At 40.7% G+C, this 65944-nt stretch overlaps 2 protein-coding genes and 1 long non-coding RNA gene across 6 annotated transcripts; 1 reads left to right on the forward strand and 2 right to left on the reverse strand.

The window, feature by feature from the left end:
* Window positions 1-10697: 10697 nt before the first annotated feature.
* LOC115852172 (cathepsin G-like) lies at window positions 10698-16613 on the forward strand. Of its 3 annotated transcripts, none has more exons than XM_060293596.1 (6): window positions 10698-10825; window positions 13075-14032; window positions 14770-14917; window positions 15366-15498; window positions 15647-15901; window positions 16349-16613. In XM_060293596.1, the coding sequence occupies exons 2-6, from the start codon at window positions 13978-13980 to the stop codon at window positions 16508-16510; spliced, it is 753 nt and encodes a 250-aa protein (XP_060149579.1). In that variant the 5' UTR covers window positions 10698-10825; window positions 13075-13977; the 3' UTR covers window positions 16511-16613. The 3 variants fall into 3 exon arrangements, with proteins under 3 accessions (XP_060149579.1, XP_060149581.1, XP_060149580.1); XM_060293598.1 differs by lacking the exon at window positions 10698-10825 and having other exon boundaries at window positions 13357-13425; window positions 13917-14032; XM_060293597.1 differs by lacking the exon at window positions 10698-10825 and having other exon boundaries at window positions 13610-13659; window positions 13917-14032.
* An 11419-nt stretch (window positions 16614-28032) lies between these two features.
* On the reverse strand, window positions 28033-33875 carry LOC115852173 (cathepsin G-like). 2 transcript variants are annotated; one of them, XM_060293599.1, is made up of 7 exons: window positions 33824-33875; window positions 30987-31571; window positions 30614-30729; window positions 29729-29876; window positions 29148-29280; window positions 28745-28999; window positions 28033-28297 (listed from the first exon to the last, which is right to left on the reverse strand). In XM_060293599.1, the coding sequence occupies exons 3-7, from the start codon at window positions 30666-30668 to the stop codon at window positions 28136-28138; spliced, it is 753 nt and encodes a 250-aa protein (XP_060149582.1). In that variant the 5' UTR covers window positions 30669-30729; window positions 30987-31571; window positions 33824-33875; the 3' UTR covers window positions 28033-28135. The 2 variants fall into 2 exon arrangements, with proteins under 2 accessions (XP_060149582.1, XP_030710552.2); XM_030854692.2 differs by lacking the exons at window positions 30987-31571; window positions 33824-33875 and having other exon boundaries at window positions 30614-30969.
* Window positions 33876-48345: 14470 nt separating this feature from the next.
* On the reverse strand, window positions 48346-50345 carry LOC132596766 (uncharacterized). The gene is made up of 3 exons (XR_009562770.1): window positions 49586-50345; window positions 49213-49328; window positions 48346-48475 (listed from the first exon to the last, which is right to left on the reverse strand). It is a non-coding gene; the product is annotated as an uncharacterized lncRNA (long non-coding RNA).
* Between the last annotated feature and the right edge of the window lie 15599 nt (window positions 50346-65944).

The following is a 65944-nucleotide window of genomic DNA, read 5'->3' on the forward strand; positions in this document are numbered from 1 at the left end:
TTCAGATTATGGTTTTCTCCTGATATATGCCCAGGAGTGGGATTGCAGAATCATATGGTAGCTCTATTTTTAGTTTTTTAAGGAACCTCCACACTGTTTTTCATAGTGGCTGTAGAAATGTACATTCCCACTTACAGTGTAGGACGTTCCCTTTCCTCGACACCCTCTCCAGCATTTATTGTTTGTAGATTTTTTGATGATAGCCTTTCTGACAAGGGTGAGGAGATACCTCATGGTAGTTTTGATTTGCATTGCTCTAATAATTACTGATGGTGAGCATCTTTTAATGTGTTTGTGCCCATCTATGTGTCTTCTTTGAGAAATGTCTATTTAGGTCTTCTGCCCATTTTCTGATTGGGTTGTTTGTTTTTTTGATATTGAGCTGCATGAGCTGTTTGTATATTTTGGAGACTAATCCTTTGTCAGTTGCTTCATTTTCAAATATTTTCTCCTATTCTGAGGTTGTCTTTTCATTTTCTTTATAGATTCCTTTGCTGTGCAAAAGCTTTTAAGTTTAATTAGGTCCCATTTGGTTTTTTTTTTGTTTCTTTGTTTTTATTTTCATTACTCTAGGAGGTGGTCAAAAAAATCTTGCTGTGATGTATGTCAAAAAGTGTTCTGCCTATGTTTTCCTCTAAGAGGTTTATAGTATCTGGTCTTACATTTAGGTTTATTCCATTTTGTGTTTATTTTTGTGTATGGTGTTAAGGAGTATTCTAATATCATTCTTTTACATGTAGCTCTCCTGTTTTCCCGGTACCACTTATTGAAGAGACTGTCTTTTCTCCATTGTATATTCTTGCCTCCTTTGTCATAGATTAGGTGACCATAGGTGCGTGGGTTCTCTGCACTTTCTATCCGGTTTCATTGATCTATATTTCTATTTTGTGCCAGTACCATACTGTTTTGATGACTACAGCTTTGTAGTATAGTCTGAAGTCAGGGAGCCTAATTCCTCCAGCTCCGTTTTTCTTTCTCAAGATTGCTTTGGACTCACTTGGAAGATGGTGGAAGGGTAAGATGCGGAGATCACCTTCCTCCCCACAGATACATCAGAAATACATCTACATGTGGAACAACTCCTACAGAACACCTACTGAATGCTGGCAGAAGACCTCAGACCTCCCAAAAGGCAAGAAACTCCCCACCTACCTGGGTAGGGCAAAAGAAAAAAGAATAAACAGAGACAAAAGAATAGGGACGGGACCTGCACCAGTGGGAGGGAGCTGTGAAGGCGGAAAGATTTCCACACACTAGGAAGCCCCTTTGTGGGCAGAGACTGCGGGTGGTGGAGGGGGAAGTTTTGGAGGTGCGGAGGAGAGCACAGCAACGGGGGGAAGAGGGCAAGGTGGAGAGATTCCCGCACAGAGGATCGGTGCTGACCAGCACTCACCAGCCCGAGAGGCTTGTCTGCTCACCCGCCGGGGTGGGCAGGGCTGGGAGCTGAGGCTCAGGCTTCTGTTGGAGCGCAGGGAGAGGACTGGGGTTGGTGGTGTGTACACAGGCTGCAGGGGGTTAGTGCACCATGCCTAGCTGGGAGGGAGTCCGGGGAAAAGTCTGGACCTGCCGAAGAGGCAAGAAACCTTTTCTTCCCTCTTTGTTTCCTGGTGCTCGAGGAGAGGGGGTTAAGAGCTCTGCTTAAAGAAGCTCCAGAGACGGGTGTGAGCCGCAGGTAACAGCGCGGACCCCAGAGACGGGCATGAGACGCTAAGACTGCTGCTGCCACCACCAAGAAGCCTGTGTGCGAGCACAGGTCACTCTCCACACCCCCCTTCCGGGGAGCCTGTGCAGCCCGCCACTGCCAGGGTCCCGGGATCCAGGGACAACTCCCCCGGGAGAACACATGGCGCGCCTCAGGCAGGCGCAACGTCACGCAGACCTCTGCCGCCGCAGGCTCGCCCTGTACTCCATACCCCTCCCTCCTCACAGCCTGAGTGAGCCAGAGTCCCCGAATCAGCAGTTCCTTTAACCCTGTCCTGTCTGAGTGAAGAACAGACACCCTCCAGCGACCTACACGCAGAGGCGGGGCCAAATCCAAAGCTGAACCCCGGGAGCTGTGCGAACAAAGAAGAGAAAGGGAAAGGTCTCCCAGAGGCCTCAGGAGCAGCGGATTAAATCTCCACAATCAACTTGATGTACCCTGCATCTGTGGAATACCTGAATAGACAACGAATCATCTCAAATTGAGGAGGTGGACTTTGAGAGCAAGATTTATTATTTTTTCCCCTTTTCGTCTTTTTGTGAGTGTGTATGTGTATGCTTCTGTGTGAGATTTTTTCTGTATAGCTTTGCTTTCACCATTTGTCCTACGGTTCCATCCATCTGTTTTTTTTTTTTTTTTAACTTAAAAAAAAGTTTTTTTCTTAATAATTCTTTTTTAATTTTAATAACTTTATTTTACCTTACTATATTTTATTTTCTTTTATCCTCTTTCTTTCTTTCTACTTTACTCCCTTTTATTCTAAGCCGTGTGGATGAAAGGCTCTTGGTGCTACAGCCAGGAGTCAGTGCTGTGCCTCTGAGGTGGGAGAGCCAACTTCAGGACACTGGTCCGCAAGAGACCTCCGAGCTCCACGTAATATCAAATGGTGAAATTCTCCCAGAGATTTCCATCTCAACACCAACACCCAGCTTCACTCAACGACCAGCCAGATACAGTGCTGGACACCCTATGCCAAACAACTAGCAGGACAGGAACACAACGCCACCCATTAGCAGAGAGGCTGCCTAAAATTATAATAAGTCAACAGACACCAAAAAACACACCACCAGACGTGGACCTGCCCACCACAAAGACAAGATCCAGCCTCATCCACCAGAACACAGGCACCAGTCCCCTCCACCAGGAAGCCTACACAACCCACTGAACCAACTTTAGCCACTGGAGACAGACACCAAAAACAACGGGAACTACGAACCTGCAGCCTGCAAAAAGGAGACCCCAAACACAGTAAGATAAGCAAAATGAGAAGATAGAAAAACACAGCAGATGAAGGAGCAAGATAAAAACCCACCAGACCTACCAAATGAAGAGGAAATAGGCAGTCTACCTGAAAAAGAATTCAGAATAATGATAGTAAAGATGATCCAAAATCTTGGAAATAGAATAGAGAAAATGCAAGAAACATTTAACAAGGACCTAGAAGAACTAAAGATGACACAAGCAATGATGAACAACACAATAAATGAAATTAAAAATACTCTAGAAGGGATCAATAGCAGAATAACTGAGGCAGAAGAATGGTTAAGTGATCTGGAAGATAAAAGAGTGGAAATAACTACTGCAGAGCAGAATAAAGAAAAAAGAATGAAAAGAAATGAGGACAGTCTAAGAGACCTCTGGGACAACATCAAATGCACCAACATTCGAATTATAAGGGTTCCAGAAGAAGAAGAGAAAAAGAGACTGAGAAAATACTTGAAGAGATTATAGTTGAAATCTTCCCTAATATAGGAAAGGAAATAGCTAATCAAGTTCAGGAAGCACAGAGTCCCATACAGGATAAATCCAAGGAGAAACACGCAAAGACACATGTTAATCAAACTGTCAAAAATTAAATACAAAGAAAATATATTAAAAGTAGCAAGGGAAAAACAACAAATAACACACAAGGGAATCCCCATAAGGTTAACAGCTGATCTTACAGCAGAAACTCTGCAAGCCAGAAGGGAGTGGCAGGACATATTTAAAGTGTTGAAGGAGAAAAACCTGCAACCAAGATTACTCTACCCAGCAAGGATCTCATTCAGATTTGATGGAGAAATTAAAACCTTTACAGCCAAGCAAAAGCTGACAGAGTTCAGCACCACCAAACCAGATTTACAACAAATGCAAAAGGATCTTCTCTAGGCAAGAAACACAAGAGAAGGAAAAGATCTATAATAACAAACCCAAAACAATTAAGAAAATGGGAACAGGAACATACATATCGATAATTACCTTAAATGTAAATGGATTAAATGCTCCCACCAAAAGACACAGACTGGCTGAATGGATACAAAAAGAAGACCCATATATATGCTGTCTACAAGAGACCCACTTCAGACATAGAGACACATACAGACTGAAAGTGAGGCGATAGAAAAAGATATTCCATGCAAATGGAAACTAAAAGAAAGCTGGAGTAGCAACTCTCATATTTGTCAATTCCATGTATAATTTCAAAATTATTGGCTTCCCAGTGACCTGTAATGTAACATAGATATGATTTATATATAAACGTATATCTCCCAGGTATAAACCCTTTCTTAATTCTCCCACCCTGTGGCTTTACTTTTCACTATGTCAATAGTGTCTTGGATAATCTCATCCACCAGAGGGCAGACAGCAGAAGCAAGAAGAACTACAGTCCTGCAGCCTGTGGGAAAAAAACCCACAACCACAGGAAGATAGACAAGATGAAAAGGCAGAGGGCTATGTATCAGATGAAGAAACAAAACCAAACCTCAGGAAAAAAACTAAATGAAGTGGAGATAGGCAACCTTCCAGAAAAAGAATTCAGAATAATGATAGTGAAGATGATCCAGGACCTTGGAAAAAGAATGGAGGCAAAGATCAAGAAGATGAAAGAAATGTTTAACAAAGACCTAGAAGAATTAAAGAAAAAATAAACAGAGATGAACAATACAATAACTGAAATGAAAACTACACTAGAAGGAATCAATAGCAGAATAACTGAGGCAGAAGAATGGATAAGTGACCTGGAAGACAGAATGGTGGAATTCACGGCTGCAGAACAGAATAAAGAAAAAAGAATGAAAAGAAATGAAGACAGCCTAAGAGACCTCTAGGACAATGTTATGTTAAACACAAAAACATTCACATTATAGGGGTGCCAGAAGGAGTAGAGAGAGAGAAAGGACCCGAGAAAATATGTGAAGAGATTATAGTCGAAAACTTCCCTAACTTGGGAAAGGAAATAGCCACCCAAGTCCAGGAAGTGCAGAGAGTCCCATACAGGATAAATCCAAGGAGAAACACGCTAAGACACATAGTAATCAAATTGACAAAAATTAAAGACAAAGAAAAATTATTGAAAGAAGCAAGGGAAAAATGACAAATAACATACAAGGGAACTCCCATAAGGTTAACAGCTGATTTCTCAGTAGAAACTCTACAAGTCAGAAGGGAGTGGCATGACATACTGTGATGAAAGTGATGAAAGGGAAGAACCTACAACCAAGATTACTCTACCCAGCAGGGATCTCATTCAGAATTGATGGAGAAATCAAAAGCTTTACAGACAAGCAAAAGCTAAGAGAATTTGCACCACCAAACCAGCTCTACAACAAATGCTAAAAGAACTTCTGTAAGTGGGAAACACAGAGAAGAAAAGGACCTACAAAAACAAACCCAAAACAATTAAGAAAATGGTAATAGGAACATACATATTGATAATTACCCTAAACGTGAATGGATTAAACGCTCCAACCAAAAGACACAGGCTTGCTGAATGCATACAAAAACAAGACCCATATACATGCTGTCTACAAGAGACCCACTTCAGACCTAGGGACACATTCAGACTGAAAGTGAGGGGATGGAAAAAGATATTCCATGCAAATGGAAATCAAAAGAAAGCTGGAGTAGCAATACTCATATCAGATAAAATAGACTTTAAAATAAAGAATGTTACAAGAGACAACAAAGGACACTACATAATGTTCAAGGGATCAATTCAAAAAGAAGATATAACAATTATAAATATATATGCACGCAACATAGGAGCACTTCAATACCTAAGGCAACTGCTAACAGCTATAAAAGAGGAAATTGACAGTAACGCAATAATAGTGGGGGACTTAAACACCTCACTGACACCACTGGACAGATCATCCAAATAGAAAATTAATAAGGAAACACAAGCTTTAAATGAAACAATAGACCAGATAAATTTAATTAATATGTATAGGACATTCCATCCAATAACAACAGATTACACTTTTTTCTCAAGTGCACATGGAACATTCTCCAGGATAGACCACATCTTGGGTCACTAAATAAAAAAAACTGAAATCATATCAAGCATCGTTTCTGACCACAATGCTTTGAGATTAGAAATCAAGTACAGGGGAAAAAAAAGTAAAAAACACAAACACATAGAGGCTATACAATACGTTACTAAATAACCAAGAGATCACTGAAGAAATCAAAGAGGAAATCAAAAAATACCTAGAGACAAATGACAATGAAAACACGACAATCCAAAACCTATGGCATGCAGCAAAAGCAGTTCTAAGAGGGAAGTTTATAGCAATACAAGCCTACCTCAAGAAATAAGAAAAATCTCAAATGAACAATCTAACCTTACACCTAAAGGAATTAGAGAAAGAAGAACAAACAAAACCCAAAGTCAGCAGAAGGAAAGAAATCATAAAGATCAGAGCAGAAATAAATGAAACAGAAACCAAGAAAATAGCAAAGATCAATAAAACTAAAAGCTGGTTCTTTGAGAAGATAAACAAAATTGATAAACCATTAGCCAGACTCATCAAGAAAAAGAGGGAGAGGACTCAAATCAAAAGGAGAAGTTACAACAGACACTGCAGAAATACAGAGCATCCTAAGAGACTATTACAAGCAATGCTATGCCAATAAAATTGACAACCTGGAAGAAATGGACAAATCCTTAGAAAGTATAACCTTCCAAAACGGAACCAGGAAAAAATAGAAAATATGAACAGACCAATCACAAGTAATGAAATTGACACTGTGATTAAAATTCTTCCAACAAACAAAAGCCCAGGACCAGATGGCTTCACAGGTGAATTACATCAGATATTTACAGAAGAGCTAATACCCATCCTTCCCAAACTCTTCCAAAAAATTGCAGAGGAAGGAACACTCCCAAACTCATTCTCTGAGGCCACCATCACCTGACACCAAAACCAGACAGAGATACTACAAAAAAAGAAAATTACAGACCAATATCACTGATGAATATTGAAGTAAAAATCCTCAACAAAATACTAGCAAACTGAATCAACAACACATTAAAAGGATCATACACCATGATCAAATGGGATTTATCCCAGGAATGCAAGGATTCTTCCATATACACAAATCAATCAATGTGATACACCACGTTAACAAATTGAAGAATAAAAACCATATGATCATCTCAATAGATGCAGAAAAAGCTTTTGACACAATTCAACACCCTTTTATGATAAAAACTCTCCAGAAATTGGGCATAGAGGGAACCTACCTCAACATAATAAAGACCATATATGACAAACCCACAGCAAACATCATTCTCAATGGTGAAAAACTGAAAGTATTTCCTCTAAGATCAGAAACAAGACAAGGATGTTCACTCTCACCACTATTACTCAACATAGTTTTGGAAGTCCTAGCCATGGCAATCAGAGAAGAAGAAGAAATAAAAGGAATACAAATTGGAAAAGGAGAAGTAAAACTGTCACTGTTTGTAGATGACATGAGACTATACATAGAGAACCCTAAAGATGCCTCCAGAAAACTACTAGAGCTAATCAATGAATTTGGTAAGTTGCAGGTTACAAAATTAATGCACAGAAATCTCTTGCATTCCTATACACTAATGATGAAAAATCTGAAGGAGAAATTAAGGAAACACTCTTATTTACCATTGCAACAAAAAGAATAAAATACCTAGGAATAAACCTACCTAAGGAGACAAAAGACCTGTATGCAGAAAAGTATAAGACACTGATGAAAGAAATTAAAGATGATACAAACAGATGGAGAGATATACCATGTTCTTGGACTGAACGAATCAATATTGTGAAAATGACTATACTACCCAAGCAATCTACAGATTCAATGCAATCTCTATCAAATTATCAATAGCATTTTTTACAGAACTATAACAAAAACCTTATAATTTGTATAGAGACACAAAAGACACCCAATAGCCAAAGCAGTCTTGAGGGAAAAATACGGAGCTGGAGGAATCAGACTTCCTGACTTCAGACTATACTACAAAGCTACAGTAATCAAGACAATATGGTACTGGCACAAAAACAGAACCATAGATCAATGGAACAGGATAGAAAGCCCAGAGATAAACCCACGCACCTATGGTCAACTAATCTATGATAAAGGAGGCAAGGATATACAGTGGAGAAAAGCCAGCCTCTTCAGTAAGTGATGCTGGGAAAACTGGACAGCTACATGTAAAAGAATGAAATTAGAACACTCTCTAACACCACACACAAAAATAAACTCAAAATGGATTAGAGACCTAAACATAAGACTGGACACTGTAAAACTCTCAGAGAGAAACATAGGAAGAACAGTCTTTGACATAAATCACAGCAAGATCTTTTTTGATCCACCTCCTAGTGTAATGGAAATAAAAACAAAAATAAACAAATGGTACCTAATGAAATTTAAAAGCTTTTGCAAAGCAAAGGAAACTACAAACAAGATGAAAAGACAACCCTCAGAATGGGAGAAAATATTTGCAAATGAATCAACGGACAAAGGATTGATCTCCAAAATATATAAACTGATCATGCAGCTCAATATTAAAAAAACAAACAACCTAATCCAAATATGGGCAAAAGACCTAAATAGCCATTTCTCCAAAAGAGACATACAGATGGCCGAGAAGCACATGAAAAGCTGCTCAACATCACTAATTGTTAGAGAAATGCAAATCAAAATTACAGTAAGGTATCACCTCCTACTAGTCAGAATGGCTATCATCAGAAAATCTACAAACAACAAATAATGGAGAGGGTGTGGAGAAAAGGGAACCCTCTTGCACTGTTGGTGGGAATGTAAATTAATACAGCCACTATGGAGAACTGTATGGAGGTTTCTTAAAAAACTACAAATAGAATTACCATATGACCCAGCAATCCCACTCCTGGGCATATACCCAGAGAAAACCATAATTCAAAAAGACACATGCACCCCAACGTTCATTGCAGCACTATTTACAATAGCCAGGTCGTGGAAGCAACCTAAATGCCCATTGACAGACGAATGGATAAAGAAGATGTGGTACATATATACAATGGAATATGACTCAGCCATAAAAAGGAACGAAATTGGGTCATTTGCAGAGACGTGGATGAATCTAGATACTGTCAGACAGAGTGAAGTAAGTCAGAAAGAGAAAAACAAATATCGTATATTAACGCATATATATGGAACCTAGAAAAATGGTACAGATGACCGGTTTGCAGGACAGAAATTCAGACACAGATGTAGAGAACAAACGTATGGACACCAAGGGGGGAAGGTGGCGGGGGTTGGTGGTGTGATGAATGGGGAGATTGGGATTGACATATATACCTTAATATGTATTAAATGGATAACTAATAACCTGCAGTATAAAAAAATAAATAAAATAAAATTCAATAATTCAAAAAAAAGTGTCCTGTGTAATCAGAATTTCATCTTTATTCATATATACACAACAAACATTTAATGTAGATCAATTTATGCATTATTATTGATGGTTAGTGCTTTGTATATTTTGTATAAAATTGTTTTCCCAATGTTAAATGTATAAAGAAATTCTCCTATATCCAAAGTTTTAAGTTTTTACCTTTAAATTAATTAATTTGAGGTATAGTGTTAAATAGTCAAGTTTCATCTTTATTCACATATACTCAACAAATTTTACTATAAATTATTTTCATCATTATTAATCATTTTGAACTCATTTTTTGTTTCCATTATGTTTTTACTCATGATTCATTTGGCCCTTGAACAGCGTGGGAGTTTAGGGGCATCGGCACTTCACCTAGTGGAAAATCCAAGTATAACTTATAGTTGGTCCTCTGTTCTGTGGTTTTGCTACCAACAATGGGTAGTGTAGTACTCTAGTGTTTACTACTGAGAAAAAGCCATGCATAAGTGGAACTGTCCATTTCAAATGCCTGTTGTTCAAGGATCCTCTGTATTTAGCAGTCTATTTTGTTAGTTTTAAAAATATAAGGATTTTCTGCTCATATTCTTGTTATGAAATTCTAACTTAAACTCATTGTGGTCTATGAAAAATGATGCATCATTTTAATCCTTTAAACATTTTTGAGACCTACTCTATGGCCTAATCTATGGTCAACATCTATATGTGCTTGTAAAGTGTGTAATCTGCCTTTGTTGGGTAAGATGTTCTATATGTGTTCGTTTTTTCATCAGCTATTCATAACTTCTATAACATTACTAATCAATTTATAAGATGTACTTTAAAATCTTCTCGAATGACTATGAAGACATTTCTTCCTGAGTAGCATCCACTCACTGCTGCTGTTGAAAATTCTCCCTTTGCTCTGCCATGCATTTGAAAGTGTGTAATCTATTTTACTCTACTCGTCCTTAAGATTTCTGCTGTTTCTTTATAATATTGATTTCTAGGTATAGATTTCTCTTCTGTATTCTGCTTGAGATTTATTGGTATTTTTTTAACCTCTAACTGCATTTTTGTCATCAGTTTTAACAAAATCTCAACCACTATCTCACTATATATTACTTTTCTCCCCCATTCTCTCTCTCTTCTTCTAGAACTTTAATTCAATATATGTTCAACCTTCTAATTCTACTGTTTTCTATATTTTTATCTTTATGCCTGTCTGTGCTCTATTTTTTTTTTTTTTTGCGGTATGCTGGCCTCTCACCGCTGTGGCCTCTCCCGTTGCGGAGCACAGGCTCCGGACGCGCAGGCCCAGCGGCCATGGCTCACGGGCCCAGCCGCTCTGCAGCATGTGGGATCCTCCTGGACCGGGGCACGAACCCATGTTCCCTGCATCGGCAGGCGGACTCTCAATCACTGCACCACCAGGGAAGCCCTGTGCTCTATTCTTGACAATTCTTTCTGAGCTATTTCAGGTTAGTAATTCTATTTTCATCTTTGTCTAATCTGTTATTAACTTTATTCACTGTGACTTTAATTTTGGTGTTTTCATATTTCTCACTTTTAGAAGTTGTATTTAGGTCTTTTTCAGATGTCATTTTTTTAAGGTTAATGTTCCCCGGAGTGCTTTTTTTTTTTTTCACACACACACACACACACACTGTATTTTATTTTTACAAGAGGTAAATAAACTGACACCAAGCATTGTAAATGGATGACCACAACAAAAGCAATAATGATTGCAATTACCAAACATGAAACACACTATGTCATAATATTGACATTCAGTCCAAGAATCCTCCACTGGAACAGCTCCTTTACTTTGCAGTAAAAATTGATTTGTATATTTTTTGCCTCTGAGTCCTTGTGAGATTTTTTTTTTTATTATTCAAACAGAAAGTCACAAAAATTATAATCATCCTCATCAGTTCACTCAGTCCCGTGTAATTAATTTTTTTTCATCTTGATCTTTTGTTAGCACTTTTATGAATTCATCAGTTTTCCATTAGAGTTCTGAAAATGCTTATTCATTCAGTTCAGCAGTATAGTCAGTTACCAGAAACCTGTACTTTTCAGTCTTTTCTATGAATTCCTTGAAGATGAAACCCTTTTATAGGAACATATTTGCAAAAGCATCGAGTACACCCAGAACTGTCTGTAAATGACAAAAGACTTAAAAATGACCACGGTTAAAGATTTGGTGAAAGTTCATAATAATGCAATTGACAAGGAAATTTAGTAATTTCTGAGATATACATTTTAAAGTAATAACTAGAATTATGACATAACATGGGAGTGCTTTTAAAGCTTGTTTTTATTTCAGCATAATTTTTTTTGCAATCTATATTTTATTTTACTAATAGTATTATCCCAATAATTAAAGTATTTTTTCTCTTATCTATTGTTTATTAGTCATGGTGTCTTATATCTTTGCTTGCTTGTTGATCTGTTTATATTTGACTATATGTTTGTCATTGTACTTGAAAAACAATATTTAGGTGTAATTCAAACACTGGAATTAAGTGAATTTCCTCTACATTTGCATTTGATTTTGCCAGGTACTTTAGCAAACAGTCCATAACAACATTAATCGAAGTTCAAGGTATGAGAGTCCATGAAAGTCCAGTACTATTTCCATCTTTCATGAAATTACATGCAAGCACTTGCCCATTAACTCTTCTTTGTTACTTTGAGTGTGTAAACTTTTCAGTTCCCAGCTTATTGTGAGGAGGGTTTGACTAGACCTGCTTGTGTGGGTCTTGGTCTTTGATTTGTTTTTTTTTAATTTCTTTTATTTTTTAAATTTTATTTATTTTTTATTTTTTTAACATCTTTATTGGAGTATAATTGCTTTACAGTGGTGTGTTAGTTTCTGCTTTATAACAAAGTGAATCAGCTATACATATACATATATCCCCATATCTCCTCCCTTTTTGATTTCTATACCTCTCACTTTATATGCTCATTAAAACAGAAGTTTGAATTTTGTGGGTTCAGCAAATTTCCACAGAACAGTAGTAACTGTCTAACTGGACACCCATTATTCCTTCAGTTTGGGCCTGGTATTCACTCCTACATTTGCATTTCTTCAAGGCTTTTAAGGTTTTTAGCCATTTTAAACAGGTTTCTTTCGGTTGTTTTTGGTGGGAAGATGGGCATGAAATCCTAGTCACTGTTAATGAAATCCCTTATCTACATCTCTATTAAGATCATTGGGAGCATATATATTTGACTCCCATTTCTTCGCATGCTACTCTTTATCCTTTACTTTGTAAAAAAGTTACATTAAAGTTTTTAAAATAAAATAAAGTGTTGTAAAACTTTAATTAACAATAAATTAAAATTACCCAGATGCTAAGGCACTAATAAAGCTGTTATACTATTTTCGTTTCTTTTTCCCTGTTTTCTGCATATTACTTTTCAGATGCATGAAGAAATTTCATGAGGTTGCAGTCATAAACCATGCATTAGAGGAAGGATTAAGTTCTTGGCAGCTCTGAAAATAAGCTATAACCTGTGTATATTTATACATAGGGAGAGGATCCTTAATTTTATAACATTTTCAAGTGGGCTTATCATAATCCATAAAAGACTGAGAATTGTATTAGCTTTCAATTCTGATACTTTTGCAAAAAATTTACTATATTGTAGTGCTTTCTATGCCAACAGAGAAACTTTGAAGTATTGTGAAAACTGTCTCACAACCCCTTGTGTTTCTCTGCAGGACTCTGCCGTGCCTTTCTCTCAGTGATGAATGCCTGGGTCCACTTCTTCATGTGTTACGGGGAGCACAGCAGTGACGTACCTCCTTCTTAGGAGCTATCACCCCCGGGGCAGAGATGGGATTAGGTTGATGGGACTCTTATACCATGGATGAATAGGATTTGAGATGTTTTTCCACCAGGGTCTGATGGCTTGCAACAAAATCAAGTCACTAGGCCTTTTCTGCATGCAGAGAACCTTCTGGGACATAAAGGCCTTTGCCTTGAGTAGGAAGCAGGAGAACAGAAGTCGTCCACAGTGTCAGGATTTCACTGAGAGTTTGCTGGGGCTCAAGAGACCTGAGAGCATAATGGTCAGTGGAGAGCCTCATTCTTCCCTTTCCTTTCTCTGGCAGTGCCCTCCACACACTCAGGAGAGACAGCTACACAGTCTGCATGACAACTTCTAGAAAGAAGTGGGAGCAGCAAGGGTCTCAACAGGGGGCTAAGACCAAAGGGTGAAGACATGCAGGCTCCAGTCAATGAGGGAGAGGAAGGAGGAAATAGAGAGCTCCCAGCTTTGATGCTTGTAGGGATTATTGAATTAGGTGGGTTTGAGGTTCTGGGACACAGTGACCCTGTCCCCATCCCTGTTGCCCTGGGTTCCCATTTCCACGGCCAGTAATGACTCAGCAGCTGTGCAGAATATTGCGCTGAAGCCTTGGGTTACTATATTCCCCCACATCACTGGCAGTTAGTGGGCAAGCCTCTTGGGCAGCCTTGGGTGATGAAACCTAGCACAGCAGCAGGAGAATGGGAATGCAAATTCTCAAGCCCCCACCCTCACCCTTCCTTCCTCTTTCAGGGGCTCAAAGTCTGGCAGGAGGAAGACCAGCAGCAACTGACTGGGCAGACTTCCCAGGACGATGCAGCCACTCCTGCTCCTGGTGGTCCTTCTCCTGCCTCCCAGGGCTAGGGCAGGTGAGTGACCGTCCCCATCCTCAGAGGCCAACCCCATCCCATAGACTCTGGAGCCAGACCACTCAGGCACTCCCTAACCCTGTATCATTGGGCAGCTTGTATGAGTTCAGAGTTCCTCAGCTCCATCATCTATAAAACAGGAATTATGTCAGGCCTACCTCAGAGAGCTGACATGAGAGTTAAATGACTTAGTGTACATAAAATTCCTGGAGTCGTCCTGGCACGTACTACTTGCTATATAAACATGCTCTCTGAACTCATTCTGCAGCTCCTGTGGCAGAGCCTAGGAGATAAAGATACAGCAATAGCAGGCCCGCCGGCTCATCCTTAGAGCCTTAAATTCATGAGCTGCCCGTGAGCTGGACTCACAGGGATCTGGAGACTCCCTGAGGAAGAAAGTAGCACGGGACTGCAGGGAGAGGCTGCTCAGAGGGCTCCGGATCTGCCATCCCCACAGCAGAGGAACCTTCCTCATTATGGGAGGCTGCAGCTGGCCTTGCCTTCTGGGGAGGTGGGAGGGCGCTGAGGCTGGGATGGGGAGCCAGCGGCGTTTCCTGCAGACTCCTGGAGCCTCCCCCAAGGCTGGTGCCCTGCAGACCCAGTTCTCATGAACCACCAGCTTCTCCGGCCCGTGTAGCACCTCTCCTGCCTCGCCATCTTCTAACATTTCTGGAGCCACCAAGCCGAAGCCCACACACCTGTCAGTGCAGAGATAAGTGCCTAATGCTTCCTTCCAGGGCAGATCATCGGAGGCCAAGAGGCCAGGCCCCATTCCCACCCTTACATGGCATATATTCAGATCCAGAGACCAGGGTATCTGACCACTTGTGGGGGGTTTCTGGTGCGAGAAGACTTTGTGATGACAGCAGCTCAGTGCTCGGGAAGGTGAGTCACTAAGGGGCTTCTGGGCACCAGCAGAGCAGGTCCAGAAGATTTCATGAGAGGAGCCATTGAAAGCAGGGTTCCAGCAATAAAGGGGTGAAAAAAGAGCAGCTAGGGCTTGGGGAGCAGGGAGCAGGCCATTGTAAATGGGGAGAAAGGAGGACCTGATCAAAAAGAGCAAGATGGGGAGATGGAAGGCACGCATTGGGGCTCAAAATATGAATTCAAGCTCCTTTTTTATTGTAGGGGAGGCCAAATATAAGGTCACTGAGTTTCCTACCACCCACAGCTCAAGGCTGTGGAGACCAAGGGCATAGAGCCCAGTGCCAGAGCCCTCCTGTCCCCACCTCCCTTGGCTGAGGTCTCGCCACCCTGGGCTGTCACGTGACCTGCATCGGGGAGTGCAGTTCCTGCAGCTCAGACCTACTTCTAGGCTCCCTTTCCTTTGCAGACAAATAAGTGTCATCCTGGGGGCCCACAACATCAGCAGGTTGGAAGGGACTCAGCAGCGCATACCGGTGCTCAGAGCCATCCCCCACCCCGGGCACAATCAGCAGAAACAGAATGACATCATGTTACTGCAGGTACCGACCCTCTGGTACTTCACCCGGGCGGCTCCCTCCCAGCTTGGGGGACCAGGGAGGGGGAAGCCGAGCAGACTCCCAGGGTGGTGGTAGGCATGGGGTGAGCATGGCATAGACAGTCCCTGAGTGCCTGCATGCTTCCTGCCAGCTGAGAAGCAGAGTCAGACGTAATCAAGCTGTGAGGCCGGTGGCTCTGCCGCAGACCCAGGAGAGGCTGAGTCCTGGGACCCTGTGCACCGTGGCCGGCTGGGGCCGTCTCGGCCTGAACAGGAGAACAGACACGCTCCAAGACGTGCAGCTGACAGTGCAGAGGAATGGGGAGTGCCGTAGACGCTTCATGTTCTACACTGGCCGAACACAGATTTGTGTGGGCGACCCAAGAGAGAGGAAATCCGCCTTCCAAGTAAGACCACGGGCATCTGCCGACACTGTCCGAGACAAAGGGACGTGGGCAGACTGGGCAGTGGGGACAGATTACATCCCCATGGCCTCAGTCTGGGGCCCAGAGCAGAGTGAGGTGGGGGACTTTTCCCCGTCAATCCGGTCTCTGGGGGAATAGCAGGTGCACCAGACACAGGGCGTACATGTGCAGCGTTTTCCTGGGGCCGGTGAAGGTACCTTGGCCTGGGTTGTTCTGTAGAATAACCATAGCCAGGGCTGAAGCCCAGTGATGGAAAAATCCAGAAGCTCGACTTCTGCTGCCCCTCCGCCTCCCATCTCACACACAGCCAGCAGTGGAAGGAGCCCACCCACGCCTGTTTTCTCTGAGGGAGGGCCATAGGGCCTCAGGAGGGGGGAGGCCTGGAGAATGGAGGCCCGGCTTAGTGTCCCTTCCTCTGCTTGCCCACAGGGGGACTCCGGTGGCCCCCTTGTGTGTAACAACGTGGCCCAGGGCATCGTCTCCTACGGAAACAACTTTGGGACTCCTCCAGCAGTCTTCACCAGGATTTCCAGCTTCCTGCCCTGGATACGGAGAACGATGAGACGCTTCAAAGAGTGGGGGCTGGAGTGACACCCCCTGTCACTGACTCCCCTTCTCTGGGGCAGAGCCCAGATCCAGGGCGGTTCCCAGAGCCTTAACAAACATCCACATCTAGAGTGGAAATAACCGATTCCTCATTTGTTCATTAAACATGATTCAATACGCAGCAAATGTGTGCCAGGACTGAGTGTGAGCTCCTCCAGGAAAATGGGGTCTCTTCCCCAGGACAAGTGAATCCCCGTCGCCCCCATCCTGGGAGTCAGGGTGAGCTTCTTCTCTCCTCCAAGCCATGCATTCCTCCATCTCCCCTCCACCCGCTCTGGGGAGTGATGGAAGGACCTATCTCTCCCCAGAGTAAGGCTCCTTATTCTCCACCCTACCAGAGACTCTCCTTTAGGTATTAAAGTGTACCCCAAAACTGTGTGCCGCTGGCATGGGTAGGACAGGCAGATCAAAGGGACGATTGAAATTCCATACAAGGCCCAATTGAACATATGGTTAACAATTCTCAAATCACTGAGAAACAATTAACTTTTAATAGACGACATTGAAACAAAATAGAGAATCATTGGGGAAAAAAGATAAAGTTGGGTCCACACTTCTCATCATAATCCGAAATAACACTCAGATGGGATCAAAGATCTAAATGTAAAAAAATCAAACCATACAAGTACTAGACGAAAAAAAATAATTTACTTTCTTAAAAATATCTAACAAAACACCCATATCAAAGCTGTGCTATTCACAATGCCCAAGAGATGGGAGCAACCCGAGTGTCTATGGACAGCCAGAGTTTCTGAAACCTTTACCCATACCAGCCCTGACTGTACTATAGACCAATGTTCTCATTTTCAATGTGATGAGGGTCTCCTTCTGGTTTCGTTACTCTAAAATTATACAATACAGTATGTTGCCTAAAATAACTTGACTTTATACTAAAGATTAGCTTATGACTGATACATCAATATTATATTCAAATAATAGATTTCTGAAGTCACATAGTTTAAAACCGTGCTTTTAACACGTCAAGGTAACTGTAAAGAATCAGCTGGGAAGTTCTTCTCTGTTCATCAAAATGGTAATTACTCCTCGCAGTGTGACATTTCCCACCTGAATTTTTGTAGTTTCCATAATCTTGAATAATCACTGAACACGTGTCAAAGCGACTGATATGCAGAAATGCTTTGGTAAATTTGATCATTCTTTTATAGCTATTTCTTGCCAGAAACTCATTTGCCTAACATTCAGTGTAAGTCATTTATCAACAAAATTTTAATCAATAATACATCTTTGAAATTACTCAGTCATTTTTCCTATATTTGCTCCCACCTAGCCATAGGAATTCTCTCTTGCTTGTATGTTCTGGGGGAAAACAGTCTCATTGTTAAATGTTTGCATTGGCAGGTGGAAAGAATACTTGACGATGGAGGGGGGAGGAGAGAGCTGTGGAAGAGCCCTCGTCCAGCCCTTCCTCTCTGTGACATTTACTTAGAGCCCCAGAGCACCGCCCAGGTCAGGACTCAGTCCCCAGGAAACTCCCAGGGCAGACCCACTCTCCTCTAAGCCTCTCCCTGCCAGTCAGCACTTCCAAGGCAGCTCTCTGCCTCCAGCGGCCCTGCCAGAAACGTTTCTACAGACCTCACCGTGCTCACCTCCAGAGGACAATTCCCTTCATGACCATCCCAGAAGCCACTTCCACCGCCTCTCACAGCTCAGCACCCTCCCCTGATAAGTAAACCGCAGCAGCAGAGCTTTGGCAAGAAACCATTTTGCACACCAAAAACTAGAGGAAAAGAGCACAACTCCTCCCACTTTCTTTCTCCACTTTCCACCCCTGTGCCTTGGAAACCCTACTGACTTGTCTGGAAAGTCACAAAACCATGGCAAGCTCATGGACAGAAACCCCACCGGGAACTTCTCTCCTGACCCCATAGCTCAGGCAGACTTCCGGTCCCCCAGAGGCCTGGTGCCTGTGCCCTGGGGCAGAGCGTCAGAGTCAGGAGAAGCTGATTTGTCATAACTATAGCAACGTCACAGAAGTGAGGTCTGGTAACCTTGATAATTGTTGTCTGAGTTTGTCTGGGAAATGGTGGGTGCCCCAGGGGAAAGCCACCTGAACCTCGGGTTGGAGAAGAGAGGGCAGCCTAGGACTGCCTAAGGAAATGTCTTTCTTATAGAAATGTGAAAAAACTCTCAGAAGTGGATGAAATCTTCCAAATACATTATGAACCATTTCAAGGTTTTAGTTGGCATGACTCCCAGAACAACTAAAAAACCCATTAGACTGATATCCTTTTATGATTACGTTTTCAAGTTTCTACTGAATTTCCAGAAGTATAATTTCCTCTGGCTACAGTGTGATTCACTGTTTTGTGTATAGAAAAGTTCTATATCATTTCAACAATCCAGAAAAGTTGCCGGGTTAGTGCTTGAGTGTACAATTACAACGTTGACTGTTAGTATGTGTTTCAGTCGTAGCCAGCCTGTGATATGGTCTGAATGACCTCACCTCCGGGTATTGACACTGGAGAGTGAAAGCCTTTGCTGGCATGACAGTCATCACTGAGATTTCAAATTCCCAAGCAAGGAGAGACCAGATGACTAATGAAAGCCAGTAGGAGTGCACCCACCTCACCTTTTCTACCACAAATAATTGTGAAGCATGGTGCCCAAAACGTCATGGAGGAGGAAACGATCCACAGCAAATCCCTGGGGGGAAAGACAACCCACATCCTGATGCAGACAAAAGACCCAGACCAGGTAAAACGGCAAGTGCCCCATGGTCTGCAGGATGGCTCTGGTAGACCAGCTGTTTGTCCATCGAGTTTCATCATGTCTCATGGTTTTCAAATTGTGGAACTGCCTAGAAGGGAAAGAAAAGAAAGAGATCAAACCTCCACCCCACACCATTTAATCAGAGCTATGCATCTGTTTTAAATATTTGGCATGTGTCCAAATTTTACTTAAGGAAAATATTCATGACTGTAGAAAGAAAAATTTTGAAATACACTGATAGACACTAACCATTAAAAACTACGAAGCCAGGTAGTGACCAACACAGCCATGTGGCGTGTTCTTCACAGGAACTGGACCCTGGTCTCCCAACTCCCAGCCAGCATTCTCTCAATCAGAATGTTCTGTTCTTCAACTGTATTCTCTCCCAGTCCCTCTGGCCATAGGGCCATTCAGCCTGCTGCTCTTAGATCTATTTGTATCACGGGACCAAGTGATCATCCCATCTGTTTCTTTGAAATGAAATCTCTCTCCTTGGGGCTTTCCAGTCATCCGTACGTCTCAGTAAATTGATAGTGTTTGACTAACCTGAGTTTCTTCTGGAATCTCTGTATCCTCTCTTGTGGAAATTCTCCTCAGAGCCTAAGGCTGGGACCTCCTAGACCAAGCCACAAGTTGAGTGTTCTCAAGCCTCATGCCAAACTCACCTGTCAGGCAATGAAGAATACCAGACCAGTGGGAGAAGATCCCATCCTCCACTCTAGGGAGTGGCTTCACTGAGGGTCAGGACGAGGGATGTGGTTTCTGGAGGCAATTCCGCAAATATTTCCTCTGCATCCCCATTCTTCTCAATACAGTGAGTTTTATAGAAAGGCCAGAGGGGGATGCCCAGGTGGGGGCAGTCACTTTTAACTGGGGCTCTTCTTTCCTTGAAAACAAGAACAGAGGCCCTCCCCAGGCTTCAGGCATCTTTCAGTTGTCCCAGATGCCGTCGATACTCCACCCAGATGAGGAAATTTGCTTCTCATTTCTTTCTTTAGCTTACAAAATGGCCAAAAGTATGGAGCGTTAGGCCTCTCTAGCGTACCTGTACATTCAGGAAAAGGTAGGAGGAACCTTGGCTTCAATTTGGTGGTCAGGGGCAGAGGATGAATTCAGGCAGGCTTGTTTGTGATGACTTGCCCCCTCCAGCTCTCCCTTCATCCCTTCTTCTTTTCTTACAGTCTCCATTTGTATAGGTTTTGTCTACTGCCTATTAAGGTGTAAGTGATAAATGAGGTATAAGACTGATGATATGACCGTGCTCAAGACTCTTGCATTTATTTAAGAATCTCTTGCAAATTCATAGCGACACAAAGTAGAATGGTGATTCCCAGGGGCTAGGGGGAAAGGGTAATGGGGAGTTACTGTTTAGTGGGTTCAGAGTTTCAATTTGGGAAGGTGAAAAATTTCTTAAGATGGTTAATGGTGAAGGTTGCACAACGATGTGCATGTACTTAATGCCATTGAACTGCACACTTAAAATTGGTTAATAGGTAAATTTTCCATTAGGTATATTTTACCACATAATTTAATTAGTAATTTAAACAGTAATTAAAAAAAAGAATCTTTTGCAATTCAATTGAAAAAAGCCCTAATGGTAGAAGATGTTATTTGGAGAAAGTGGTCAGCTACCTCTTCTGCACATGGACAGCACTGTTGAAGCTACTTTTCCCTTAAGAGCACTTAGCTTTCTAGATCAAGGAGAAGAGGCCCCATGTCTGAATGATGTCATAGACCCCAGAAGTAGCTCCATCCCAGCACTTCTCACACGTGGACATAACACAGAAGGAGCAGCTGTGGGAGAGAATGAGCCAGAGGTGCTATCTGAAGAGAGGGCTGGACTGGAAATAAAATGATGAGATCTAGGAGAGAAGGGAAGGAGGCATGGGGGAAATCTTGCCCATTCTTCTATGATACTTTATCCTACTTGGAGTTCACTGAGCTTCTTGGTTTTGAACATTAATGCTTCAGGGTTTTTTTTTTTTCCCATCAATATTGTGAAATTTTCAACCATCTCCCCTGCTTCTGGGACTCCCTAAACATATGTTGCATGTAGTGTCCCACACATCTGACACCCTGTTCGTTTTCCTTCTTCCTTTTTTACTTCTGTTCACTGAAAAGTTCTGAAGCAATTACAAATTTGTTAGTGTTAACTTCACAAGAGCAGCCAGCTGCTCTTCTGGAAGGATCGCTAAGCTCAGACACAGGTGCCTTTTGCCCTGGGTCTGTGCAGCAGAGCTAGCTGTGGGTCAGGTGAGATAGGAGGAGGAGGGGAGTGGAAGGAGAGCAGAGACAACGGCTGATCGCTATTACGTGCATCCATGGGGAACCCTGGAAGAAGGGAGGCCTGAGCCATGTGTGGGGTGGAAGTGTAGTCCAAGGTGGGGTCCAAATAGCTCAGAGGAAAACTGCCTATCAGAAAAATGTGAGAGCACTGCCAAATGCACAGGAAACCAGCTGCAGAAACTGTGAAAACTCCCATGGTTCTATGTGACAAGATTCGTTAAAATGATAAACACCTCCTTTGGGCTAAAATTATAGTCTATCATCGTTGATTTTCTGTACTTCCCAAACATCATAAATAATAGTTTATAGGTGCGTTAAAGACCAGTGTGTCAACACAGTTATTTAATAAATTACTGCAACATTGCTGAGCATACTTGTGGTTTGCAAATTGGCCGTGGGGAGGAGAGGTAAATTATCAAAGGTAAGAGGCAATATATCCCCTTTAAGGAACTGTCATTCTTGAGGCAGAGAATGAAAATGAGAAGATATATGTTCTACCTTGTGGGTAATGACTGAGCCAATGATGCAAAAACAGCTTAAACCTTATGTTCAGTTTGAGATAAGGTTCTAGAAGTCGTCTCATATCTGTACTAAATTATAAAAGAACAGATAGAAGTAATCTAAACTGTCTGGCTGATTGCCTGTATTCTAAGTAGAATCATAGCTTGGAACTTGCCCTTCTAAAGGCTGACAACTCTAAGCACCTGTGTGCAGAGAACTGCGTGAGCAAATATGCCTGGTTCCTCACCAGGAGCAAGGAGCCTTGGGGGGCAGAACATTTGCCCACATCATGGTCATCCCTGGAACCCAGATTACCTGGGCCAGGTGGGAGAGGAGTGACCTGGAAAACTTAGAATGAATGACAAAGTTTGTTTATCCTCTTTCCGTCTCTACCTGATGCTTCCCAACTACTTTAATATTGGGGTCTTTTAAACCTTTGAAATATCAACAAGTTGAGAATAATACTGGCTTTATAAGGGCTACCTGGAACTGGACCACACAATAAACTCAGGTGCATTTGTCTGTCAAACCCCTCTTCTTAAACTCTCCTATTCTGTCATCACCTTATCTTCCTGGTACTCTCATCAATACCCCACCTCCACTTCATCCTCAATCTCTGGTCCTCACCCCCTTCCCCAACAGTTTGCAGTTGCCTGAAACTACCAAGAAATTGATGGATGGCTAGGCTCTTGGCTAATGTGTTTTAGGAAAGACTTTTTCTTGGTACTTTTGCATTTAGAACAACGACAAAAAACCTCTTCAGCTATCAAAAAAAAACTCCGAAGCTCTGCAAAGAGTATAATTGGATAGTTGTATGCTTTTTTGTTTTTTTTTCTAGGAAGTAGACAGTTACCGAATGACAAACAAAAAGCACAGTGGGGTCAGATTTATGCTCTTGGAGGATTGAACTTAGAGGAAGGGGACACCATTTCTGATTAATGCCCAAACCCCCCAAAGCCCTTCCTCCATTCAGAGTTCAGGATTTTCTCTAGGTGAACGTGATCATGCTGACTACCAAGGGCCCAAGAATGGGGTTCTTGCAACACCCTCACCATACAGACTTTTCTGATGAAAGCTCATGTCTTGAGAATCAGTAGAACCAGGAGTAAATTGGTGGGCCCTGAGCCTGCCCTTTGAAACTCAGGATTGCAAAAACCTGGAAGGAGAAATCACACGCCACTGCAGGCCTGCTCAGCTTTTCAGAGAATATGCTGCTGCTCCTGTGCTTAGTGGCCAATCTCCTACCTCCAGGGCTGAAAGAGGTAGGTGACTCTCCCTATCCTCAGAGGCCTGGCTTATTCCAGCAGCAGCACTTCCCCAGTGCCCCAGCAAGGCTATTGCTATGATTGTTCCTTGCCTCAGTCCGTTCCCAGAAATTTGCTAAACCCCAGACCTGCCACTGGGTATATAGTGCACAGATTACAGGAAAGACTCCCACGGAGACCTGGTGGGTCTTCTCCTCTCCATAGGTCACACCTTGGCACATGGAAAGTTACTTATAATTAGGATGGCACAGGATCCTGGTGTGGAGGGAAAGCTGAAAATGAGGCTTATAACTTCCCATTCTCCAAAGCTAAGAGTGGGTTCCTCTATCCCAAGAGCTATTGTCTAGACCAAGAATGAAAGAGCTATCTTACACTGTTTCCTAGATGTCACCTTCTCACTCTCCCCACTTTCTTGAGGCACCCTGCTCCACCAGGGCGGATATATCCAGAACCTAAGTGGGCCTCTCAGTGTTGCCTCACCACTGATCATGGCCCTAATGGAAGCTGGCATCCACCCAGGCCCCCTCCTCCCATTTCCCAACCTCACTCTGATTTCTAATCCTGTACAGGTGTTCCTCTTTATCTTGATGGCTAAATTCCTTAAAAAGATAAACCTGTGCTGAGGTTCAGGCTGCATTAGGACCAAAAGCAATTTGGGGGACTGTTCATTCACTTATCCAACAAGTATTTGTGGGACATTTACTATGTGCCTGACTCATGATGGGGGAGAAAGAAGCCAGAGCATTCCGCTCCATGAGCTCAAATTTTCAGGGTTTAGAAACCAGTCTCACCTGGAAGTAAGCAGGACACAGGGGGTCTGAAAATCTCAGGGACAAAGAAATAACCAGGGTAGGTCAGAGAGATTTATTTCCAGGTCTTCTAGATGGTTTATCTGGAAGACAGATCCCTTCCCCTTCACATGTATTTGAAGTGCTCCAGAACAAGGGCTGAGCTCCTCATCTCTACAGGGAGATAAGAGCTAAGCAAGGAAACAGGTCATGCTGCCAGCCCGCCATGCTGCCCAGGGAAGCCTGGAGCCCCCATCTCATTGTGCTGAGTCCCTGAAGACCACTGCAGACTATCCTCTGGACATCCCATTGTTTTAGGTCACCAGGCAGTGCCCGTCCTGTTTCCTATGAACAGAGAGATCCAGGGAAATTTTCTCTTTCAGGAGAGATCAAATGAGGCAGAAAGACCAGACTGCAAGCCCCACCCTACATGGTCTCTGTATGTTTCTATGACAACAAACAAGACTGGAGCAGATGTAGGGGTTTCCCGGCATAAGACAACTTCGTGTTGACTGCGGCTCACTGGGACAGAAGGTGAGGAGCGCAAAAGAGTCTTGTCTTTCTGGGAACCCGTAGTACCGTCCCAGGGCTTGTAACTCAGGAAGGTCCCTGAGCCGGCAGAGCCAGTGGCTAGTCAGTGGAGTCATCTGATCTGCTCCCGCCAGGGCAAAGTGAGTGTGGGATACTGGGGGGGGGAGTGTTTGGAGAGAGGCCTGTTAAATTTACGGATGTCAAAACGGTTTAGTAATGTTTTGTATCCACAACAAAAAATCCACAACAAAACCGTGGATTGTAATGTAGCCTGGGAAAATTATACCTCTGAAAATTCGGTGGAAACTTGAAAAAGCAATCTTATTTTTTAAAATTAATTAATTAATTTATTTTTGGCTGTGTTGGGTCTTTGTTTCTGTGCGAGGGATTTCTCTAGTTGTGGCGAGCGGGGGCCACTCATTATCGCGGCCTTTCTTGTTGCGGAGCACAGGCTCCAGACACGCAGGCTCAGTAGTTGTGGCTCACGGCCCTAGTTGCTCCGCGGCATGTGGGATCTTCCCAGACCAGGGCTCGAACCCGTGTCCCCTGCATTAGCAGGCAGATTCTCAACCACTGCACCACCAGGGAAGCCCTATTTTTTTTAATTGAAGTATAGCTGATTTACAATGTTGTGTTAATTTCTTTTGTACAGCAAAGTGATTCAGTTATACATAAATACATTATTTTTAAAAAATATTCTTTTTCATAATGGTTAATCATACGATACTGCATGTAGTTCTCTCTGTGCTACACAGTAGGACCTTGCTGTTCATCCATTCCATATATAATATCTTACATCTGCTAAGCCCAACCTCCCACTCCACCCCTCCCCCAACCCCCTCCCCCTTGGCAATCACAAGTCTGTTCTCTATGTTTGAGTCTGTTTCTCTTTCGTAGATAGGTTCATCTGTGTCATATTTTAGATTTCACATATAAGTGATATCATATGGTTTTTGTCTTTCATTTTCTGACTTATTTCACTTAGTATGATAAACTCTAGTTGCATCCATGTTACTGCAAATGGTGCTATTTCAGTCATAAAAAAGAACAAGTGGTATTCTATTGTATACGTGTACCACATCTTCTTTATCCATTCATCTGTTGATGGACATTTAGGTTGCTACCATGTCTTGCCTATTGTGAATAGTGCTGCTATGAACATAGGAGTGCAGGTATCTTTTAGGATTAGAGTTTTGTCTGGATATATGCCCAGGAGTGGTACTGCTGGCGAAAAAGCAATCTTGATGGGTATCAGACTAATGGGTATTTTAGTTGTTCTGGGAGTCATGCCAACTAAAATCTTGAAATGGTTCACAATGTATTTGGAAGATTTCATCCACTTCTGAGAGTTTTTTCACATTTCTATAAGAAAGACATTTCCTTAGGCAGTCCTAGGCTGCCCTCTCTTCTCCAACCCGAGGTTCAGGTGGCTTTCCCCTGGGGCACCCACCATTTCCCAGACAAACTCAGACAACCATTATCAAGGTTACCAGACCTCACTTCTGTGACGTTGCTATAGTTATGACAAATCAGCTTCTCCTGACTCTGACGCTCTGCCCCAGGGCACAGGCACCAGGCCTCTGGGGGACCGGAAGTCTGCCTGAGCTATGGGGTCAGGAGAGAAGTTCCCGGTGGGGTTTCTGTCCATGAGCTTGCCATGGTTTTGTGACTTTCCAGACAAGTCAGTAGGGTTTCCAAGGCACAGGGGTGGAAAGTGGAGAAAGAAAGTGGGAGGAGTTGTGCTCTTTTCCTCTAGTTTTTGGTGTGCAAAATGGTTTCTTGCCAAAGCTCTGCTGCTGCGGTTTACTTATCAGGGGAGGGTGCTGAGCTGTGAGAGGCGGTGGAAGTGGCTTCTGGGATGGTCATGAAGGGAATTGTCCTCTGGAGGTGAGCACGGTGAGGTCTGTAGAAACGTTTCTGGCAGGGCCGCTGGAGGCAGAGAGCTGCCTTGGAAGTGCTGACTGGCAGGGAGAGGCTTAGAGGAGAGTGGGTCTGCCCTGGGAGTTTCCTGGGGACTGAGTCCTGACCTGGGCGGTGCTCTGGGGCTCTAAGTAAATGTCACAGAGAGGAAGGGCTGGACGAGGGCTCTTCCACAGCTCTCTCCTCCCCCCTCCATCGTCAAGTATTCTTTCCACCTGCCAATGCAAACATTTAACAATGAGACTGTTTTCCCCCAGAACATACAAGCAAGAGAGAATTCCTATGGCTAGGTGGGAGCAAATATAGGAAAAATGACTGAGTAATTTCAAAGATGTATTATTGATTAAAATTTTGTTGATAAATGACTTACACTGAATGTTAGGCAAATGAGTTTCTGGCAAGAAATAGCTATAAAAGAATGATCAAATTTACCAAAGCATTTCTGCATATCAGTCGCTTTGACACGTGTTCAGTGATTATTCAAGATTATGGAAACTACAAAAATTCAGGTGGGAAATGTCACACTGCGAGGAGTAATTACCATTTTGATGAACAGAGAAGAACTTCCCAGCTGATTCTTTACAGTTACCTTGACGTGTTAAAAGCACGGTTTTAAACTATGTGACTTCAGAAATCTATTATTTGAATATAATATTGATGTATCAGTCATAAGCTAATCTTTAGTATAAAGTCAAGTTATTTTAGGCAACATACTGTATTGTATAATTTTAGAGTAACGAAACCAGAAGGAGACCCTCATCACATTGAAAATGAGAACATTGGTCTATAGTACAGTCAGGGCTGGTATGGGTAAAGGTTTCAGAAACTCTGGCTGTCCATAGACACTCGGGTTGCTCCCATCTCTTGGGCATTGTGAATAGCACAGCTTTGATATGGGTGTTTTGTTAGATATTTTTAAGAAAGTAAATTATTTTTTTTCGTCTAGTACTTGTATGGTTTGATTTTTTTACATTTAGATCTTTGATCCCATCTGAGTGTTATTTCGGATTATGATGAGAAGTGTGGACCCAACTTTATCTTTTTTCCCCAATGATTCTCTATTTTGTTTCAATGTCGTCTATTAAAAGTTAATTGTTTCTCAGTGATTTGAGAATTGTTAACCATATGTTCAATTGGGCCTTGTATGGAATTTCAATCGTCCCTTTGATCTGCCTGTCCTACCCATGCCAGTGGCACACAGTTTTGGGGTACACTTTAATACCTAAAGGAGAGTCTCTGGTAGGGTGGAGAATAAGGAGCCTTACTCTGGGGAGAGATAGGTCCTTCCATCACTCCCCAGAGCGGGTGGAGGGGAGATGGAGGAATGCATGGCTTGGAGGAGAGAAGAAGCTCACCCTGACTCCCAGGATGGGGGCGACGGGGATTCACTTGTCCTGGGGAAGAGACCCCATTTTCCTGGAGGAGCTCACACTCAGTCCTGGCACACATTTGCTGCGTATTGAATCATGTTTAATGAACAAATGAGGAATCGGTTATTTCCACTCTAGATGTGGATGTTTGTTAAGGCTCTGGGAACCGCCCTGGATCTGGGCTCTGCCCCAGAGAAGGGGAGTCAGTGACAGGGGGTGTCACTCCAGCCCCCACTCTTTGAAGCGTCTCATCGTTCTCCGTATCCAGGGCAGGAAGCTGGAAATCCTGGTGAAGACTGCTGGAGGAGTCCCAAAGTTGTTTCCGTAGGAGACGATGCCCTGGGCCACGTTGTTACACACAAGGGGGCCACCGGAGTCCCCCTGTGGGCAAGCAGAGGAAGGGACACTAAGCCGGGCCTCCATTCTCCAGGCCTCCCCCCTCCTGAGGCCCTATGGCCCTCCCTCAGAGAAAACAGGCGTGGGTGGGCTCCTTCCACTGCTGGCTGTGTGTGAGATGGGAGGCGGAGGGGCAGCAGAAGTCGAGCTTCTGGATTTTTCCATCACTGGGCTTCAGCCCTGGCTATGGTTATTCTACAGAACAACCCAGGCCAAGGTACCTTCACCGGCCCCAGGAAAACGCTGCACATGTACGCCCTGTGTCTGGTGCACCTGCTATTCCCCCAGAGACCGGATTGACGGGGAAAAGTCCCCCACCTCACTCTGCTCTGGGCCCCAGACTGAGGCCATGGGGATGTAGTCTGTCCCCACTGCCCAGTCTGCCCACGTCCCTTTGTCTCGGACAGTGTCGGCAGATGCCCGTGGTCTTACTTGGAAGGCGGATTTCCTCTCTCTTGGGTCGCCCACACAAATCTGTGTTCGGCCAGTGTAGAACATGAAGCGTCTACGGCACTCCCCATTCCTCTGCACTGTCAGCTGCACGTCTTGGAGCGTGTCTGTTCTCCTGTTCAGGCCGAGACGGCCCCAGCCGGCCACGGTGCACAGGGTCCCAGGACTCAGCCTCTCCTGGGTCTGCGGCAGAGCCACCGGCCTCACAGCTTGATTACGTCTGACTCTGCTTCTCAGCTGGCAGGAAGCATGCAGGCACTCAGGGACTGTCTATGCCATGCTCACCCCATGCCTACCACCACCCTGGGAGTCTGCTCGGCTTCCCCCTCCCTGGTCCCCCAAGCTGGGAGGGAGCCGCCCGGGTGAAGTACCAGAGGGTCGGTACCTGCAGTAACATGATGTCATTCTGTTTCTGCTGATTGTGCCCGGGGTGGGGGATGGCTCTGAGCACCGGTATGCGCTGCTGAATCCCTTCCAACCTGCTGATGTTGTGGGCCCCCAGGATGACACTTATTTGTCTGCAAAGGAAAGGGAGCCTAGAAGTAGGTCTGAGCTGCAGGAACTGCACTCCCCGATGCAGGTCACGTGACAGCCCAGGGTGGCGAGACCTCAGCCAAGGGAGGTGGGGACAGGAGGGCTCTGGCACTGGGCTCTATGCCCTTGGTCTCCACAGCCTTGAGCTGTGGGTGGTAGGAAACTCAGTGACCTTATATTTGGCCTCCCCTACAATAAAAAAGGAGCTTGAATTCATATTTTGAGCCCCAATGCGTGCCTTCCATCTCCCCATCTTGCTCTTTTTGATCAGGTCCTCCTTTCTCCCCATTTACAATGGCCTGCTCCCTGCTCCCCAAGCCCTAGCTGCTCTTTTTTCACCCCTTTATTGCTGGAACCCTGCTTTCAATGGCTCCTCTCATGAAATCTTCTGGACCTGCTCTGCTGGTGCCCAGAAGCCCCTTAGTGACTCACCTTCCCGAGCACTGAGCTGCTGTCATCACAAAGTCTTCTCGCACCAGAAACCCCCCACAAGTGGTCAGATACCCTGGTCTCTGGATCTGAATATATGCCATGTAAGGGTGGGAATGGGGCCTGGCCTCTTGGCCTCCGATGATCTGCCCTGGAAGGAAGCATTAGGCACTTATCTCTGCACTGACAGGTGTGTGGGCTTCGGCTTGGTGGCTCCAGAAATGTTAGAAGATGGCGAGGCAGGAGAGGTGCTACACGGGCCGGAGAAGCTGGTGGTTCATGAGAACTGGGTCTGCAGGGCACCAGCCTTGGGGGAGGCTCCAGGAGTCTGCAGGAAACGCCGCTGGCTCCCCATCCCAGCCTCAGCGCCCTCCCACCTCCCCAGAAGGCAAGGCCAGCTGCAGCCTCCCATAATGAGGAAGGTTCCTCTGCTGTGGGGATGGCAGATCCGGAGCCCTCTGAGCAGCCTCTCCCTGCAGTCCCGTGCTACTTTCTTCCTCAGGGAGTCTCCAGATCCCTGTGAGTCCAGCTCACGGGCAGCTCATGAATTTAAGGCTCTAAGGATGAGCCGGCGGGCCTGCTATTGCTGTATCTTTATCTCCTAGGCTCTGCCACAGGAGCTGCAGAATGAGTTCAGAGAGCATGTTTATATAGCAAGTAGTACGTGCCAGGACGACTCCAGGAATTTTATGTACACTAAGTCATTTAACTCTCATGTCAGCTCTCTGAGGTAGGCCTGACATAATTCCTGTTTTATAGATGATGGAGCTGAGGAACTCTGAACTCATACAAGCTGCCCAATGATACAGGGTTAGGGAGTGCCTGAGTGGTCTGGCTCCAGAGTCTATGGGATGGGGTTGGCCTCTGAGGATGGGGACGGTCACTCACCTGCCCTAGCCCTGGGAGGCAGGAGAAGGACCACCAGGAGCAGGAGTGGCTGCATCGTCCTGGGAAGTCTGCCCAGTCAGTTGCTGCTGGTCTTCCTCCTGCCAGACTTTGAGCCCCTGAAAGAGGAAGGAAGGGTGAGGGTGGGGGCTTGAGAATTTGCATTCCCATTCTCCTGCTGCTGTGCTAGGTTTCATCACCCAAGGCTGCCCAAGAGGCTTGCCCACTAACTGCCAGTGATGTGGGGGAATATAGTAACCCAAGGCTTCAGCGCAATATTCTGCACAGCTGCTGAGTCATTACTGGCCGTGGAAATGGGAACCCAGGGCAACAGGGATGGGGACAGGGTCACTGTGTCCCAGAACCTCAAACCCACCTAATTCAATAATCCCTACAAGCATCAAAGCTGGGAGCTCTCTATTTCCTCCTTCCTCTCCCTCATTGACTGGAGCCTGCATGTCTTCACCCTTTGGTCTTAGCCCCCTGTTGAGACCCTTGCTGCTCCCACTTCTTTCTAGAAGTTGTCATGCAGACTGTGTAGCTGTCTCTCCTGAGTGTGTGGAGGGCACTGCCAGAGAAAGGAAAGGGAAGAATGAGGCTCTCCACTGACCATTATGCTCTCAGGTCTCTTGAGCCCCAGCAAACTCTCAGTGAAATCCTGACACTGTGGACGACTTCTGTTCTCCTGCTTCCTACTCAAGGCAAAGGCCTTTATGTCCCAGAAGGTTCTCTGCATGCAGAAAAGGCCTAGTGACTTGATTTTGTTGCAAGCCATCAGACCCTGGTGGAAAAACATCTCAAATCCTATTCATCCATGGTATAAGAGTCCCATCAACCTAATCCCATCTCTGCCCCGGGGGTGATAGCTCCTAAGAAGGAGGTACGTCACTGCTGTGCTCCCCGTAACACATGAAGAAGTGGACCCAGGCATTCATCACTGAGAGAAAGGCACGGCAGAGTCCTGCAGAGAAACACAAGGGGTTGTGAGACAGTTTTCACAATACTTCAAAGTTTCTCTGTTGGCATAGAAAGCACTACAATATAGTAAATTTTTTGCAAAAGTATCAGAATTGAAAGCTAATACAATTCTCAGTCTTTTATGGATTATGATAAGCCCACTTGAAAATGTTATAAAATTAAGGATCCTCTCCCTATGTATAAATATACACAGGTTATAGCTTATTTTCAGAGCTGCCAAGAACTTAATCCTTCCTCTAATGCATGGTTTATGACTGCAACCTCATGAAATTTCTTCATGCATCTGAAAAGTAATATGCAGAAAACAGGGGAAAAGAAACGAAAATAGTATAACAGCTTTATTAGTGCCTTAGCATCTGGGTAATTTTAATTTATTGTTGATTAAAGTTTTACAACACTTTATTTTATTTTAAAAACTTTAATGTAACTTTTTTACAAAGTAAAGGATAAAGAGTAGCATGCGAAGAAATGGGAGTCAAATATATATGCTCCCAATGATCTTAATAGAGATGTAGATAAGGGATTTCATTAACAGTGACTAGGATTTCATGCCCATCTTCCCACCAAAAACAACCGAAAGAAACCTGTTTAAAATGGCTAAAAACCTTAAAAGCCTTGAAGAAATGCAAATGTAGGAGTGAATACCAGGCCCAAACTGAAGGAATAATGGGTGTCCAGTTAGACAGTTACTACTGTTCTGTGGAAATTTGCTGAACCCACAAAATTCAAACTTCTGTTTTAATGAGCATATAAAGTGAGAGGTATAGAAATCAAAAAGGGAGGAGATATGGGGATATATGTATATGTATAGCTGATTCACTTTGTTATAAAGCAGAAACTAACACACCACTGTAAAGCAATTATACTCCAATAAAGATGTTAAAAAAATAAAAAATAAATAAAATTTAAAAAATAAAAGAAATTAAAAAAAAACAAATCAAAGACCAAGACCCACACAAGCAGGTCTAGTCAAACCCTCCTCAAATAAGCTGGGAACTGAAAAGTTTACACACTCAAAGTAACAAAGAAGAGTTAATGGGCAAGTGCTTGCATGTAATTTCATGAAAGATGGAAATAGTACTGGACTTTCATGGACTCTCATACCTTGAACTTCGATTAATGTTGTTATGGACTGTTTGCTAAAGTACCTGGCAAAATCAAATGCAAATGTAGAGGAAATTCACTTAATTCCAGTGTTTGAATTACACCTAAATATTGTTTTTCAAGTACAATGACAAACATATAGTCAAATATAAACAGATCAACAAGCAAGCAAAGATATAAGACACCATGACTAATAAACAATAGATAAGAGAAAAAATACTTTAATTATTGGGATAATACTATTAGTAAAATAAAATATAGATTGCAAAAAAAATTATGCTGAAATAAAAACAAGCTTTAAAAGCACTCCCATGTTATGTCATAATTCTAGTTATTACTTTAAAATGTATATCTCAGAAATTACTAAATTTCCTTGTCAATTGCATTATTATGAACTTTCACCAAATCTTTAACCGTGGTCATTTTTAAGTCTTTTGTCATTTACAGACAGTTCTGGGTGTACTCGATGCTTTTGCAAATATGTTCCTATAAAAGGGTTTCATCTTCAAGGAATTCATAGAAAAGACTCTGAAAAGTACAGGTTTCTGGTAACTGACTATACTGCTGAACTGAATGAATAAGCATTTTCAGAACTCTAATGGAAAACTGATGAATTCATAAAAGTGCTAACAAAAGATCAAGATGAAAAAAAATTAATTACACGGGACTGAGTGAACTGATGAGGATGATTATAATTTTTGTGACTTTCTGTTTGAATAATAAAAAAAAAAATCTCACAAGGACTCAGAGGCAAAAAATATACAAATCAATTTTTACTGCAAAGTAAAGGAGCTGTTCCAGTGGAGGATTCTTGGACTGAATGTCAATATTATGACATAGTGTGTTTCATGTTTGGTAATTGCAATCATTATTGCTTTTGTTGTGGTCATCCATTTACAATGCTTGGTGTCAGTTTATTTACCTCTTGTAAAAATAAAATACAGTGTGTGTGTGTGTGTGTGTGTGAAAAAAAAAAAAAGCACTCCGGGGAACATTAACCTTAAAAAAATGACATCTGAAAAAGACCTAAATACAACTTCTAAAAGTGAGAAATATGAAAACACCAAAATTAAAGTCACAGTGAATAAAGTTAATAACAGATTAGACAAAGATGAAAATAGAATTACTAACCTGAAATAGCTCAGAAAGAATTGTCAAGAATAGAGCACAGGGCTTCCCTGGTGGTGCAGTGATTGAGAGTCCGCCTGCCGATGCAGGGAACATGGGTTCGTGCCCCGGTCCAGGAGGATCCCACATGCTGCAGAGCGGCTGGGCCCGTGAGCCATGGCCGCTGGGCCTGCGCGTCCGGAGCCTGTGCTCCGCAACGGGAGAGGCCACAGCGGTGAGAGGCCAGCATACCGCAAAAAAAAAAAAAAAAATAGAGCACAGACAGGCATAAAGATAAAAATATAGAAAACAGTAGAATTAGAAGGTTGAACATATATTGAATTAAAGTTCTAGAAGAAGAGAGAGAGAATGGGGGAGAAAAGTAATATATAGTGAGATAGTGGTTGAGATTTTGTTAAAACTGATGACAAAAATGCAGTTAGAGGTTAAAAAAATACCAATAAATCTCAAGCAGAATACAGAAGAGAAATCTATACCTAGAAATCAATATTATAAAGAAACAGCAGAAATCTTAAGGACGAGTAGAGTAAAATAGATTACACACTTTCAAATGCATGGCAGAGCAAAGGGAGAATTTTCAACAGCAGCAGTGAGTGGATGCTACTCAGGAAGAAATGTCTTCATAGTCATTCGAGAAGATTTTAAAGTACATCTTATAAATTGATTAGTAATGTTATAGAAGTTATGAATAGCTGATGAAAAAACGAACACATATAGAACATCTTACCCAACAAAGGCAGATTACACACTTTACAAGCACATATAGATGTTGACCATAGATTAGGCCATAGAGTAGGTCTCAAAAATGTTTAAAGGATTAAAATGATGCATCATTTTTCATAGACCACAATGAGTTTAAGTTAGAATTTCATAACAAGAATATGAGCAGAAAATCCTTATATTTTTAAAACTAACAAAATAGACTGCTAAATACAGAGGATCCTTGAACAACAGGCATTTGAAATGGACAGTTCCACTTATGCATGGCTTTTTCTCAGTAGTAAACACTAGAGTACTACACTACCCATTGTTGGTAGCAAAACCACAGAACAGAGGACCAACTATAAGTTATACTTGGATTTTCCACTAGGTGAAGTGCCGATGCCCCTAAACTCCCACGCTGTTCAAGGGCCAAATGAATCATGAGTAAAAACATAATGGAAACAAAAAATGAGTTCAAAATGATTAATAATGATGAAAATAATTTATAGTAAAATTTGTTGAGTATATGTGAATAAAGATGAAACTTGACTATTTAACACTATACCTCAAATTAATTAATTTAAAGGTAAAAACTTAAAACTTTGGATATAGGAGAATTTCTTTATACATTTAACATTGGGAAAACAATTTTATACAAAATATACAAAGCACTAACCATCAATAATAATGCATAAATTGATCTACATTAAATGTTTGTTGTGTATATATGAATAAAGATGAAATTCTGATTACACAGGACACTTTTTTTTGAATTATTGAATTTTATTTTATTTATTTTTTTATACTGCAGGTTATTAGTTATCCATTTAATACATATTAAGGTATATATGTCAATCCCAATCTCCCCATTCATCACACCACCAACCCCCGCCACCTTCCCCCCTTGGTGTCCATACGTTTGTTCTCTACATCTGTGTCTGAATTTCTGTCCTGCAAACCGGTCATCTGTACCATTTTTCTAGGTTCCATATATATGCGTTAATATACGATATTTGTTTTTCTCTTTCTGACTTACTTCACTCTGTCTGACAGTATCTAGATTCATCCACGTCTCTGCAAATGACCCAATTTCGTTCCTTTTTATGGCTGAGTCATATTCCATTGTATATATGTACCACATCTTCTTTATCCATTCGTCTGTCAATGGGCATTTAGGTTGCTTCCACGACCTGGCTATTGTAAATAGTGCTGCAATGAACGTTGGGGTGCATGTGTCTTTTTGAATTATGGTTTTCTCTGGGTATATGCCCAGGAGTGGGATTGCTGGGTCATATGGTAATTCTATTTGTAGTTTTTTAAGAAACCTCCATACAGTTCTCCATAGTGGCTGTATTAATTTACATTCCCACCAACAGTGCAAGAGGGTTCCCTTTTCTCCACACCCTCTCCATTATTTGTTGTTTGTAGATTTTCTGATGATAGCCATTCTGACTAGTAGGAGGTGATACCTTACTGTAATTTTGATTTGCATTTCCCTAACAATTAGTGATGTTGAGCAGCTTTTCATGTGCTTCTCGGCCATCTGTATGTCTCTTTTGGAGAAATGGCTATTTAGGTCTTTTGCCCATATTTGGATTAGGTTGTTTGTTTTTTTAATATTGAGCTGCATGATCAGTTTATATATTTTGGAGATCAATCCTTTGTCCGTTGATTCATTTGCAAATATTTTCTCCCATTCTGAGGGTTGTCTTTTCATCTTGTTTGTAGTTTCCTTTGCTTTGCAAAAGCTTTTAAATTTCATTAGGTACCATTTGTTTATTTTTGTTTTTATTTCCATTACACTAGGAGGTGGATCAAAAAAGATCTTGCTGTGATTTATGTCAAAGAGTGTTCTTCCTATGTTTCTCTCTGAGAGTTTTACAGTGTCCAGTCTTATGTTTAGGTCTCTAATCCATTTTGAGTTTATTTTTGTGTGTGGTGTTAGAGAGTGTTCTAATTTCATTCTTTTACATGTAGCTGTCCAGTTTTCCCAGCATCACTTACTGAAGAGGCTGGCTTTTCTCCACTGTATATCCTTGCCTCCTTTATCATAGATTAGTTGACCATAGGTGCGTGGGTTTATCTCTGGGCTTTCTATCCTGTTCCATTGATCTATGGTTCTGTTTTTGTGCCAGTACCATATTGTCTTGATTACTGTAGCTTTGTAGTATAGTCTGAAGTCAGGAAGTCTGATTCCTCCAGCTCCGTATTTTTCCCTCAAGACTGCTTTGGCTATTGGGTGTCTTTTGTGTCTCTATACAAACTATAAGGTTTTTGTTATAGTTCTGTAAAAAATGCTATTGATAATTTGATAGAGATTGCATTGAATCTGTAGATTGCTTGGGTAGTATAGTCATTTTCACAATATTGATTCGTTCAGTCCAAGAACATGGTATATCTCTCCATCTGTTTGTATCATCTTTAATTTCTTTCATCAGTGTCTTATACTTTTCTGCATACAGGTCTTTTGTCTCCTTAGGTAGGTTTATTCCTAGGTATTTTATTCTTTTTGTTGCAATGGTAAATAAGAGTGTTTCCTTAATTTCTCCTTCAGATTTTTCATCATTAGTGTATAGGAATGCAAGAGATTTCTGTGCATTAATTTTGTAACCTGCAACTTACCAAATTCATTGATTAGCTCTAGTAGTTTTCTGGAGGCATCTTTAGGGTTCTCTATGTATAGTCTCATGTCATCTACAAACAGTGACAGTTTTACTTCTCCTTTTCCAATTTGTATTCCTTTTATTTCTTCTTCTTCTCTGATTGCCATGGCTAGGACTTCCAAAACTATGTTGAGTAATAGTGGTGAGAGTGAACATCCTTGTCTTGTTTCTGATCTTAGAGGAAATACTTTCAGTTTTTCACCATTGAGAATGATGTTTGCTGTGGGTTTGTCATATATGGTCTTTATTATGTTGAGGTAGGTTCCCTCTATGCCCAATTTCTGGAGAGTTTTTATCATAAAAGGGTGTTGAATTGTGTCAAAAGCTTTTTCTGCATCTATTGAGATGATCATATGGTTTTTATTCTTCAATTTGTTAACGTGGTGTATCACATTGATTGATTTGTGTATATGGAAGAATCCTTGCATTCCTGGGATAAATCCCATTTGATCATGGTGTATGATCCTTTTAATGTGTTGTTGATTCAGTTTGCTAGTATTTTGTTGAGGATTTTTACTTCAATATTCATCAGTGATATTGGTCTGTAATTTTCTTTTTTTGTAGTATCTCTGTCTGGTTTTGGTGTCAGGTGATGGTGGCCTCAGAGAATGAGTTTGGGAGTGTTCCTTCCTCTGCAATTTTTTGGAAGAGTTTGGGAAGGATGGGTATTAGCTCTTCTGTAAATATCTGATGTAATTCACCTGTGAAGCCATCTGGTCCTGGGCTTTTGTTTGTTGGAAGAATTTTAATCACAGTGTCAATTTCATTACTTGTGATTGGTCTGTTCATATTTTCTATTTTTTCCTGGTTCCGTTTTGGAAGGTTATACTTTCTAAGGATTTGTCCATTTCTTCCAGGTTGTCAATTTTATTGGCATAGCATTGCTTGTAATAGTCTCTTAGGATGCTCTGTATTTCTGCAGTGTCTGTTGTAACTTCTCCTTTTTCATTTCTAATTTTATTGATTTGAGTCCTCTCCCTCTTTTTCTTGATGAGTCTGGCTAATGGTTTATCAATTTTGTTTATCTTCTCAAAGAACCAGCTTTTAGTTTTATTGATCTTTGCTATTTTCTTGGTTTCTGTTTCATTTATTTCTGCTCTGATCTTTATGATTTCTTTCCTTCTGCTGACTTTAGGTTTTGTTTGTTCTTCTTTCTCTAATTCCTTTAGGTGTAAGGTTAGATTGTTCATTTGAGATTTTTCTTATTTCTTGAGGTAGGCTTGTATTGCTATAAACTTCCCTCTTAGAACTGCTTTTGCTGCATGCCATAGGTTTTGGATTGTCGTGTTTTCATTGTCATTTGTCTCTAGGTATTTTTTGATTTCCTCTTTGATTTCTTCAGTGATCTCTTGGTTATTTAGTAACGTATTGTATAGCCTCTATGTGTTTGTGTTTTTTACTTTTTTTTCCCCTGTACTTGATTTCTAATCTCAAAGCATTGTGGTCAGAAACGATGCTTGATATGATTTCAGTTTTTTTTATTTAGTGACCCAAGATGTGGTCTATCCTGGAGAATGTTCCATGTGCACTTGAGAAAAAAGTGTAATCTGTTGTTATTGGATGGAATGTCCTATACATATTAATTAAATTTATCTGGTCTATTGTTTCATTTAAAGCTTGTGTTTCCTTATTAATTTTCTATTTGGATGATCTGTCCAGTGGTGTCAGTGAGGTGTTTAAGTCCCCCACTATTATTGCGTTACTGTCAATTTCCTCTTTTATAGCTGTTAGCAGTTGCCTTAGGTATTGAAGTGCTCCTATGTTGCGTGCATATATATTTATAATTGTTATATCTTCTTTTTGGATTGATCCCTTGAACATTATGTAGTGTCCTTTGTTGTCTCTTGTAACATTCTTTATTTTAAAGTCTATTTTATCTGATATGAGTATTGCTACTCCAGCTTTCTTTTGATTTCCATTTGCATGGAATATCTTTTTCCATCCCCTCACTTTCAGTCTGAATGTGTCCCTAGGTCTGAAGTGGGTCTCTTGTAGACAGCATGTATATGGGTCTTGTTTTTGTATGCATTCAGCAAGCCTGTGTCTTTTGGTTGGAGCGTTTAATCCATTCACGTTTAGGGTAATTATCAATATGTATGTTCCTATTACCATTTTCTTAATTGTTTTGGGTTTGTTTTTGTAGGTCCTTTTCTTCTCTGTGTTTCCCACTTACAGAAGTTCTTTTAGCATTTGTTGTAGAGCTGGTTTGGTGGTGCAAATTCTCTTAGCTTTTGCTTGTCTGTAAAGCTTTTGATTTCTCCATCAATTCTGAATGAGATCCCTGCTGGGTAGAGTAATCTTGGTTGTAGGTTCTTCCCTTTCATCACTTTCATCACAGTATGTCATGCCACTCCCTTCTGACTTGTAGAGTTTCTACTGAGAAATCAGCTGTTAACCTTATGGGAGTTCCCTTGTATGTTATTTGTCATTTTTCCCTTGCTTCTTTCAATAATTTTTCTTTGTCTTTAATTTTTGTCAATTTGATTACTATGTGTCTTAGCGTGTTTCTCCTTGGATTTATCCTGTATGGGACTCTCTACACTTCCTGGACTTGGGTGGCTATTTCCTTTCCCAAGTTAGGGAAGTTTTCGACTATAATCTCTTCACATATTTTCTCGGGTCCTTTCTCTCTCTCTACTCCTTCTGGCACCCCTATAATGTGAATGTTTTTGTGTTTAACATAACATTGTCCTAGAGGTCTCTTAGGCTGTCTTCATTTCTTTTCATTCTTTTTTCTTTATTCTGTTCTGCAGCCGTGAATTCCACCATTCTGTCTTCCAGGTCACTTATCCATTCTTCTGCCTCAGTTATTCTGCTATTGATTCCTTCTAGTGTAGTTTTCATTTCAGTTATTGTATTGTTCATCTCTGTTTATTTTTTCTTTAATTCTTCTAGGTCTTTGTTAAACATTTCTTTCATCTTCTTGATCTTTGCCTCCATTCTTTTTCCAAGGTCCTGGATCATCTTCACTATCATTATTCTGAATTCTTTTTCTGGAAGGTTGCCTATCTCCACTTCATTTAGTTTTTTTCCTGAGGTTTGGTTTTGTTTCTTCATCTGATACATAGCCCTCTGCCTTTTCATCTTGTCTATCTTCCTGTGGTTGTGGGTTTTTTCCCACAGGCTGCAGGACTGTAGTTCTTCTTGCTTCTGCTGTCTGCCCTCTGGTGGATGAGACTATCCAAGACACTATTGACATAGTGAAAAGTAAAGCCACAGGGTGGGAGAATTAAGAAAGGGTTTATACCTGGGAGATATACGTTTATATATAAATCATATCTATGTTACATTACAGGTCACTGGGAAGCCAATAATTTTGAAATTATACATGGAATTGACAAATATGAGAGTTGCTACTCCAGCTTTCTTTTAGTTTCCATTTGCATGGAATATCTTTTTCTATCGCCTCACTTTCAGTCTGTATGTGTCTCTATGTCTGAAGTGGGTCTCTTGTAGACAGCATATATATGGGTCTTCTTTTTGTATCCATTCAGCCAGTCTGTGTCTTTTGGTGGGAGCATTTAATCCATTTACATTTAAGGTAATTATCGATATGTATGTTCCTGTTCCCATTTTCTTAATTGTTTTGGGTTTGTTATTATAGATCTTTTCCTTCTCTTGTGTTTCTTGCCTAGAGAAGATCCTTTTGCATTTGTTGTAAATCTGGTTTGGTGGTGCTGAACTCTGTCAGCTTTTGCTTGGCTGTAAAGGTTTTAATTTCTCCATCAAATCTGAATGAGATCCTTGCTGGGTAGAGTAATCTTGGTTGCAGGTTTTTCTCCTTCAACACTTTAAATATGTCCTGCCACTCCCTTCTGGCTTGCAGAGTTTCTGCTGTAAGATCAGCTGTTAACCTTATGGGGATTCCCTTGTGTGTTATTTGTTGTTTTTCCCTTGCTACTTTTAATATATTTTCTTTGTATTTAATTTTTGACAGTTTGATTAACATGTGTCTTTGCGTGTTTCTCCTTGGATTTATCCTGTATGGGACTCTGTGCTTCCTGAACTTGATTAGCTATTTCCTTTCCTATATTAGGGAAGATTTCAACTATAATCTCTTCAAGTATTTTCTCAGTCTCTTTTTCTCTTCTTCTTCTGGAACCCTTATAATTCGAATGTTGGTGCATTTGATGTTGTCCCAGAGGTCTCTTAGACTGTCCTCATTTCTTTTCATTCTTTTTTCTTTATTCTGCTCTGCAGTAGTTATTTCCACTCTTTTATCTTCCAGATCACTTAACCATTCTTCTGCCTCAGTTATTCTGCTATTGATCCCTTCTAGAGTATTTTTAATTTCATTTATTGTGTTGTTCATCATTGCTTGTGTCATCTTTAGTTCTTCTAGGTCCTTGTTAAATGTTTCTTGCATTTTCTCTATTCTATTTCCAAGATTTTGGATCATCTTTACTATCATTATTCTGAATTCTTTTTCAGGTAGACTGCCTATTTCCTCTTCATTTGGTAGGTCTGGTGGGTTTTTATCTTGCTCCTTCATCTGCTGTGTTTTTCTATCTTCTCATTTTGCTTATCTTACTGTGTTTGGGGTCTCCTTTTTGCAGGCTGCAGGTTCGTAGTTCCCGTTGTTTTTGGTGTCTGTCTCCAGTGGCTAAAGTTGGTTCAGTGGGTTGTGTAGGCTTCCTGGTGGAGGGGACTGGTGCCTGTGTTCTGGTGGATGAGGCTGGATCTTGTCTTTGTGGTGGGCAGGTCCACGTCTGGTGGTGTGTTTTTTGGTGTCTGTTGACTTATTATAATTTTAGGCAGCCTCTCTGCTAATGGGTGGCGTTGTGTTCCTGTCCTGCTAGTTGTTTGGCATAGGGTGTCCAGCACTGTATCTGGCTGGTCGTTGAGTGAAGCTGGGTGTTGGTGTTGAGATGGAAATCTCTGGGAGAATTTCACCATTTGATATTACGTGGAGCTCGGAGGTCTCTTGCGGACCAGTGTCCTGAAGTTGGCTCTCCCACCTCAGAGGCACAGCACTGACTCCTGGCTGTAGCACCAAGAGCCTTTCATCCACACGGCTTAGAATAAAAGGGAGTAAAGTAGAAAGAAAGAAAGAGGATAAAAGAAAATAAAATATAGTAAGGTAAAATAAAGTTATTAAAATTAAAAAAGAATTATTAAGAAAAAAACTTTTTTTTAAGTTAAAAAAAAAAAAAAACAGATGGATGGAACCGTAGGACAAATGGTGAAAGCAAAGCTATACAGAAAAAATCTCACACAGAAGCATACACATACACACTCACAAAAAGACGAAAAGGGGAAAAAATAATAAATCTTGCTCTCAAAGTCCACCTCCTCAATTTGAGATGATTCGTTGTCTATTCAGGTATTCCACAGATGCAGGGTACATCAAGTTGATTGTGGAGATTTAATCCGCTGCTCCTGAGGCCTCTGGGAGACCTTTCCCTTTCTCTTCTTTGTTCGCACAGCTCCCGGGGTTCAGCTTTGGATTTGGCCCCGCCTCTGCGTGTAGGTCGCTGGAGGGTGTCTGTTCTTCACTCAGACAGGACAGGGTTAAAGGAACTGCTGATTCGGGGACTCTGGCTCACTCAGGCTGTGAGGAGGGAGGGGTATGGAGTACAGGGCGAGCCTGCGGCGGCAGAGGTCTGCGTGACGTTGCGCCTGCCTGAGGCGCGCCATGTGTTCTCCCGGGGGAGTTGTCCCTGGATCCCGGGACCCTGGCAGTGGCGGGCTGCACAGGCTCCCCGGAAAGGGGGTGTGGAGAGTGACCTGTGCTCGCACACAGGCTTCTTGGTGGTGGCAGCAGCAGTCTTAGCGTCTCATGCCCGTCTCTGGGGTCCGCGCTGTTACCTGCGGCTCACACCCGTCTCTGGAGCTTCTTTAAGCAGAGCTCTTAACCCCCTCTCCTCGAGCACCAGGAAACAAAGAGGGAAGAAAAGGTTTCTTGCCTCTTCGGCAGGTCCAGACTTTTCCCCGGACTCCCTCCCAGCTAGGCATGGTGCACTAACCCCCTGCAGCCTGTGTACACACCACCAACCCCAGTCCTCTCCCTGCGCTCCAACAGAAGCCTGAGCCTCAGCTCCCAGCCCTGCCCACCCCGGCGGGTGAGCAGACAAGCCTCTCGGGCTGGTGAGTGCTGGTCAGCACCGATCCTCTGTGCGGGAATCTCTCCACCTTGCCCTCTTCCCCCCGTTGCTGTGCTCTCCTCCGCACCTCCAAAACTTCCCCCTCCACCACCCGCAGTCTCCGCCCACAAAGGGGCTTCCTAGTGTGTGGAAATCTTTCCGCCTTCACAGCTCCCTCCCACTGGTGCAGGTCCCGTCCCTATTCTTTTGTCTCTGTTTATTCTTTTTTCTTTTGCCCTACCCAGGTAGGTGGGGAGTTTCTTGCCTTTTGGGAGGTCTGAGGTCTTCTGCCAGCATTCAGTAGGTGTTCTGTAGGAGTTGTTCCACATGTAGATGTATTTCTGATGTATCTGTGGGGAGGAAGGTGATCTCCGCATCTTACCCTTCCACCATCTTCCAAGTGAGTCCAAAGCAATCTTGAGAAAGAAAAACGGAGCTGGAGGAATTAGGCTCCCTGACTTCAGACTATACTACAAAGCTGTAGTCATCAAAACAGTATGGTACTGGCACAAAATAGAAATATAGATCAATGAAACCGGATAGAAAGTGCAGAGAACCCACGCACCTATGGTCACCTAATCTATGACAAAGGAGGCAAGAATATACAATGGAGAAAAGACAGTCTCTTCAATAAGTGGTACCGGGAAAACAGGAGAGCTACATGTAAAAGAATGATATTAGAATACTCCTTAACACCATACACAAAAATAAACACAAAATGGAATAAACCTAAATGTAAGACCAGATACTATAAACCTCTTAGAGGAAAACATAGGCAGAACACTTTTTGACATACATCACAGCAAGATTTTTTTGACCACCTCCTAGAGTAATGAAAATAAAAACAAAGAAACAAAAAAAAAACCAAATGGGACCTAATTAAACTTAAAAGCTTCTGCACAGCAAAGGAATCTATAAAGAAAATGAAAAGACAACCTCAGAATAGGAGAAAATATTTGAAAATGAAGCAACTGACAAAGGATTAGTCTCCAAAATATACAAACAGCTCATGCAGCTCAATATCAAAAAAACAAACAACCCAATCAGAAAATGGGCAGAAGACCTAAATAGACATTTCTCAAAGAAGACACATAGATGGGCACAAACACATTAAAAGATGCTCACCATCAGTAATTATTAGAGCAATGCAAATCAAAACTACTATGAGGTATCTCCTCACCCTTGTCAGAAAGGCTATCATCAAAAAATCTACAAACAATAAATGCTGGAGAGGGTGTCGAGGAAAGGGAACGTCCTACACTGTAAGTGGGAATGTACATTTCTACAGCCACTATGAAAAACAGTGTGGAGGTTCCTTAAAAAACTAAAAATAGAGCTACCATATGATTCTGCAATCCCACTCCTGGGCATATATCAGGAGAAAACCATAATCTGAAAATATACATTCACTCCAATGTTCATTACAGCACTGTTTACAATAGCCAAGACATGGAATCAAACTAAGTGTCCATTGACAGAAGAATGGATAAAGATGTGGTACATATATACAATGGAATATTAGCCATTAAAAGGAATGAGATAGTGCCATTTGCAGCAACATGGATGGACCTAGGGATTGTCAAACTGAGAGAAGTAAATCAAACAGGAAGGACAGGTATCACCTGTATGCAGACTCTTAAAAAGTGATACAAATGAACTTATTTACAAAACAGAAACACACTCACAAACTTAGAGAAGGAACTTATGGCTACCAGGAGGGAAGGGTGGGGGGAGGGATGGTTAGGGAGTTTGGGATTGACATGTACAACTGCTATGCTTAGGGTGGATAACCAACAGGGATCTACTGTATAGCACAGGGAACTCTGCTCAATATTACGTGACAACCTGAATGGGAGAAGAATTGGAAAAAGAACAGATACATGTATGTGTATAACTGAATCACTTTGCTGTACATCTGAAACTAACACAGCATTGTTGCTGACCTATATTCCAATAAAAACTGAAAAGTTTTTTTTAACCTCTTTATTGGAGTATAATTGCTTTACAATGGTGTGTTAGTTTCTGCTTTATAACAAAGTGAATCAGTTATACATATACATATATTCCCATATCTCTTCCCTCTTGTGTCTCCCTCCCTCCCACCCTCCCTATCCCACCCCTCTAGGTGGTCAGAAAGCACCAAGCTGATCTCCCTGTGCTATGCAGCTACTTCTCACTAGCTATCTATTTTACATTTGGTAGTGTATATATGTCCATGCCACTCTCTCACTTTGTCACAGCTTACCCTTCCCCCTCCCCATATCCTCAAGTCCATGCTCTAGTAGGTCTGTGTCTTTATTCCCGTCTTACCCCTAGGTTCTTCATGACCTTTTTTTTTCCCCTTAGGTTCCATATATATGTGTTAGCATACAGTATTTGTTTTTCTCTTTCTGACTTACTTCACTCTGTATGACAGACTCTAGGTCCATCCACCTCACTACAAATAACTCAATTTTGTTTCTTTTTATGGCTGAGTAATATTCCATTGTATATATGTACCATATCTTCTTTATCCATTCATCTGTTGATGGACACTTAGGTTGCTTCCATGTCCTGGCTATTATAAACAGAGCTCAATGAACATTTTGGTACATGACTCTTTTTGATTTATGATTTGCTCAGGGTATATGCCCAGTAGTGGGATTGCTGGGTCGTATGGTAGTTCTACCTGTAGTTTTTTAAGGAACATCCATACTGTTCTCCATAGTGGCTGTATCAATTTACATTCCCACCAACAGTGAAGGAGGGTTCATTTTTCTCCACACCCTCTCCAGCATTTATTGTTTCTCGATTTTTTGATGATGGCCATTCTGACCGGTGTGAGATGGTATCTCATTGTAGTTTTGTTTTTGTTTTGCTTTTTTTGTGGTACACAGGCCTCTCACTGCTGTGGCTTCTCCCATTGCAGAGCACAGGCTCTGGACGCACAGGCTCAGCGGCCATGGCTCATGGGCCCAGCCGCTCTGCGGCATGTGGGATCTTCCCAGACCGGAGCATGAACCTGCATCCCCTGCATCGGCACGTGTACTCTCAACAACTGCGCCACCAGAGTAGCCCCTCATTGTAGTTTTGTTGGCATTTCTCTAATGATTAATGATGTTGAGCATTCTTCCATGTGTTTGTTGGCAGTCTGTATATCTTCTTTGGAGAAATGTTTATTTAGGCCTTCTGCCCATTTTTGGATTGGGTTGTTTGTCTTTTTGTTATTCAGCTGCATGAGCTGCTTGTAAATTTTGGAGATTAATCCTTTGTCAGTTGCTTCATTTGCAAATATTTTCTCCCATTCTGAGGGTTGTCTTTTGGTCTTGTTTATGGTTTCCTTTGCTGTGCAAAAGCTTTGCAGTTTCATTAGGTCCCATTTGTTTATTTTTGTTTTTATTTCCATTTCTCTAGGAGGTGGGTCAAAAAGGATCTTGCTGCGATTTATGTCATAGAGTGTTCTGCCTATGTTTTCCTCTAAGAGTTTGATAGTTTCTGGCCTTACATTTAGTTCTTTAATCCATTTTGAGCTTATTTGTGTGTATGGTGTTAGGGAGTGTTCTAATCTCATACTTTTACATGTACCTGTCCAGTTTTCCCAGTACCACTTATTGAAGAGGCTGTCCTTTCTCCACTGTACATTCCTGCCTCCTTTAGCAAAGATAAGGTGACCATATGTGCATGGGTTTATCTCTGGGCTTTCTATCCTGTTCCATGGATCTATATTTCTGTTTTTGTGCCAGTACCATACTGTCTGGATTACTGTAGCTCTGTAGTATAGTCTGAAGACAGGGAGCCTGACTCCTCCAGCTCCGTTTTTCGTTCTCAATATTGCTTTGGCTATTCGGGGTCTTTTGTGTTTCCATACAAATTGGGAAATTTTTTGTTCTAGTTCTGTGAAAAATGCCAGTGGTAGTTTGATAGGGATTGCATTGAATCTGTAGACTGCTTTGGGTAGTATAGTCATTTTCACAATGTTGATTCTTCCAATCCAAGAACATGATATATCTCTCGATCTATTTGTATCATCCTTAATTTCTTTCATCAGTGTCTTATAATTTTCTGCATACAGGTCTTTTGTCTCCTTAGGTAGGTTTATTCCTAGATATTTTATTCTTTTTGTTGCAATGGTAAATGGGAGTGTTTTCTTAATTTCACTTTCAGATTTTTCATCATTAGCATATAAGAACACCAAAGATTTCTGTGCATTCATTTTGTATCCTGCTACTTTACCAAATTCATTGATTAGCTCCAGTAGTTTTCTGGTAGCATCTTTAGGATTCTCTATGTATAGTATTATGTCATCTGCAAACAGTGACAGCTTTACTTCTTCTTTTCCGATTTGGATTCCTTTTACTTATTTTTCTTCTCTGATGGCTGTGGCTAAAACTTCCAAAACTATGTTGAATAAGAGTGGTGAGAGTGGGCAACCTTGTCTTGTTCCTGATCTTAGTGGAAATGGTTTCATTTTTTCACCAATGAGGACGATGTTGGCTGTGTGTTTTTCATATATGGCCTTTATTATGTTGAGGAAAGTTCCCTCTATGCCTACTTTCTGAAGGGTTTTTATCATAATTGGGTGTTGTATTTTGTTGAAAGCTTTATCTGCATCTATTGAGATGATCATATGGTTTTTCTCCTTCAATTCGTTAATATGGTGTACCACGTTGATTGATTTGTGTATATTGGAGAATCCTTGCATTCCTGGAATAAACCCCACTTGATCATGGTGCATGATCCTTTTAATGTGCTGTTGGGTTCTGTTTCCTAGTATTTTGTTGAGGATTTTTGGATCTATGCTCATCAGTGATATTGGCCTGTAGTTTTCTTTCTATGTGACATCTTTGTCTGGTTTTGGTATCAGGGTCATGGTGGCCTTGTAGAATGAGTTTGGGAGTGTTCCCCCCTCTGCTATATTTTGGAAGAGTTTGAGAAGGATAGGTGTTAGCTCTTCTCTAAGTGTTTGATAGAATTCGCCTGTGAAGCCATCTGGTCCTGGGCTTTTGTTTGTTGGAAGATTTTTAATCACAGTTTCAATTGCAGTGCTTGTGATTGGTCTGTTCATATTTTCTATTTCTTCCTGATTCAGCACTGAGCTGCTGTCATCACAAAGTCTTCTCGCACCAGAAACCCCCCACAAGTGGTCAGATACCCTGGTCTCTGGATCTGAATATATGCCATGTAAGGGTGGGAATGGGGCCTGGCCTCTTGGCCTCCGATGATCTGCCCTGGAAGGAAGCATTAGGCACTTATCTCTGCACTGACAGGTGTGTGGGCTTCGGCTTGGTGGCTCCAGAAATGTTAGAAGATGGCGAGGCAGGAGAGGTGCTACACGGGCCGGAGAAGCTGGTGGTTCATGAGAACTGGGTCTGCAGGGCACCAGCCTTGGGGGAGGCTCCAGGAGTCTGCAGGAAACGCCACTGGCTCCCCATCCCAGCCTCAGCGCCCTCCCACCTCCCCAGAAGGCAAGGCCAGCTGCAGCCTCCCATAATGAGGAAGGTTCCTCTGCTGTGGGGATGGCAGATCCGGAGCCCTCTGAGCAGCCTCTCCCTGCAGTCCCGTGCTACTTTCTTCCTCAGGGAGTCTCCAGATCCCTGTGAGTCCAGCTCATGGGCAGCTCATGAATTTAAGGCTCTAAGGATGAGCCGGCGGGCCTGCTATTGCTGTATCTTTATCTCCTAGGCTCTGCCACAGGAGCTGCAGAATGAGTTCAGAGAGCATGTTTATATAGCAAGTAGTACGTGCCAGGACGACTCCAGGAATTTTATGTACACTAAGTCATTTAACTCTCATGTCAGCTCTCTGAGGTAGGCCTGACATAATTCCTGTTTTATAGATGATGGAGCTGAGGAACTCTGAACTCATACAAGCTGCCCAATGATACAGGGTTAGGGAGTGCCTGAGTGGTCTGGCTCCAGAGTCTATGGGATGGGGTTGGCCTCTGAGGATGGGGACGGTCATTCACCTGCCCTAGCCCTGGGAGGCAGGAGAAGGACCACCAGGAGCAGGAGTGGCTGCATCGTCCTGGGAAGTCTGCCCAGTCAGTTGCTGCTGGTCTTCCTCCTGCCAGACTTTGAGCCCCTGAAAGAGGAAGGAAGGGTGAGGGTGGGGGCTTGAGAATTTGCATTCCCATTCTCCTGCTGCTGTGCTAGGTTTCATCACCCAAGGCTGCCCAAGAGGCTTGCCCACTAACTGCCAGTGATGTGGGGGAATATAGTAACCCAAGGCTTCAGCGCAATATTCTGCACAGCTGCTGAGTCATTACTGGCCGTGGAAATGGGAACCCAGGGCAACAGGGATGGGGACAGGGTCACTGTGTCCCAGAACCTCAAACCCACCTAATTCAATAATCCCTACAAGCATCAAAGCTGGGAGCTCTCTATTTCCTCCTTCCTCTCCCTCATTGACTGGAGCCTGCATGTCTTCACCCTTTGGTCTTAGCCCCCTGTTGAGACCCTTGCTGCTCCCACTTCTTTCTAGAAGTTGTCATGCAGACTGTGTAGCTGTCTCTCCTGAGTGTGTGGAGGGCACTGCCAGAGAAAGGAAAGGGAAGAATGAGGCTCTCCACTGACCATTATGCTCTCAGGTCTCTTGAGCCCCAGCAAACTCTCAGTGAAATCCTGACACTGTGGACGACTTCTGTTCTCCTGCTTCCTACTCAAGGCAAAGGCCTTTATGTCCCAGAAGGTTCTCTGCATGCAGAAAAGGCCTAGTGACTTGATTTTGTTGCAAGCCATCAGACCCTGGTGGAAAAACATCTCAAATCCTATTCATCCATGGTATAAGAGTCCCATCAACCTAATCCCATCTCTGCCCCGGGGGTGATAGCTCCTAAGAAGGAGGTACGTCACTGCTGTGCTCCCCGTAACACATGAAGAAGTGGACCCAGGCATTCATCACTGAGAGAAAGGCACGGCAGAGTCCTGCAGAGAAACACAAGGGGTTGTGAGACAGTTTTCACAATACTTCAAAGTTTCTCTGTTGGCATAGAAAGCACTACAATATAGTAAATTTTTTGCAAAAGTATCAGAATTGAAAGCTAATACAATTCTCAGTCTTTTATGGATTATGATAAGCCCACTTGAAAATGTTATAAAATTAAGGATCCTCTCCCTATGTATAAATATACACAGGTTATAGCTTATTTTCAGAGCTGCCAAGAACTTAATCCTTCCTCTAATGCATGGTTTATGACTGCAACCTCATGAAATTTCTTCATGAATCTGAAAACTAATATCTAGAAAATGGAAAAAAAGCAAAAATAGTATGAGAGCTTTATTAGTGCCTTAGTATTTGGGTAAGTTTAATTTATTGTTACTTAAATTTTTAACTCTTAATTTTGTTTTAAAATTATTACTCTAACTTAAACAAAGGGGAAAGTAGAAACAACAGACTGTCCATGTGAAAAAAGAGGAGTAAAATATATGCTCCCAATGATCTGAATAGAGATGTGGATAGGGGATTTCATTAACAGTGACTAGGATTCCATGCCAATTTTCCCACTAGAAACAACCCAAAACAAAGCTGTTTAAAATGTATAAAAACCTTAGAAGTCTTGAAGAACTCCCAAAGCAAGAGAGATTATTAGGTTAAAACAGAAGGAATAATGGGAATCCAGCAGTAGCTATTATTATTCTGAGGTAATTTGCTGAACCCACAAAATTTGCACTTTTGTTTTGATGACCATATAAGGTGAGGGGTGTAGAAATGAAAGACCAAGACCCACACAAGCAGGTCTGGTCAAACCCTCCCCACAATAAGCTGGGAACTTAAAAGTCTACATGCTCAAAGTAACCAAAAAGAGGTATTGGGCTAGCTCTTGCAAATAATTTCGTGAAAGATTGTAATTACCTGGACTTTTTATGGACTCTCAAACATTGAACTGCCGTTAATGTGGTTATATCTTGTGTACCAAAGTACTTGGCAGAGTCAAATGTAAATCTAGAGGAAATTCACTTAATTCCGGAATTTGACACCTAAAAATTTATTTTTCAAGTTTAATGATAAACATATAGTCAAATGTAAACAGATCAACAAGCAAACAAAGATACAAGACACCATGACTAAGAAACAATAGATAAGAAAAGAGGGGGAAAAACCCGTTAATTATTGGGATAGTATTATTAGTATAATAAAATACAGATCGAAAAACTTATTATGTTGAAATAAAAACAAACCTTAAAAGAATTCCAGGGAACATGAACCTTAAAAAAAGTGACATAACATTTGAAAGAGAACTAAATATGACTTTCAAAAGTGAAAAAATGAAAAACTAAAATTAAAATCTCAGTGAATAGAGTTAATAACAGTTTAGACAAAGATGAAAAGAGAATTACTAACCTAAAATAGTTCAGAGATCTTCCTGCTTAAGGAAGGAAATGAGCTGCCGACTGGAAGAGTGAGCAGCCTTACTCAGCATCAGAAGAGTGATCTAACAGAGCCAATCTGCAAGGACTGGAAAGTGAATTACAGCAGGAGAAAATCAGACTTCTATGCAGTGGATGCTGGATACATATTTAGAAGCCTAAGACGTGTAGCTAACAATGTCTTGGTGCTCCAGCCTGGTGTCAGGCCTAAGCCTCTGAGGTGGGAGAGCTGAGTTCAGGACATTGGACCACTAGAGACCTCCTGGTCCCATGCAGTATCAATCGGTGAGAGCTCTCCCAGAGATTTCCATCTCAACTTTAAGACCCAGCTCCACCCAATGGTCAGCAAGCTCCAGTGTTGGATGCCCCATGCCAATCAACTAGCAAGACAGAAACAAAACCCCACCCACTAGCAGAGAGGCTGCCTGAAATCATACTAAGTTCACAGACACCACAAAACACCCCCCAGGGCATGGCCCTGCACACCAGAAAGACAAGATCCAGCCCGACACACCAGAACACAGGCACCAGTCCCCTCCACAAGGAAGCTTACACAAGCCACTGAACCAACCTCACCCACTGGGGGCAGACACCAAAAACAATGGGAACTGCAAACCTGCAGCCTGTGAAAAGGAGACCCCAAACACAGTAAGTTAAAATGAGAAGACAGAGAAACATGCAGCAGATGAATGAGCAAGATAAAAACTCACCAGACCAAACAAATGAAGAGGAAATAGGCAGTCTACCTGAAAAGAATTCAGAATGATAGTAAAGATGATCCAAAATCTTGGAAATAGAATGGAAAAAATACAAGAAATGTTTAACAAGGACCTAGAAGAACAAAAGAGCAAACAAACAATGATGAACAACACAATAAATGAAATTAAAAATTCTCTAGAAGGAATCAAGAGCAGAATAACTGAGGCAGAAGAACAGATAAGTGACCTGGAAGATAAAATAGTGGAAATAACTACCACAGAGCAGAATAAAGAAAAAAGAATAAAAACAATTGAGGACAGTCTAAGAGACTTCTGCAACAACATTAAACACACCAATATTCAACTTATAGGGGTCCCAGAAGAAGAAGAGAAAAAGAAAGGGTCTGAGAAAATATCTGAAGAGATTATAGTTGAAAACTTCCCTCACATGGGAAAGGAAATAGTCAGTGAAGTCCAGGAAGCACAGAGAGTCCCATACAGGATAAATCCAAAGAGAAACATACCACGACATATATTAATCAAACTATGAAAAATTAAATACAAAGAAAAAATATTAAAAGCAGCAAGGGAAAAGTAACAAATAACATAGAAGGGAATCCCCATAAAGTTAACAGCTGATCTTTCAGCAGAAACTCTGCAAGCCAGAAGGGACTGGCAGGACATATATAAAGTGATGAAGGGGAAAACCTACAACCAAGATTACTCTACCCAGCAAGGATCTCATTCAGATTTGATGGAGAAATTAAAACCTATACAGACAAGCAAAAGTTAAGAGAATTCAGCACAACCAAAGCAGCTTTACAACAAACGCTAAAGGAATTCTCTAGGCAGAAAACACAAGAGAAGGAAAAGACCTACAAAAACAAACCCAAAACAATTTAGAAAATGGTAATAGGAACAAACATATCAATAATTACCTTAAATGTAAATGGATTAAATGTTCCAACCAAAAGACACAGACTGGCTGAATGGATACCAAAACAAGACCCATATATATGCGGTCTACAAGAGACCCACTTCAGACCTAGGGACACATACAGACTGAAAGTGAGGGGATGGAAAAGGATATTCCATGCAAATGGAAATCAAAAGAAATTGGAGTAGCAATTCTCATATAAGACAAAATAGACTTTAAAATAAAGACTACTACAAGCGACAAAGAAGGACACCATATAATGATAAAGGGATCAATCCAAGAAGAAGATATAACAATTATAAATATTTAGGCACCCAACATAGGAGCACCTCAATACATAAGGCAAATGCCAACAGCCATAAAAGGGGAAATCAACAGTAACACAATAATAGAACCCACTTTCACCAATGGACAGATCATCCAAAATGAAAAAAATAAGGAAACACAAGCTTTAAATGACACATTAAACAAGGTGTATTTAATTGATATTTATAGGACATTCCATCCAAAAATAACAGAATACACTTTCTTCTCAAGTGCTCATGGAACATTATCCAGGATAGATCATATCTTGGGTCACAAATCAAGTCTTGGTAAATTTAAGAAAATTGAAAACATATCAAGTATCTTTTCCGACCACAACACTATGAGGCTAGATACCACTTAGAGGGAAAAAAAAAAAACTGTTAAAATTACAAACACATGGAGGGTAAATAATACACTACAAAATAACCAAGAGGTCACTGAAGAAATCAAAGAGGAAATAAAAAAATACCTAGAAACAAATGACAATGAAAACATGATGACCCAAAACCTATGTGATGCAGCAAAAAGTTCTAAGAGGGAAGTTTATAGCAATACAATCCTATCTCAAGAAACAAGAAAAATCTCAAATAAACAACCTAAACTTAAACCTAAAGCAATCAGAGAAAGAAGAACAAAACCTCCAATGTTAGCAGAAGGAAAGAAATCATAAAGATCAGATCAGATATAAATGAAAAGGAAATGAAGAAAACGATAACAAAGATCAATAAAACTAAAAGATGGTTCTTTGAGAAGATAAACAAAATTGATAAACCATTAGCCAGACTCATCACGAAAAAAAGGGAGAAGACTCAAATCAACAGAATTAGAAATGAAAAAGGAGAAGTAACAACTTACACTGCAGGAATACAAAGGATCATGAGAGATTACTACAAGCAACTATACACCAATAAAATGGACAACCTGGAAGAAATTGACAAATTCTTAGAAAAGTACAACTTTCCAAGACTGAACCAGGAAGAAATAGAAAATATAAACAAACCAATCACAAGCCCTGAAATTGAAACTGTGATTAAAAATCTTCCAACAAAAAAAACCCAGGACCAGATGGCTTCACAGGTGAATTCTATCAAATATTTAGAGAAGAGCTAACACCTATCCTTCTCAAACTCTTCTGAAATATAGCAGAGGGAGGAACACTCCCAAACTCATTCTACGAAGCCAGCATCACCCTGATACCAAAACCAGACAAAAATGTCACAAAAAAAGAAAATTACAGACCAACATCACTGATGAAAATAGATTCAAAAATCCTCAACAAAATACTAGCAAACAGAATCCAACAGCATATTAAAAGGATCATACACCATGATCAAGTGGGGTTTATTCCAGGAATGCAAGGATTCTTCAATATATGCAAATCAATCAATGTGATACACCATATTAGCCAGTTGAAGGATAAAAAACATGTGATCATCTCAATAGATTCAGAAAAAGCTTTTGACAAAATTCAACACACATTTATGATAAAAATTCTCCAGAAACTAGGCATAGAATGAACTTGACTCAACATAATAAAGGCCATATATGACAAGCCCACAGCCAACCTAGTTCTCAATGGTGAAAATTTGAAACCATTTCCTCTAAGATCAAGAAGAAGACAAAGTTGCCCATTCTCACCTCTATTATTCAACATAGTTTTGGAAGTTTTAGCCACAGCAATCAGAGAAGAAAAAGAAGTAAATGAATCCAAATCAGAAAAGAAGAAGTAAAGATGTCACTGTTTGCAGATGACATGATGCTATACGTAGAGAATCCTAAAGATTCTACCAGAAAACTTCTAGAGCTAATCAATGAAGTTGGCAAAGTAATAGGATACAAAATTAATGCATAGAGGTCTCTTGCATTCCTATACACTAATGATGAAAAATCTGAAAGAGAAATTAAGGAAACACTCCCATTTACCACTGCAACAAAAAGAATGAAATACCTAGGAATAAACCTACCTAGGTAGACAAAAGACCTGTATACAGAAAAGTATAAGACACTGATAAAAGAAATTAAAGATTATAGAAACAGATGGAGAGATATACCATGTTCTTGGATTGGAAGAATCAACATTGTGAAAATGACTGTACTACCCAGAACAATCTACTGATTCAGAGCAATCCCTATCAAACTACCAATGGCAGTTTTCACAGAGCTAGAACAAAAAAATTCACAATTTGTATGGAAACTCTAAAGACCCTGAATAGCCAAAGCAATCTTGAGAAAGAAAAACAAAGCTGGAGGACTCAGGCTCCCTGACTTCAGACTATACTACAAAGCTACAGTAATCAAGGTAGTAGGGTAGTGGCATAAAAACAGAAATATAGATCAGTGGAACAGGATAGAAAGCCCAGAGATAAATCCACACACATATGGTCACCTTATTTTTGATAAAGGAGGCAAGAATATACAATGGAGAAAGACAGCCTCTTCAATAAGTGGTGTTGCAAAAACTGAACAGCTACATGTAAAAGAATGAAATTAGAATACTCCCTAACACCATACACAAAAATAAACTCAAAATCGATTACAGACCTAAATATAAGGCCAGACACTATAAAACTCTTAGAGGAAAACATAGGCAGAACATTCTATGACATAAATCACTGCAAGATCCTTTTTGACCAACCTCCTAGAGAAATGGAAATAAAAACAAAAATAAACAAATAGGAGGTAATGAAACTCAAAAGCTTTTGCACAGCAAAGGAAACCATAAACAAGATAAAAAGACAACCCTCAGAATGGGAAAAAATATTTGCAAATGAAGCAACTGACAAAGGATTAATCTCCAAAATTTGCAAGCAGCTCATGCACCTCAATATCAGTAAAACAAACAACCCAATCCAAAAATGGGCAGAAGACCTAAATAGAAATTTCTCCAAAGAAGACATATAGATTGTCAACAAACATATGAAAGGATGCTCAACATCACTAATCATTAGAGAAATGCAAATCCAAACTACAATGAGGTATCACCTCACACCAGTAAGAATGGCTATCATCAAAAATCTATGAACAATAAATGCTGGAGAGGGTGTGGAGAAAAGGGAATCCTCTTGCACTGTTGGTGGGAATGTAAATTGATACAGTCACTATGAAGAACAGTATGGAGGTTCCTTAAAAAACTAAAAGTAGAACTACCATACGACCCAGCATCCCACTCCTGGGCCTATACCCTGAGAAAACCGTAATTCAAATATAGACATGTACCACAATATTTATTGCAGCACTATTTATAATAGCCAGGACATGGAAGCAACCTAAGTGTCCATCGACAGATGAATGGATACAGAAGGTGTGACGCATATACACAGTGGAATATTACTCAGCCATGCAAATAAATGAAATCAAACTATTTGTAGTAAGGTGGGTGGACCTACAGACAGAGTCTGTCATACAGAGTGAAGTAAGTCAGAAAGAGAAAAACAAATACTGTATGCTAACACATATATATGGAATGTTAAAAAAAAAAGGTTGTGATGAACCTAGGGGCAGGATAAGAATAAAGACGCAGACGTAGAGCATGGACTTGAGGACATGGGGAGGGGAAGGGTAAGCTGGGACGGAGTGAGAGAGTAGAATTGACGTATATACACTACGAAATGTAAAATAGCTAGCTAGTGGGAAGAAGCTGCGTAGCACAGGGAGATCAGTTTGGTGCTTTGTGACCACCTAGTGGGGTGGGATAGGGAGGGTGGGAGGGAGACCCAGAGGGAGGGCATATAGGGATGTATGTATACATATAGCTTATTCACTTTGTTATACAGTGGAAGCTAACACAACATTGTAAAGCAATTATACTCCAATAAAGATGTTAAAAAAGTAAATAAATTAGTTCTGAAAGAAGTGTAAAGGATGGATCCCAGACAGGTATAAAGATAAAAAAATAGAAAATAGTAGAATTAGAAGGTTAAACATATGTTGAATTAAAGTTCTAGAAGAATGAGAGACAATGAGAAGAGGCAATATATAATCAGATATTGGCCGAGATTTTTAAAATAACTGGTGAAAAACTTTTAATTAGAGGTTAAAAAGATAAATCTCAAGCAAAATAATAAAAAGAAATCCATATCAAGAAATCATATTGCAGAAACGTTAAGAGCGTCTAGAGAAAGAAAGGCAGATTACTTTCAAGTGACTGGCAGATCAAAGCTGAGTTTTCAACAGCTGCAGTGAGTGGATGCTACCCAGAAAGCAACATTTTCTTAGTCATTTGGGAAGATTTAAAAACACATCTTATAAATTGATTAGTAATGATATAGAATTTAAAATGGCTGATGAAAAAAATGAACACATATAGAACATCTTACCCAACAAAGGCAGACTACACATTTTACAAGCAGAGATGGATGTTGAGCACAGATTAGGCCATAGATTAGGTCTAAAAATGTTTAAAGGATTAAAATGATACATTATTTGTTATAGGCCACAATGAGTTTAAGCTAGAAATCCTTAAAAAGAATATGAGAAGAAAATCCTTATATTTTTAAAACTAGAGAAATAGACTGCTAAATACAATTGATAATTGAATGATGCGGGTTTGAACCACTTGGCTCCACTTATACACGAGTTATTTTTCTTTTTCTTTAAATTTAATTTTTATTTTATATTAGAGTATAGTTGATTTACAATGTTGTGTTAGTTTCAGGTGTATAGCAAAGTGATTCAGTTATACATATACATATACCCATTCTTTATCAGATGCTTTCCCATATAGGTTATTACAGATTATTGAGTAGTGTTCTCTGTGCTTTACATATGTCCTTGTTGATTATCTATCTTACGTATAATAGCGTGTATATGTTAATCACAAACTCCTAATTTATCCCTCCCCCCTCCTTTTCCTTTTGGTAACTGTAAGTTTGTTTTATATGCCTATGCGTGTTTGTCTGTTTTATAAATAAGTTCATTTGTATCATTTTTTTTTAGATTCCACATATAAGTGACATCATATGATATTTGTCTTTCTCTGTCTGACTTACTTCACTTAGTATGATAATCTCTAGGTCCATCCATGTTGCTGCAAATGGCATTATTTCATTCTATTTTATGGCCGAGTAATATTCCATTGTATATATGTACCACATCTTCTTTATCCATTCCTTTGTTGATAGACATTTAGGTTGATTCCATGTCTTGGCTGTTGTAACTAGTGCTGCAATGAACATTGGGTTACATGTATCTTTTTAAGTTGTGGTTTTCTCTGGATATACGCCCAGGGCTGGGATTGCTGATCATATGGTCATTCTATTTTTAGTTCTTGAAGGAACCTCCATACTGTTCTCCCTAGTGGTTGTACTGATTTACATTCCCACCAAGAGTGTAGGAGGGTTCCCTTTTCTCCACACCCTCTCCAGCATTTATTGTTTGTAGCCTTTTTGATGATGGCCATTCTGACTGGTGTGAGGTGATACCTCATTGTAGTTTTGATTTGCATTTCTCTAATAATTAGTGATGTTGCACATCTTTTCACATGCTTTTTGGCCATCTGTATGTCTTCTTTGGAGAAATGTCTATTTAGGTCTTCTGCACATTTTTTGATTTTTTTCTTGATATTTAGCTGCATGAGCTGTTTGTATATTTTGGAGATTAATCCCTTGTTGGTCGCTTTGTTTGCAAATATTTTCTCCCATTCCGTGTGTTGCATTTTGTTTATGGTTTTCTCTGCTGTCTAAAAGCTTTTAAGTTTAATTAGGTCCCATTTGTTTATTTTTGGTTTGATTTTCATTATTCTAGGAGGTGGATCAAAAAGATATTGCTGAAGTTTATGTCAAAGTTTGTTCTTCCTATGTTTTCCTCTAAGAGTTTTATAGTATCCAGTCTTACATTTAGTTCTTTACTCCATACGAGTTTATTTTTGTGTATGGTGTTAGATAATGTTCTAGTTTCATTCTTTTACATGTAGCTGTCCAGTTTTTCCAGCACCTCTTCTTATTGAAGAGACTGTTCTTGTCTCCTTTGTCATAGATTAATTGACCACAGGTGTGTAAGTTTTTTTCTGGGCTGTCTATTTTGTTTCATTGATCTATATTTCTGTTTTTGTGCCAGTACCATAATGTCTTGATTACTGTAGCTTTGTAGTATAGTCAGAAGTCAGGGAGTCTGATTCCTCCAGCTCCTTTTTTCTTTCTCAGGATTTCTTTGGTTATTTGGGGTCTTTTGTGTTTCCATATAAATTTTAATATTTTTTGTTCTGGTTCTGTGAAAAATGCCATTGATTATTTGATAGCGATTGCATTGACTATAGATTGGCTTGGGTAGTATAGTCATTTTGACAGTATTGATTCTTCCAATTCAAGAACATGGTATATCTTTCCATCTGTTTGAGTAGTCTTTGATTTCTTTCATCGGTGTCTTATAGTTTTCCAGGTGCATGTCTTTTGCCTTCTTAGGTAGGTTTATTCCTAGGTATTTTATTCTTTTGGATGTGATGGTAAATGGGATTGTTTTCGCGATTTCTCTTTCTGATCTTTCATTGTTAGTGTATAGAAATGCAAGAGTTTTCTGTGTATTAATTTTGTATCCTGAAACTTTACCAAATTCATTGATTAGCTCTAGTAGTTTTCTGATGGCATCTTTAGGATTGTATATATATAGGATCATGTCATCTGCAAACAGTGACAGTTTTATTTCTTCTTACCCAATTTTGATGTCTTTTATTTCTTTTCCTTCTCTGATTGCCATGAGTAGGAATTCCAAAACTATGTTGAATAATAGTGGCGAGAGTGGACATCCTTGTCCTGTTCTTAATCTTAGAGGAAATGCTTTCAGATTTTCCACCATTGAGAATGATGTTTGCTCTGGGTTTGTTGTATATGGTCTTTATTATGTTGAGGTAGTTTCCCTCTATGCCCACTTTCTGGAGAGTTTTTATCATAAATGGATGCTGAGTTTTGTCAAAAGCTTTTTCTGCATCTTTTGAGGTGATCATATGGTTTTTATTCTTCAATTTGTTGATGTGGTGCATCACACAGATTTATTTGCAGATATTGAAAAATCTTTACATCCCTGACATAAATCCCACTTGATCATGCTGTATGGGTCTCTTAAAGTATTGTTGGATTTGGTTTGCTAGCATTTTGTTGAGGATTTTTGCGTCTATGTTCATCAGTGATATTGATTTCTTTTTTTGTAGTATTTTTGTCTGGTTTTGGTATCAGGGTGATGGTGGCCTCATAGAATGAGTTTGGGAGTATTTTTTCCTTTGCAATTTTTTTGGGAATACTTTCAAAAGGATAGGTGTTAACTCTTTTCTAAATGCTTGATAGAAGTTACCTGTGAAATCATATGGCCCTGGACTTTTGTTTGTTGGAAATTTTAAAATCACAGTTTCAATTTCAGTACTTGTGATTGGTTTATTCGTATTGTCTATTTCTTCCTGGTTCAGTCTTGGAAGATTGTACCTTTCTAAGAAATTGTCCGTTTCTTCTAGGTTGTCCATTTTATTAGCATATAGTTGCTTGTAGTAGTTTCTTCAGATCCTTTGTGTTTCTGTTGTAACCTCTTCTTCATTTTTAATTTTATTGATTTGAGTCCTCTCCCTTTTTTTCTTGATGAGTTTGGCTAGAGTTTACCTTTTCAAAGGATGAGCTTTTAGTTTCATTGATCTTTTTTGTTGTTTTCTTTGTCTCTATTTTATTTATTTTGGCCCTGATCTCTATGATTTCTTTCATTCAAGAACTTTGGGGTTTTTTTATTGTTGTTGTTCTTCTTCTTTCTCTAATTGCTTTAGGTGTAAAGTTAGGTTGTTTATTTGAGATTTTTGTTTTTTCCTCAGGTAAGATTGTTTTGCTATAAACTTCCCTCTTAGAACTGCTTTTGCTGCATCCCATAGGTTTTAGAACATTGTGTTTTAGTTTTCATTTCTCTCTAGGTATTTTTTGAGTTCCTCTTTGATTTTGTCAGTGATCCATTGGTTGTTTAATAACATATTGTTTAGCCTCCAAGTGTTTGTGGTTTTTTACAGTTTTTTTCTAATAGTTGATTTATGATCTCATAGTGTTGTGGTCGGAGAAGAAGCTTGATATGATTTCAGTTTTCTTAAAGTTACCAAGGCTTGCTTTGTGACCCAGCAGGTGATCTCTCCTGGAGAATGTTCCATGTGCCCTTGAGAAGAATGTGTATTCTAATGCTTTTGGATGGAATGTTCTATAAATATCAATTAAATCCATCTGGTCTAATGTGTCATTTAAGGCCCATATTTCCTTATTGATTTTCTGTCTGGATGATCTGTCCATTGATGTAAGTGGGGTGTTAAAGTTCCCCACTATTATTGTGTTACTGTTGATGTCTCCATTTATGGCTGTTAGCATTTGTCTTGTATATTGATCTGCTCCTATGTTGGGTGCATATATATTTACAATTATTTTATCTTCTTCTTGGACTGATCCCTGGATCATTATTAGTGTCCTGCTTTGTCTCTTATAACAGTCTTTATTTTAAAGTCTAGTTTATCTGATATGAGTATTGGTACTCCAACTTTCTTTTGATTTCCATCTGTGTGGAATACCGTTTTCCATCCCCTCACTTTCAGTCTGTATGTGTTCCTAGATCTGAGGTGGGTCTCTTGTAGACAGCATATATATGGTTCTTGTTTTTAAGAGCATTTTCTCTGTTAATTTATTTAAAACCACATACAATTAATTAAAGGGCAATTTTGACATTGAATTGTGGTTTTTCTTACATGTTGTTTTTTATAATTTACTTTCTCATATAATATTTTTTACATCTTTATTGGACTATAATTGCTTTACAATGGTGTGTTAGTCTCTTCTTTATAACAAAGTGAGTCAGTTATACATATACATATGTTCCCATATCTCTTCCCTCTTGCATCTCCCTCCCTCCCACCATCCCTATCTCACCCCTCTAGGTGGTCACAAAGCACCGAGCTGATCTCCCTGTGCTATGTGGCTGCTTCCCACTAGCTATCCATTGTACATTTGGTAGTGTATATATGTCCATGCCACTCTCTCACTTTGTCACAGCTTACCCTTCCACCTCCCCATATCCTCAAGTCCATTCTCTACTAGGTCTGTGTCTTTATTCCTGTCTTACCCCTAGGTTCTTCATGACTTTTTTTTTCTTAAATGCCATATATATGTGTCAGCATACGGTATTTGTCTTTCTCTTTCTGACTTACTTCGCTCTGTATGACAGACTCTAGATCCATCCACCTCATTACAAATAGCTCAATTTCGTTTCCTTTTATGGCTGAGTAATATTCCATTGTATATATGTGCCACATCTTCTTTATCCATTCATCCGATGATGGACACTTAGGTTGTTTCCATCTCTGGGCTATTGTAAATAGAGCTGCAGTGAACATTTTGGTACATGACTCTTTTAGAATTATGGTTTTCTCAGGGTATATGCCCAGTAGTGGGATTCCTGGGTCATATGGTAGTTCTATTTGTAGTTTTTTAAGGAACCTCCATACTGTTCTCCATAGTGGCTCTACCAATTCACATTCCCACCAGCAGTGCAAGAATGTTCCCTTTTCTCCACACCCTCTCCAGCATTTATTGTTTCTAGATTTTTTGATGATGGCCATTCTGACTGGTGTGAGATTATATCTCATTGTAGTTTTGATTTGCATTTCTCTAATGATTAATGATGTTGAGCATTCTTTCATGTGTTTGTTGGCAGTCTGTAGATCTTCTTTGGAGAAATGTCTATTTAGGTCTTCTGCCCATTTTTGGATTGGGCTGTTTGTATTTTTGTTATTGAGCTGCATGAGCTGCTTATAAATTTTGGAGATTAATCCTTTGTCAGTTGCTTCATTTGAAAATATTTTCCCCCCTTCAGAGAGTTGTCTTTTGGTCTTGTTTATGGTTTCTTTTGCTGTGCAAAAGCTTTGCAGTTTCATTAGGTCCCATTTGTTTATTTTTGTTTTTATTTTCGTTTCTCTAGGAGGTGGGTCAAAAAGGATCTTGCTGTGATTTATGTCATAGAGTGTTCTGCCTATGTTTTCCTCTAAGAGTTTGACAGTTTCTGGCCTTACATTTAGGTCTTTAATCCATTTTGAGCTTATTTTTGTGTATGGCATTAGGGAGTGATCTAATCTCATACTTTTACATGTACCTGTCCAGTTTTCCCAGCACCACTTATTGAAGAGGCTGTCCTTTTTCCACTGTACATTCCTGCCTCCTTTATCAAAGATAAGGTGACCATATGTGTGTGGGTTTATCTCTGGGCTTTCTATCCTGTTCCATGGATCTATATTTCTGTTTTTGTGCCAGTACCATACTGTCTGGATTACTGTAGCTTTGTAGTATAGTCTGAAGTTAGGGAGCCTGATTCCTCCAGCTCCGTTTTTCTTTCTCAACATTGCTTTGGCTATTCAGGGTCTTTGTGTTTCCATACAAATTGTGAAATTTTTTGTTCTAGTTCTGTGAAAAATGCCAGTGGTAGTTTGATAGGGATTGCATTGAATCTGTAGATTGCTTTGGGTAATAGAGTCATGTTCACAAAGTTTACTCTTCCAATACAAGAACATGGTATATCTCTCCATCTATTTGTATCATCCTTAATTACTTTCATCAGTGTCTTATAATTTTCTGCATACAGGTCTTTTGTCTCCTTAGGTGGGTTTATTCCTAGATATTTTATTCTCTTTGTTGCAGTGGTAAATGGGAGTTTTTTCTTGATTTCACTTTCAGATTTTTCATCATTAGTGTATAGGAATGCCAGAGATTTCTGTGCATTCATTTTGTATTCTGCTACTTTACCAAATTCATTGATTAGCTCTAGTAGTTTTCTGGTAGCATCTTTAGGATTCTCTATGTATAGGATCATGTCATCTGCAAACAGTGACAGCTTTACTTCTTCTTTTCCAATTTGGATTTCTTTTATTTCCTTTTCGTCTCTGATTGCTTTGGCTAAAACTTCCAAAACTATGTTGAATAAGAGTGGTGAGAGTGGGCAACCTTGTCTTGTTCCTGATCTTAGTGGAAATGCTTTCAGTTTTTCACCATTGAGGATGATATTGGCTGTGGGTTTGTCATATATGGCCTTTATTATGTTGAGGAAAGTTCCCTCTATGCCTACTTTCTGCAGGGTTTTTATCATAAATGGGTGTTATATTTTGCCAAAAGCTTTATCTGCATCTATTGAGATGACCATATGGTTTTTCTCCTTCAATTTGTTAATATGGTGTATCACATTGATTGATTTGCATATATTGAAGAATCCTTGCATTCCTGGAATAAACCCCACTTGATCATGGTGTATGATCCTTTTAATGTGCTGTTGGATTCAGTTTGCTAGTATTTTGTTGAGAATTTTTTCATCTATGTTCATCAATGATAATGGCCTGTATTGGCCTGTATATTGTTCTTTGTAACATCCTTGTCTGGTTTTGGTATCAAGGTGATGGCGGCCTCGTAAAATGAGTTTGGGAGTGTTCCTCCCTCTGCTATATTTCGGAAGAGTTTGAGAAGGATAGGTGTTAGCTCTTCTCTAAAAGTTTGATAGAATTCTGTGAAGCCATCTGGTCCTGGGCTTTTGTTTGTTGGAAGTTTTTTTTTTTTTTCTTTTGCGGTATGGAGGCCTTTCACTGTTGTGGCCTCTTCCATTGCAGAGCACAGGCTCCGGACGCACAGGATCAGCGGCCCCGGCTCACGAGCCCATCTGCTCCGCGGCATGTGGGATCTTCCCGGACCGGGGCACGAACCTGTGTCCCCTGCATCGGCAGGCGGACTCTCAACCACTGCGCCATCAGGGAAACCCTGTTGGAAGATTTTTAATCACAGTTTCAATTGCAGTGCTTGTGATTGGTCTGTTCATATTTTCTATTTCTTCCTGATTCAGTCTTGGCATGTTGTGCATTTCTCAGAATTTGTCTATTTCTTCCAGGTTGTCCATTTTATTGGCATAGAGTTGCTTGTAGTAATCTCTCATGATCTTTTGTATTTCTGCAGTGTCAGTTGTTACTTCTCCTTTTTCATTTCTAATTCTATTGATTTGAGTCTTCTCCCTTTTTTTCTTGATGAGTCTAGCTAATGGTTTATCAATTTTATTTATCTTATCAAAGAACCAGATTTTAGTTTTATTGATCTTTGCTATCATTTCCTTCATTTCTTTTTCATTTATTTCTGGTCTGATCTTTATGATTTTCCTTCTGCTAACTTTGGGATTTTTTTGTTCTTCTTTCTCTAATTGCTTTAGGTGCAAGGTTACGTTGTTTATCTGAGGTGTTTCCTGTTTCTTAAGGTAGGTTTGTATTGCTATAAACTTCCCTCTTAGAACTGCTTTTGCTGCGTCCCATAGGTTTTGGGTTGTCGTGTCTCCATTGTCATTTGTTTCTAGGTATTTTTTGATTTCCTCTTTGACTTCTTCAGTGATCACTTCATTATTAAGTACTGTATTGTTTAGCCTCCATAT

This window comes from Globicephala melas, chromosome 2 (assembly GCF_963455315.2).
Source record: "Globicephala melas chromosome 2, mGloMel1.2, whole genome shotgun sequence".
In the NCBI taxonomy this organism is placed as follows: domain Eukaryota; kingdom Metazoa; phylum Chordata; class Mammalia; order Artiodactyla; family Delphinidae; genus Globicephala; species Globicephala melas.

Coding starts and splice junctions, on each gene's coding strand:
- LOC115852172 (XM_060293596.1), top strand. CDS start 13,978: ATGCAGCCACTCCTGCTCCTGGTGGTCCTTCTCCTGCCTCCCAGGGCT. Junction 14,033..14,769: donor GCCTCCCAGGGCTAGGGCAG/GTGAGTGACCGT, acceptor GCTTCCTTCCAG/GGCAGATCATCGGAGGCCAA. Junction 14,918..15,365: donor GCAGCTCAGTGCTCGGGAAG/GTGAGTCACTAA, acceptor TTTCCTTTGCAG/ACAAATAAGTGTCATCCTGG.
- LOC115852173 (XM_060293599.1), bottom strand. CDS start 30,668: ATGCAGCCACTCCTGCTCCTGGTGGTCCTTCTCCTGCCTCCCAGGGCT. Junction 29,281..29,728: donor GCAGCTCAGTGCTCGGGAAG/GTGAGTCACTAA, acceptor TTTCCTTTGCAG/ACAAATAAGTGTCATCCTGG. Junction 28,298..28,744: donor AGAGGAAATCCGCCTTCCAA/GTAAGACCACGG, acceptor GCTTGCCCACAG/GGGGACTCCGGTGGCCCCCT.